A 72,089-nucleotide genomic window follows, 5' to 3' on the forward strand; every position below is an offset into this window, starting at 1 on the left:
AGAGCAGGGAACCAAAGCCCACGTCATGAGAAACATTGAGGGAGAAAGATCTGCTGTTTAATCTGATTAAATTGTTGCTGTCTCTGAATAAATGGCTCTTAAGTGTTGAATCAACTCTTTCTTAAGACAGATGCGCTGATGTCAGCGGGGAAGTTCCTGCGCCCACCGCCATTTGTTCCACAGAAGTAAATGTTGAAATCATTCTTCCTGTGTGAAGGAGGATGAAGGAAGTTTGCTCAGAGTACATCAATCTGTCTTTTATTTAATGCTTTTGTGATAATAAGTTCAAAAGATTCGCACTTTTTGCGACCTGCAAAAATACAAGCATATTTTTCTGTTTCATCTGGAAATCAGGTGTAGCTTCTCAGGGGGGAAATGGATGTTGACTATTTAGCATGTGCTGTGAATTAATTACCCTGAGTAGTTTGGACACTGTTCCTTAAATGATGTTCCTGCACAAACACATATCCATGCACTTTTTATATGTATGAAAAAAACCTGAAGAGTGATAAGCAAGAGGCTGTTGGCGCTTTACAATCTTATACCAAATCTATTCCTTTCTGTAGATTACAAACATGAATGTCTTTATTGTGGGAAATGTAGTTGTCGTGCATGAATAATTGTTCCAGGATTAGCATTGCCGCTGTGGTGCAGAGTGGGTGCATTGGTGCAGCTCTGACTTCAGGTCAGCCAAATGTGTCATCTTCCACATTTCTTTGCCTCCGTTCGAGCAGCCCTTCCTCGCTGTAGTGGATGTCCCTAAAAGCATTTCCTCAGAGAGTGCAGCGAGGTGGATGGCAAAGCCGAACAAAAGCTCATTTTGTTGGAAGAGGCAGAGTGGTACAAATTATGAACAACTCATTACACTGAGGTGGCACTTTGTCGAGCAGCAAAACACAATCAAACATAGACGATGGATCTCTGGTGGCGTGTTGGACGGCGCTAATAGCTGGCTCTCTGTCGATGACAAAACGAATTACATTGAATTCACTCGAAGTCTGCAATCTCATTAATACTTGAGACTATTTCAGACTTACATTTAATGATGTTATTCTTCATTCAGATACAGCTCTTCAAATAGAAGAAACGGGCAGGTTTCATATTTGCTTAGAACACTTGAATGCTGCCAGGTTTGCTCATTTGCCCCCAATATTTTTTAACTATGCTATACAAGCTGGGCAGCACGGTGGCGCAGTGGTAAGCGCTGTAGCCTCACAGCAAAAGGTTTGTAGGTTCAAGTCCAACTTGGGGCATTTCTGTGAGGAGTCTGCTCTCTCCGGGTTCTCCAGTTTCCTCCCACCACAGAGAACATGTATATTAGGTAAATTGATTACAATGAATTGTGTGTGTGTGAATGATTGTATGTCTGTGGGTGGCCCTGCAATAAATTGGTAGCTTGTCCTGGGTGTACCCCGCCTCTCACCCATTGACTGCTGGGTGACCAGCGTGACCTGTGACCTGGTTACGGATAAAGCGGTTAAGAAAATGAATGAATCAATAATATTCATGCTACCTTTACATTTAAGCCAAGAACTCTTAATATTTACGTTTGCCAAGGTGGAGGCAGCAACAGACTCGGCTCTCTGAAGACAGTTGTAATTTAATGTTTGAATTATGGCTACGCTGCCTACGGGGATTTCTAGTGATACTGCGCCTTTAAATAAACATGCACAACTACACACAAAGGAAATGCATAGCATGGATGGACGTATCTTTAATCTTGAGCCTAAATGAGCCTTTAGTGCTAGCTGCTAAAGAGATTAAATGTTGCATAAATTATGTGAATCGTTTCCTATATCCTAGTTTCCTTTACTTCTAATGGGGGTCTGGGGTAGTGTGCCAATTCTCTAAGGTGGTTTTAAATGTTTCCCCCCCATTAACACGAGGGGCTGACTGATAAAGTATGATTAGGTCTATCAGTCCACCCATCTATTAAATAAACAGAACTTACATAGAATTGGAGAAACAGGACAGAAGGAAACCACCCAATAAAACAATAAACGCTAAACTGTCGCAGAGTAGGTGAAGCGAAGGGACTATGCATTACATTCACGGAGCTTTTTGACTTGGTTCTCAGTTTCCTTTCGCAAAGCTGTGGGGTGAAACAGAGTAAACCTCCGCTCATCTCTTGGATAGAGTTATCAGCTGTTTGATACCATGGTGTTAAAGAGAGCCACTGTGTGTGTGTGTGTGTGTGTGCCAGCACATGTTTCCCTGGTGGCATCATCAAATCCCAGCAGCTGGACTCCCCCATTTTGCTTAATATCCCTTGTCAACAACTACTTTAGGTCCGGTTCTCACCCTTGGTATTCTAATCAGTCAATATTATGGGCTAACCCGCTACACTGGCCCTGCGGCCAGCTGCCGGGCATGTTTTAGTGTGCTTGGATATGAGCCTGCATAGCAATGGCCTGTCAGCATGGGGACAGCACAATTTGATAGACCTTTGATGAACACACACACACACACACACATATATATACACTAAGACATTAACATAGACATGGCTGGGGGCAAATGTGCACTTCTTTTTTTTAAAGAGACAGAATGACAAAAATTACAAATGAAACTATGTTTGTTTTAAAAATGCGACGACTTGAGTACCGAGCTGCAATAAATTCCTCCTGGCAAATTCAAATTTATACATGCACCTACAAATCTATACTCCAGATAATTTAGCCCGGTGGTCAAAAATGCAGGGCAACAGTAGCGGCTTGTCGATGTCGGGCACCGCTCCTCCCCTCCAGCTATCGAGAGGAGATCAACTGAATCATGGTGAAGATATTAATTACATAAAATAATTGAGAAGCAGAAAGTATTTACTCGTGACACACCTGCTATTAAAATACCTCAGCAGTCATTTAAAAAAGTTTTGGAATTGTATTATTGTTGATTCTGTGAGTACTCGTCCTTCCCGGTTGAGGATTACAGGCCCAGCCAGACATCTTTTGACTTTTAGCAAGCAGGTGAGAGCATCTGAGGGAAGTGGCTCCGCCCCCATTGAACCTCCCACTTTTACTGGCAGCTACCTCGGCATTGTTTCCATGTTATTGCCTGCCATTCTCACCTTAGGGTTAAAAAGAGACGAGGTGAAACGTCGGTGTGAAGCCTCCCTCTCCCTTTGTGTGCAGGCTTGAATCAGTTATTTTTATTTCCTGATGTTCTCGAGCCAAGTCTGTGGTCTGGTTTAAAATAAATGTCAGCGTTTAAGTAGAATTTCGGTTATGTTATGTAGTTTTTGGAGTTTGGCACCCACCCCAAAAAAATAATAATTATCGCCAGCTGCCACTGCTGCTATTACAATTACGGCAATATAAATGTTTAAATACTGTAAACTTACATCTTATAGTGCCTCAAAAAGAGGAGAACCTTTATACAAACATAGTAGAGAACAAGCAAACGCTGCACAAAAATGCCCCAGGCTGACTCGAACCCAGAACCTACTGCTGCACCGCTGTGCTTCCTGTATATAACTTATTAAAGTCTAATGGTAAATGAGCTTCAAGCACATGAAAGTAGTAACTACACATAGTGGTAAATATGAACTACAAATAATGTGGGAAAACATGATAATAGCTGCATTGCACGTGGTTTATTGAACCCAGCATTGAAGTTACCATGCGAGCTGAAGACCTGCATCCTCCATCTGAGAGCGAGAGCCTGACAGACAAAGTGTAGGGCATTGTGGGCGGCGTGCCAACCCTGTGATAAGTGGAGATATGAGTGTGGAGAAACCTGATAGCAGGATGGCAGCACTCAGCGTGTTAGAGGTGAGGAGTGGAGTGGGGAGGGCATCGCTCTAACAACAGCATTAGTTTGAAGTGGGCAGCTTGAAGATATTAACATGAGGTGCTGTTCGCCTGTGTGAATGCTGGGACGAGTTAATGACTCATCAAGCAGAAGTGGCGCTGAGAGGCAATCAAACTAGAAATATGAATGAGAGTGAAATTCTATTGCACGGTCTCCACAATTTAAATCCATTGAATTTACACAAAAAAACCACCTTCGCAACTGATGGCTTTCCTCTGACATGACTTCCTGCTTTTTAGGAACACTCTGCAATTCCTTGATAAGTGGGTTTAGCTTCTAGCACTGACTCTCACAAAAAGACACCCCCTTTCCAGCGCTCTCTGAGAGGGATTCAGTGGTCTGGCCTCTGAAATTGGCTGCGAGATGCACCGGAGCCATTCGGAGAGCGAGGTTAAAGAGGGTTGGCGGTTGGCCCCACACTCTTATCCATCATTCTCATCTATCAAGTTATATGAGCACAAATATTTGGTTAAGTAAACAAACTTGTTTTTTCTGCAGACTCTATTAGGTGTGTAAAAATGCTGCATATGATCGGGGACCAACTCTGCCACGTCAGGTGTTATAGTCCCATCAGGAAACATGGATAACAGACAGGAGTGTTACGAATTGCTGCTGAGCTCGAGTTCATAACTTAAAAAAAGCACTCAACCTCCTACATTGAGAGGATAGAGGCATTTAAAATACAGCGGAGAAGCTGGATTAAAAGTTGAAGTGAGCCTTCTGAGAACCGCATAGCCGCATCATAGCAATCAAATAACAGCCGGCACAGCTTTGGACCAGGCCACATGGCAGGAGCAAGACGGAGAACAAAGCAAATGGGTTTCTCCTTTAATCTAACCCTGATTATGGGGATGAGGGGGGGAGGGGGGGGGGGGCTGCGTTTTGCTAACGCTATTACATGTCATATTTTACATGCACTGCAAGAGCATTCTCCACCACACGTGTAGCAGAACCGCAGGCGGAGTGGACACAAGTGATTGTTTACAACAAAATCAAATATTTTCCCTGACAGGAAACGGCTCGTATGAAAGTGATGTCTGTCTGAATGTGGGCGTTACAGATAAAAAGCATTTAGTCCTCATTTAGTTGAAATATGGAGCAGAAACAAATCTTTACTTCATTAAAAAAGCTGCAACTTTCATGTGACTACATCAGCATTACTGTATTTTTCCCATTTTGGCTCCTTGAAGACAGTATGAGGTTCTGATTTTATTGCAGTGGGTGGATTGAGGTAATTAGAGCTATCGATCTGGCTAAATGATAGCCTTTGCCTAGTGCTGAAGGGCATGTCCTCAGCCAGCCCCGGTATTATCTGATGACCCGTGAAATCGATGGCCTGGCTGCAATCTCTCAGCTGATTTACCGCATTCTATTTATCTCACAAGGCTGAGTGAGCCCACATGCAGAAAAAAAGCAGAAGACAAGGCCAAGCACATTATCACACACTCTCCATAAACATGCATAAATGCTACACAATTGCCTTTGAAGTATACATAAGTGCAAATACCTCTGTCCTAAGGCACTGCATGACGGGGCTCGTTTCCGTGGAAACCTTATTTTGCGCTGGTCCATAATGAACTGAAATTTTCTGATAGCCTGCTGACGGGGGGGGGGGGGCATTTTAAATGTCAGCATGACAGACTGCTCACACGTTCCTTTAAATATTTTCTTCCCATTCTTTCTAATTAAAATTTTACACTTGTGCAAGAATGTAGTTGACCTCTGCAAGGAAAAGAGCGGTTTTAGTTTTTGCAGGGTGCCAATTTCAGCAACTAGCTAATAATTTGATTTTACGAGACAATGGAAAGATGGAACGAGACATGTTCTGATGTCACTGGAGTCACACAAAAATTAAGCCAGAAATAATGATGCTTTCTGTCAACAAAATGGATCAAGCAAGTCACAGATATGCTGACACTGGGGCTGTTAGGAACATGAAATTTCATCAGATGATTGTCGGAAAGATTTATTTAAGGGTTTATTATTATGTTATGGATTACTACAGTGGATGTTTTCATTTGCAGATCTGGCACATCCTTTTCGACAGCCTTCCAGAAGCGACTGGGTTCAAATCACAGATACTTTGACATTTAGGCTTCAGGAGCGCATGGATGAGCCACCGACCTCCCGATGAATAGCCATTTCTTGGTATTGTCACATTTCTATTTAAGACCTCTGTTTGAAAGCTTCAGCAGCCACTTTCCTCAGTGAACCTGCGGCTGTGGCCATCTCTCCCAGCGCAGAACGATGCATTCATAGATGGTTTTAAGATTTGCAGCACTATGTGTTTTGACCACTACATTTTTAGTGCAAGTTCAGCAAAATGCTCACCTGACACTTCTTTTTTCATTTGACTTAAAAACAAACACGCCACTTATGCTGTGTTTGGTTATACAACTAAATTTTCCGTGACATTCACTTCAGTGGATGCTCATCACAAAGTCAAAATGCCTCCAGAGAAAAGCAGCGGATCGTGCTAAAGGCTAGTTTGATTCACCACTCATAGTGAATGCCAACGTCAAACGTTGAGAAATAACAAAACCCTTCGGATTCAGTCGCTGGTTTTTATACAGACGAATGGAATTCATTAACAATTCTGCAAAATGTATAATGTTGGTTGAATTAATTGCAATCAGGTCAGTGATGTCATAATTGTGACAAAGATAAGGCAAGGTAAGATATTAATTCATAGTGATTGTCACATCATTAAATTTAAATATATGTGTTCGTACGGTATTAAACTTATGTTAAGTTTGATAATTTTAGAATAATATCTGTTTTCATGTAGAAAATGTTGGCACTTACTTCAATCCCAATGTGATTTTTTGTAACATTTCTTGAAACCAATAATTTCTTTACCCTTAATTGAGCTGCGGGTGTTGCCTGACCATAATCCCAGACTTCGCCCTTTACACCCACCACCCAACAAATTCACTGCAGAACAAAATGTTTTGTTCTGATTGTTTTTTTTGTTTTTTTTACTGGTGTTTAGTAATGCTAGTGGGAAATGTCACTTTGAAATAGCCATCATTTGCATGGAAAGCTAAAGGCAAGTGGTCCTCTGAGGTTCCCCTTCACTCTCCAGCTGAAGGACCGGTGAGGTCACTGTTGACCTGCTGCTTAAAGCAGCCACTTGGAGGTTAATCACAAAAAATAACACCAACCCACGAAAGAGGCTTACACTGGGTCGGCCTTTAGACCTGCTCACTATGAGTGCTGAATAAATGAGCGTGTAAATCGCAGACAGTACCAGAGGCAGAGCCGTTCTGAATTCAATAATGCTAAGCAGAGCAACTTGGAAAAACAGGCCACATAAACATCTGGGAACTCATTTCAAACCCGACACCGCCCTGCCCAACAAACACTCAGGATGGTCGCACGAGAGCTTAATATAATAATAATTCCAGGACAAAGGGTCCATCCAAATACAATGATGCTGCAAGTAGCCTGCATTGCCAGTCGGCTACTTTTAATTATGGCAAGAAAACAAAAAAACAACACTCAAATTCAATTGATAGAATTTAAATAAAGTGCAATAGTTATGACTATGGACACAGACATCACCGCTACTGAAGAAAAACTACATTTGTGCAGATGTGTGCAGAACATAACCTCTACAGTGGGGGAATGTGAGCAAACTGTGGCTAACAATATAGTTAAAAAATAATAATCATAATTAAGAAACCAATTTTGTGGACTGGATGGACATTTACACTTTGGTGGGGGCCTAAAAACATTTAAGCCATTCTGATTTCCACCACTTTGGGAGAATCGTCTTTCTTCAGAGTTGCTGCTGATTATTGTAGGACTGCAGACTATTTTGAAGACGCGTGAACATCTTTCGTCTATTCGTCACCAGCTGCAATGGGGCAGTCATTCATTCCTGCACGTTTGATTCTGAAGGTGTTATGGCTGAAACAAAAGCAAAAATGTGTCGGAGCTCTTCGAGAAGCCTCCTGTCTTTTCTCACTTGGTTCTTATTTACCTTTAGTGCTTAAACAAACGGTCCTGATGAACAGCCGTGTTTTTAAAGAGCTTAGCCCTCTCGTCGCAGGTTCCTCTGCAGCGTAAGAGGGGCCTTTTAAGGAGGGGTTACTGCAAATATGTCATCAAGAAATGCCTTATTAATATCCTCACTGTGATTAGAGTCAAATGTTTTGTTTCTTTGCATCCATTTACAATATTACAAATGCTTTTCCTTGTGGTTTCTGTCGGTGTGTCATTCCTGTAAAGTAGAGTGTCGACTGTAACAATTCTGCTTCCTGTAAGTATGATGGAATACACGCCAAGATCCGAGACTTTGTATGTTTAGGCTCCATTTTTTGGGCCCGGACACACACATGCACACACACTCACACACACACACACACACTCATACAGTATCTGCAGCCATTAAGACAAACAAACATGTGGATGTCAGCCAAATAAAGGCCTTCATCCTTTCTGGTTCAGACGCTGCTCTTGTCTATGTTTGTCTCTTTTGATAAATCCCTTTCATCTTGTTTGCATTGATTACAGGCTGACGAGTCTCAGTGATACACTTTAGAGGCCTACAGCCCCCGCGACTCACACTGGGTCCATTGTGGCGAGGAATGTCTCCTTTCATGGCCTGAACTCGCCTGTGAAAGCACGTCGGTAATCCCTCGTCAGTGGGTGCTTCACAGCGCTGCTGCAGCCACCTCACCGACCAGACCACAAGGCCTCGTTTTGTTCTTCGCCAAGGAAAAGTTACTGGAATGGTTGAAAGAGTAGAAAGTTGAATGTACAAAGTAATTAATCCAATGGATGCTGATAAAGCGCGTGCACAAAGGTGAGGCGGCTTACCCAAAGAGAAACGTCCAATCACTGTTTGAAGCTCGATATGATCCCTCTTCATTTGCAAGCATCTCACATTCTGCTCACCAAATCCCCAGCATCTCTCCTCAGCAGCTTTATTGCTCTGACCCCCCCCCCCCCCCCCACACACACACACACTTTCAGACCACACGCCTCTCAAAGTTTACTGAACATGATTTCGCTCCACAAGAAGAAGTGAAATCCTTATAAACAGGAACCACAATGTGTTGTGAAAGCTTTGGTTTTGCTATAATACATTTTACAATGCATACATTTAGCCATGTTTACATATAGCATGCACAGGCCTTTGTTGGATCACCTAAATTAACATCTAGTCTAGTGAGTCTGCTGACCCAGTTTCAGTTTAGAAACCTGCTGAGTTGACTTTTCTTCTGGACAGGCAGAAACAGAGGCTTTTGGAAATAGAAACATAGTTGGTTGGGTTTTATCAGATGCTCTGTGTCCTTGTCTGATATGTGACTATGCCGTATTTATGCTGCACTGAGGAGGAGATGCTTCTTTGTTACCTTGTTTTTCTGCACAAGAACTAAATTAAGAAGAAACGAAACATGTTGACCAATTCTGGACCCAAAATCCAGTCAATTAGATTTACATTCATTCATTCATGTTCTTCCACTATTTCCGCTTAGCGGGTCACGGGAGTTGCTGGAGATGATTGTTGTATGTAATGACAAACACAAAATATATTTGAAGTGGTATATAATTCCAAGATATAATACTGTATGTTTCATACAACTGCTGGAATATATCACAAGACATTTTGTGATTCAATCCGTTTATCCATAGTTCATATGGACACACCTTATTTATTTAAAAAATGCCAATTACTTTTTGCAGTATGGAGATCGTTTTCATCTTAAAACAAATATGTATTATTGGGGATGCAAACCTACATCCCAATCATTCTGCTCATGGTATTATATTAACTTTTTTTTTCTCAGCACCAAGTCCAAGGGCCGGTAACTCTGCTGAAAATATACATCAGCAGTATTTACTCTGGGGGTGGAATGAGTTGGGGGGGGGGGGGGGGGGGGGGGCAGTAAGGGAGGCAGAGGGAATCCATTGGCCATGCACTTGCAGTGATCAGAGTGAGAAGAGCCAATCGTTGCTCTGTAAAGAATTAAAGCCACCTCTGCAAATAACCCTAATATTTGTGTAGTGCCTCAGAGTGGGAGTTTCACAGCATCTGGGTTTCTAGTGCAAATAAACAGTGCAGAGGTCTACAAGAAGGGACTGGCCCCTCTTATCCCAGAGGTGAAGCCAATTCCTTTGTTGCTGCCTAATCTAGGCCACTCTCTATTGAGTGGGATGAAAAGTGGATCTGTGTGTGAGCATTTGTGTCTGTGTGAGTGTGTGACATACCAACTGTACTCAATGTGTGAGATGAAGCTGCGTGATAATACTGGTTTATTTGCAGTTCTTGAATCAGAGCCTCGGGTCTGTGGAGACTGCAGAGTTGTTTGCCAGTTCCCACAAACCTACATCCTTAAACTGGACCTAAACAACCTCCGAATCCTCAGTTCATAGCAGAAAACAAGATCCCTGAGCTAGTGAGCTCCATTTTGGACTGAAACTAAGACCAAGATTTGCTTCAAGGATGTGAAACCTGCAGAAACAGCAAGCATGTAAAAGTCAGCGCTGCTCAGAGAAGTTTCTTTCTACCAATAAAATGCTAAACTGAAGCTATCCTGGAGCATTGCACTCTTCATGCAATGCTCGAGCCACTCAGGGCACCTGGATGCATAGACATTTAATTATTTATACCAGAATATATATAATGTGTGGAGAGCAGTTATCCATTTCAAGATAGAGGAAAAGACAGGAGGCGGAGCTCAAAGTGGCAGAGATGAAGATGCTGAGGTTCACCTTGGGAGTGACCAGATTGGATAGGATTAGAGATGAGATGATAAGAGGGACAATGAAGGTTAGACGTTTTGGAGATAAGGTCAGAGAGACCAGGCTTCGATGGTTTGGACATGTCCAGAGGAGAGACAGGGACTATATCTGTAGAAGGATGCTGAGGATGGAACTGCCAGGGAACAGGACTAGAGGTCGACCCAGGAGAAGATACATGGACGTAGTGAGGGAGGACATGAGAGTGGCTGGTGTCGGGGAGGACGATGCAAAGGACAGGGTGGAGTGGAGAACGTTGATTTGCTGTGGTGACCCCTCGCGGGACAAGCCGAAAGAGAAAAAAGAAGAAGATTTAAGATTGTAATATTTATCAGCTCGGAGTGTACTTAATTAGGTGCTAGGCAACCTTTCTACAAATAATTCCAGTTAGTTGTTTTACTGCAAAGCATTATTTTAAAAGTATGTATATATATGTGTCTCTTTATACTTAACCTGTACGCCACTACTCTAGCTCAGACATTCAGATGCATCACTGGGATGGAATGATCATTCTGTACATTGTTTATTTTGCACAGCTAGAATGTTGTTATTTAATTTCATGGTGGAGCCGATATCTGGCTCATCTTCAGGAGGAAATGTTATCTTTCGACCGATGATGAAATCTTTCCCCCCTGCGTATTTACATTAAGTTTAAATCTGATGCCATAATATATGCTGTCACTTATAAGTGGGCTTTTCACATTATATAGATGGTAAGTCTGACTATAAGAATATGCAAGGATGCAGTACTTATATGCTATATGTACTGAGAATCTTGGGTTTAGTATCTAGAATAAGGTGCTAGGTCAATGTACTCGCAGCATGAGAGAATACGTGTGCTCACTTTAAACATGCTGCTCATGATGTTTCCAGTCTGCTCCCACTCACCATGCGTATACCTGCAAAGATAATTTCTTAGAGAATTTAAAGTATCCTAGCTTCCTGACATGCCCTCAGCACATGAGTTATTATCCCAACTTATGTCAGAGCATCTGCAGAAGAGATGCATTTGTCGCTAAGCAACAGCTAAATCTCACAGCATGCTAGCAAGTTCAAAACTCAGTTTTGTTCTTGACCTTTTTTTGCATCTTGTTATACTACGAATAATGATAATAATTTGGGACTAAGGTGTACAAAAAAAGTGTTTTGCATCTATTACAATTTGCATAAATGATCAAGAGTTAATGTGACAGATAATGTCATCAAATAAGTTTAAACTGAGCTTCCTCTTCGGAAGGAAACTGTGCACTTTCATCATTGTGGAGTTTGGGGGCTGCAATGTAATGTAAAACTCTATTATTATAATTCACATCTTGTGATGTCTGATTTGATTGGTCTAGATAGAATTTATCCAACATTTCATATTCTTCTGCATGAACAAGTTCAGCGAGTAACAAACAAGGAACCTCCTGTTGCTTCATGACTTACTCCTTATCCAGAGGTATATCTGATTAGCCAATGATGAATCAATTATTTGTTCATTAAGACATTTGTCATGTACAAAGCAAAAGCTGCTTGACGATTGACGGATGATTAATTAATATAGGCTCTCCAAGTCTGTTCAAATATTATCTAATATAGTAGTAATGCATCAATTATTCCTGATTTGTTTTTCACTCGCTCCTTAATTAAGTTTTCACTAAGAAATCATTAACCAATCTTAATTTACTCTGCAGAATTTGATTAGGAGTCGTTTATTACATGACTAGTTCCCTATTTCTTCCTTATTTGTGCCCTCGTAACTACAAAACAGTTTGTATGTAAGTGTTTGCTCATTTTAATGTAAAATAAAATATCATATAAGATGAATAACGCTGACCAGCTTTTCATAGGGTCCCGAAATGCTTTCCTTGAGTTTGAGAAGAGACGAAACGGACATCCGGATTAAAAAAAAAAAAAAAAACATCCAGCAAATTTTAGCAGAAAATGAGGTGCAGGAATAGATCAGTGTAATGAGCCAATGTTTGAGAAAGGTAAAAGCTTTGTTTTGCTCAAAATGTTTTCATGGAGGAGGGGATGAAGAAGGGGAAATCAAACTGATATTTAGCCCCTACTGGCTCCCCCCCCTTGCTTTTGTTTTATGCAGGGCTCTTTTTACCACATGGTAGTGACAGATTGTTTGAGCTGAAAGGAAAAGCCATTCGAAGCTAATTAAGCAACCATTCCAGGCACTATTCGCAGGCAGGAGGGAGAGCAGCGCAGGCATTTGTCAGCGCCGGTACCCAACGTGGGTTTAATTGACAACGATGGCTCTTGACTGACAGCTTTGCCAGAGCTAAGCCAATCGCAAGCCGCGCAGGCAGACAGCTTCGGTACCATTGGATGAAAATCAGCGACGAGGGTTGGGGGAGAGCCCACGTGGGGGCGAGCATAGCGAACAACACTTGATAGGCTGATAGCCTCACGCGCAGACGTGTTGTAGCCTACCTAGCGCTGCTGATAGGAAAGCTTGTAGATGCTTGAGGTCTCGTTAGAAATAGGTCGATCAATTCAATTCACTCAGAGGACACTCGGCTGTAGATTAAGCGGCATTCACATCTACGCACGTCGGTCCTTGAACGGATTTCTATGAGCTCCTATTTTTTCTTGGCATAGTAACCGGAGTTATTCTTTTCTTGGCATCTCTACTGTGAATAAAGAACAGAAACTGAAAGCTTCTTGTTCCAGACTACTATTGTTCACGATCAATACGTTTGATCGGGCCACATTTACAGCGCAATTCTTTTATAAAAGTGATAAATTACGATTTGGGCTCGTGAGGTTATTTTCCTATTTGCACAATTATCTGTTATTACAATCGGCACAGTTTTAAGTCGTTATAATCGCGGGTGTATCGACGTTGTTTGAAACGCCGGACCACCAGCTGTATTGCACGGATATTCAAATTAATACCTTTGTTTTGAACAAGCTGTTGAACGCACAGAATGTCAATTCAAATCCAAAATGGCGAATATGTGAGGTCATATTCCATAATCCAATCAGAAAGCAGGGCTACTGAAAACCCCACGTGGGGGATACTGCTCTGTGATTGGTCAACGTGGCTAAACTCCTTCGGAGAACCCAATCGGTCAGCGCGCGCGGCCCTTTCTCTCAGTCGGGTCCTCGTGTCAGCGAGCAGTCTGTGTGTGGTACAGCGCGCGCGCGGCGGAAGGACAGCAAGCTAGTGCTTCACGTCGGCCGACATTTTTAACAAATAACCGCGTTGTTCGCAGCAGAATAATCTTTGGACTTATTGGAAGACTCGCTGCGCCGCTATTGGATCTAACGCAGGCTTTCTCCGAAGTTCTATCCGGGCGGAGCTCGTACAAACCGAAGGGTTTCGTGACGTTCGTCCGGACGGAGCGACGCTCTCCGCCGCGGGATCACCGAGGTTTTACAGGACTCTCAAGGGGCGAAGAAGAAGAAGGAGAAGGAGAAGGAGAAGGAGGAGTGTGTGAAAAATAGAAGCTGCGACGGACATTTTAAGCTCTTTATCGCTCTGTGGTGACGGCTACAAGTCAGGATATCAATCTTTGTGCCCGGATGCTAATTCTTCACCTGTGCCGGATCGGGAAGGAATCGGTCCAGACAAAGGTAAGAAGGGCGACGCGGAGAGCGCCGTTAACGAGCCGGCGGCGGCTTCACGGCAGCCGGCTTCGGAAGAAACTTGTTTTCTCTGATCGCCACCGACCCGTTGTGTGTGCTACTTTTCCCATGTTAGGAAGAAAGCTCGGTAGATTTACGAGCAACAACAAAGCGTCACGTCGTCGTGGGTGTCGATCACAAGGATCAACTTTTGGCTTTATTCGATTCGGCCGATCAAACATGGTTTTATCGTTTCCCCCTCTCTTTGTAATGGAAATCGGGTTCAGATTTCGGTAGAATGAGAATTTGAAAGCTATATCAATTTATTTTTCATTCATTTGTTTCCAGTTCTGTTAAGTTTGCAGCGCGTCTATATCGGTCTCTTCACCTCCGAGGAGCCGTGCTGGTTGGCTGGTTGGTCGGTCGCCACCAAAGCCGCGTCCGTTTTCTGTTTGCTCAGGTACAAAGGACGGGGTGATACGTCCAGTGTTCGGGGTCTGAGCGTGCGCCTCGCCGCCGAAAACAGGGCTTTGTCAGCCGCCATCCTGCAGAGACGGGGGAGGGGGTGGCGGCGATTTACCGCACCTTCGCTGGGATTACGGAAATAGAGAAAACACGCCGAATCCCCTCGAGATGTACCCGCAAGGCCGGCATCCGGTAAGTAGCTGTCTTTGTCACTGTTTGTAAATCCATGCAAACGAGCCCCCCCCCCCCCCCTTAAAGTAGCCTGATTAGCTCCTCAGAGTGGAGTTCCACACCTTCCTATTTATGGGCTGCAGCTTTTGCTGCTCTTCTCATCGTGGCTGGAGAGAAACTGGAGAGATCAGAGCTTTTCGGTTGACCTCGGAGAAGCAGATCACCCCCCCCCCCCCCAGGGCAGGTTGTTAAAGGTGGAAATGTTCTGCCTAAGAGAGTTTGTTTTGCTTCTGCATAACAGTATGGACGAAGTTATGCACATCTTACATGAGTGAAAATGATTCTTTTTTTTTTTTTTTTTTACTCATTTAGGGTTCTAAGGATGAGCCATCAAGAAAACAAAATAGTTTGTCAGCAGGAAATGAGATTATAATCTGGACTGCGGCGGCTTTATTTACACCTGCGCTATCTCCGACTCTGTACTTTTCAGGCACCGCACCAGCCGGGGCAGCCTGGCTTCAAGTTCACCGTGGCAGAGTCCTGTGACAGGATCAAAGATGAATTTCAGTTCCTGCAGGCCCAATACCACAGGTGACGCCCGCAAGCGATGCTGTTTACCTGCCATAAAGAACAAACACCGGCCTGCTTGGAAAGAATAGGAAGAGGAAACTGCTTCTATTTGTTCTGCTTCTCTGCGTCAGAGAATGTGACCTCGTGTATTTTAAACTGTGCATAATTATGCGTCTATTTCTATCTTCTCTTCCTAAAGCCTGAAAGTGGAGTACGATAAGTTGGCGAATGAAAAGACCGAGATCCAGCGCCACTATGTCATGGTAAGAGCGTCACATTTAGCACCCCCCCCTCCCCTTTTAGCCTCAGGTGAGCAGGCGTGGGTGTCGCAGCACCAAAGGCATCATTAACTTTTGTCCTGTTTCACACCTGTGTTTCATTGGACAACAAGGTTCAGGGTTGGGGCGTGTTTAGGGCTCTGTGAAATGTCCAGCCATTGATTGTGAGGTGTGATTGACCCTCCCTCTGTTGCTCTGTGGTCCTCTTTGTGACCCCCCCCCCCCCATCCCTCCCTAACACACCCAACATGCATGACCCACTAGGGGTTAATGACTGCTCTGCTGGCGGAGTTCCTCCATTTTATTTTTACTTCCCAACTTATGTGATCCATGAGCTCATTCAGACACACCTATAGTTTCCATATAATGAGGGATTTAAGGATTTTCTGCAACTATGAAGATAATGTATCGCTTGTTATTACCAAATGTTGTCATTTATATTAATATTACAATTTTAATGACAATATTTTCCATCTCCAAAATCACAATATTCAGAAAAAAATTTAAACTCTCACGTAAAGTAATGAAATTGTGTCGACACCTGTTTTACAAGACAAAGGACTGTGATAGCTTCATTCGTTTTTCTTAAAAGCTTCGTCCGAAATCCGGCTCGCGGGAATCTACTGGAGCCCATCACAGCAGTCTATGGGCGAGAGGCGAGGTACACCCTGGACAAGCCGCCAGTTCATCGCAGGACCACACATAGACAGACAATCATTGACACTCGCACCACACGGACAATTGAGCGTGACCAATTCAGGCTGCATGTTTTTGGTGGTGGGGGGGACCCGGAGAACCCGGAGAGAACCCACGCAGATACGGCGAGAACATGCAAAACAAGTTGGATTTGAACCTGTGACCTTCTTACTGTGAGGCAACAGCGCAACCCATTATATTCCTCTACCGTGATATAATCTTGTTGAAATCAATCAAGGAAATATTAAATAAAATTCAGGAACTATTTAAGTCTAACATTTGAAAACGATATTTTGGATTACATTTGGCTCCGACCTCTCCTCTCTTTGGCCTCTGTGACAGAAAACCGCCTGCATCATCAGGATGTTGAACTAATGTTGGGCTCTGAGAGGTTTCGATGGCCGTCCCTTTTCCAGGATTGTTGACATAGTATTTGCAATCATTGGTTAGTTACATGAGGAAGTGATCAGCAGATGAACGGCAAATAAAGCCATAGCGGCAGCTCCGATTTCATTACGATACACATCCACGAGATGTCTGAACCATAATGGCAACTAGTAGCTCTATTGTAATGCAAGTGGAATAACTGGAGGCGTATTCCAGAGCTAAAAGCTCGATCAGGGTTAATTATACCACAACTCCAGCACTGCAGTTAAAAGACGTTTAACGTATGGTTCAGTTTTCTCTGATGATCAAAAAGGAAAACGATTCGCTTCCTGTATCAGGGGTCATTCTTTTGAAGGGAAGCTACACGGTTGTGTACGCCAGAGAATATGTCTTTAATCTGAGTAGTTATGCAACTTAAACCGCCTTCTTAGTTTGAGTATGCGAATGTTTGTCTTGTTTGTACATGAAAGGAATGACTCTAACCAAACACAGCAGTCTGTTTGTTAAATATTATTTTCTCTGTCGGGACCCAGAATGTAATGGGAGTAGCTATAATGCTAACATGCTACGAGGGGGGGAGGGGGGGGGGGGCATGACATTTGGAGTGCTTAGCAGTTAATGAAGAACTTCCAGTCGTAGAAAATGATTACGCCGTTGAGGATTAGCTGCTCGGCTCTGTTTGGAAGAGGTCATCTTTAGTACTTGTGTGCAGCTCCCTGGCTGATGGAGGAGATTCAGGGACTGCCTTTTGTGCTATCGATTCACAGATCATGCATTTATGGACTAACTTATTAATATCTGCCGTCTAGTAGCTCGTCTGTTGCCACCTCGGCATCGTTTGATTAGGAGTCACTCATTAAAATCAGTTTGCCCGTCATTTGTTTGCTGCTTCCGTGTAAAACCTATAAACTGTGAAAACGTCTTGTAGCGTGTTTTATAAATAAGACGGATGCCCTTCCAGGATTTAGTTTGCGTCCGTTGGTGGCCTCCCTTCTCTCAGCATCAACACTGGATGATGTTGTCAGGAACAGTGTTGTTATCTATTGGGATTTTGAAGTCACCGTGTATTTTAAAATCAACGCAGCAGAAGTAAGAACTTTATCAAGTTGTCTGTTCTTTGTTCACAGAACAAAGAGACTCAAACTATTTGGTCGGTGTCACTTTTTTTTATTTATACTCCACCCCTTAAACAAGTGTTCAACTTGTCTTATTTACTGTTTGGATGCTGCTGAAGGTTGATTCTGAAATTAATTCTCTTTTTGAAATCTTAAGTTTGCGTTCTTATTTTGCTTCATACTACAAATAAAGCATAGACTTTATCTTGAAGGTTTCGTATCCTCTAATTACATCTTTGATTCACAAATAAAAGGCGTAGCTGAGAAGAAATTTATTTGTGACACCATTTTGTTATGTAATGTTCTGTATTCTCTATTTCGCAGTACTATGAGATGTCCTATGGGCTCAACATCGAGATGCACAAACAGGTACGTAGCCATATCAGGGGTGATCTACGTACAGACTAAACACCGTTGTTGTTTTTCTCCCGGCTTGTAAATGAGGAATATAAACACACCTGCACACACATAACTGACCTTAGTGTCTACCCTCATCCTTAGCTTCAGGAGGCACACACACTGGCTTCCTGTGGGGGGGGGGGGGGGGTGCTGACAGGCTAAACAACACAAAGGGCATGCTGCCTGATGTGGATGGTTTGATAAGATTAAAGTGAAGTATTTGGCAGACAGTCTGAGAGGATGTGTTTTTGTGTGTGTGTGTGCGTGTGTGTGTGTGTGTGTGTGTGTGTACATCTTGACATATGCCTGCTCTACTCCGTGTCTGCCTCCTCCGTGCCAGCCGGGCTAAAAGCTCATTAGCCCAGCTGCCACCCGGCACTGGGCATCAAGCTGCGTCAGAAGAGAAGGGCAAATATCGGTGCAGTTCCCCCAAGAAGACATTTCGGTTTGGAGGGGGGGGGGGGTCCCTTCTAGTGGCTTGCATTCTGTTTCTTTACTAGGCTGGTTGTTATGTTAGTTAGCCTAAAGCTCCACCAGGAATGTCCCATTCTGAAGTGTCCCTGGGGAAGTGCAGTGATTTTAGATGAAGAGACAGTGGTGAATAGAATAGATGAAGCCCAAAGGCACATAAAAGAAAACTCCATTTATGTACAAATACACACGTTGGATAAAATGATGCATCATTCAGCGCTCGTATCCCCCCATCCATCCTTCATTGATGCTTTCACAAGAATGCTGTGAAGAGTCACATGTTTTGACAACAGCAGTAATATTGATGGTAAGACGTATACAATAGACATGCCTGCTTGGTGTAACTATTAACTATTGGTGGACTTGGGATAAGGCATTTGCTGCTATTGCTCTAGAGAAGTCATATTTCTCCTTTAAATAACATTGTAGAACTAAAGATTTGACCTCTGCCCTTTTTTGTCAGACAGCCAAAATAATCTTTTAATCAGGTCTCATAAAAAGAGAAAAAAAGATCAACATGAATTCAAGATGATGTCTGTCTTTTATCTTTCTGCACTTACATTTCCATTTTCTCTGACCCTATCTTGCCTTCCGTCACAGTTGGCTCCTCCCCCCGCCCCCCCGGTGTGCTCCTCCGCTCCAACAATGAGACGTGAAAGATGGCCTCTGTGTCATTAGCTGTGTGATATGATGTATGAGAGTAGGAGTCTGTCGGAGAGGGAGGGCGAGCCAGAGAGGTCAGGTGGAGGCTTCATGGCCTCGGATCCAGAATGTTAATGGTATCAGTGGGAGGGTGGCCCAGATGGAACGGCTAACACACTGCACAATTCATCAGCAGGCATATGGCGCGTGTGTGCGTGTATGTGCGCGTGTGCTAACTAGGTGTTTTCTGTTTATCGAGCAGGATGCTTCCTCTCTCTCCTTCTCCCTCTTCCAATTCTTGAGCGTTTTCTGTTTCTGCGCTTATCACCAAGAGGAAGATGGAAGGTGGGGGGGAGGAGCTGGTTGTCATGGGTGGATGCTGGTGGCAGTGGACAAAACAGGGGGGGGGGGGGGGTGGAGACAGGAATGGAGTGCGGGGCTTCGGGGTAAATGGGTTAATCAACTGGTCCTCTCCTGCGCGTCTCCTTTGTGTGTCAATAAGCCCGGTTGAGCCGACGCGGCCTCCTGAATAATGCATGAGTCCTGGCTCCGCCCCTCCTGTCACTCCCCTCCCCCATCCCTGCTGAACAAGTGTTTATGATGACATCAGCGAGAGGTAAACAGACAGCCATTAGTTGTCCCCGTTATTGTCGTGGTCGTGGGGGGGTTGTGTTATGGATGCAGGCATATTACTGAAAAAAGATAATGGTTATTATTATTGCTCAAGATTGAAACGTGTGGGAATGAGCAGACACGCACACACGCGCACGCACGCACACACACACACACACACACACACACACACACACACGTATGCATCTAAATACACACGTATGCATCTAAATATTTCTGTCTTTTACATGTTGACAGGAACGCACAACTTCATCGCTGCAGCCATGCTCCAGCTGAGCTAACGGATGCTAGCTGAGGGATGTGCGTGGCTGCTGGGGGGTCATTTGTTTTGACATTGTTTCTTATGATGGCTTAGAATGGAGGGTGGAGCTAATCACCCTCACTCGCTGTCAATACGTGATTTTAATTAGCGCAGCTCATTAGGCTGCTGACTCTGTGGTTCGCGTGTGTGTGTGTGGGGGGGGGGGGGGGGGGGGGGGTGCTTTGTTACTCACCGCCTCTGTTGTGGTCTCTGTTTGAATGCTTGCGTACGCAACTTGATTTTTGATCCGTCTTTGTGAAATTGAAAACAAAAGGAACACGTGTAATAAAAGCTGAATCCCAACCAGCTAACAGGCTCTGTGCTGCGTTCACAATGCAGCCATTTTCCATCAGTCTCCTCTTGACAGGTGCACGGATAGATTAAATCCATTTAGTCAAAAGTGCTTCTGTGGGGAATGTGAACATTGCGACTGCGTATTTCAGCCATTTCCTGTCATCATAATCTTTGACTGCGGGAAACACAGAGCTGCCTTGCGTTTGTTGTGGAAGTGTCCCGAGGCACGCATGCAGCTATATAAGCCCGCCCTCCACTTCGCATCAGTGTCCTCTAATCTCAGACTTTGGCATTACACAAATTTCACCGCCAAGTTGAAACGTTCCAACTGGAGCGGTTGAAGCGGCTCCGCATCATTTTCATCATCCAGAGCACGCTTGCCTCGGCTCGTGGCTTTGTCTTTGGATCCAATTGCTCTGCACTAAAAAAAAGAAGAAGTCTGCATTCAGTGAACCCGCATCGTGGTCGGCTGTTTCAGCGTCTCAGGTAGCCGTTTCTGGTATCTTTGGTAAGGATCCGTTTCCTCACTTGTTGAGTGGATAGGGGAAATGGCAAAAGTGTTTCATCAAGGAAAGTCCTGTCGGTATCCTGCGGGAGAGGAGCAGAGGGAGACAGAAAGGGAGCTTGTGCAGATGAATAATTTATACAGGATTCCTGGAATTGTTTGCCTAGGTGATGATGGTCGACCTGTCTCTAAGCCAAAACAAACTGACACACACACACACGCACACACACACACACACGCACACTATCGCAATGGATGTTGACGAGGTTACGGGAGGAGCTGTGAGACCTGCTTTATTCTGAAGGCCCGGTGGCACAGTGTCCACAATTAGCTGCTACGCGCTTGTGTGTGCAACCAGCTACGGGTGGCTTTCTGTGTCCGTTCTTCATGTGGTCGAATGGAAGAGGTTCATTGTGTGTGTGTGTGTGTGTGTGTGTGTGTGTACACTTTAAGAGAATGACGGCAATGAACTCATCCGGTGCCGGCCGTTTTCAGCTCAGCCGTACGCTCAGTGCCAGCAGTTTGTGCTCATTTTGTTCCTGTTTTTCAAGACCCACAGAATATTATGTGCTGTGACTAATGCAAACAGCGAACCTACCAAATGAAAGATTCAAATCTCTTCTGCCGTTTTTCGTTCCGGGGTTATTGGCTGTCGAAGCGAGGCGGAATGCAAGTTCAAACCAAATTGAAGTCTTTAGACGTCAATTGGCAGTGAATGTTTGGATTTAAATTGACGTCTTTGGATGGCATTTAATGCGTTAAATCTATAAATGAAGGCTGCATGAGCTCGCCTGCACACTACCCTGCAGAAATCGATGTCAACGCAGTTTTCATAATAGAAGGCACATCCAAAATATTCTTCATGCATTTGTGATGAACGACATATCTCTAAGTGATGCTTTCTTCCACTGCTAGAAGATAATTTCCAAACAACTGTCTCTGCCCCCCCTCCCATCATATGCCACTTGTTTTCCTCGCCGATTGAATCCTCGTCAGAGACGCTGCTCTCTGCTACGGGGCTAATGCCCGAAGTGACAAACAGCCAAATGGCTTTCAACGCACCGTTGACGGAGGAATGCGATGGAAGGGGCCTCTCAAATCTGCGGCGCTGCTACACAACCCCGAGTACCTGTAATTGTGGAGCCGTGTTGAAAAGCATCTGCTGCCTCTAAGGCTTCTGTTTTCAGTGGCTTCAAGTGGTGATAAACTCTGTTCCAGTGCCTGTCGCTGCCACTAAAAGCACTGAGGAAAATAGTGTCTCTGAAGTGAAGTGGAAATCATTCTCGAGTTCTGTGAGTCATTAAATGAAATGTGTTACCGGTAGTTTTATATCGGGTTTTTTTTGGAAAAGGGAGTAAAAAAAAAAGGTGTGTAAATAAGCCATGTGCGTGTCCACTAATGTGGACTCGAGTCTGAGTGGAGTGATTATAGAAAGGACAAGATGTAGCTGATGGAGAAAGGCCTGGTCATCCAGTCGAGCGGGTTTTCATTACGTTCCCCGAGTTGATATGAGTTACGTTTGACTTTAACTTGTTGTCTACAATGGGTAAAGATAATTTCATTAGCGCTGCCAAATTCTATTGCAACAACAAAACGTAAGAAGCAGTTAATGAAATTGACGCCGAATAAATTGGCGTCATTGTTTTTTATTTTATTTTCTGGGTTCATTCCTGAAGAAGTCGAGCCTTAAGGAGCGTTTCGTCTGAAAGTCTGCTTGGTTTCGGCTCCGTCGCTGGTGCCTCTGATGCAAAGAGCATCTGGATTCTATGAGTGCTTTTAGTTTCACATGGCGTTTCTTTCTAGTCGTGATTTGCAATGAATAAATGGCTGCTTTTCTTTGTGAATCCGTTTGTCGTGTTGTTGTAATGGCTGAGTGTATCCGCCGCGTCCTACAAGTCCCACGTTGCTCCTCCTGCAGCCATTTCCAGAGAAGTGGTGTGATGCTGAAACACTCTAATCCTGCTGTGTGTCATTGTATCCAGCCCCCGCTAATGATGATGGTTTATGGGCCTCTGTAGAGCTCTCCCCTTCTTCCTCTCTATGTGCAACCCCCCCTCCGCTCCCAACTCCCAGTTATCCCTCATTAATTTCCCCTGCCGATCAGATCGACAGGCTGAAAATTCAATTTAATGACCTGCCTCTTTGCTGCGCCTAATATGATTTTACAGGCTGTTCTGGTCAGGGCCCCAGCCCAATTTACATAACGATCAGCCATGCCAGATAGCGTTACCCCAGCAACAGAAGAGGGGGGGGGGGAAGATGAGAGAGGAGGACGAGGAAGGAGGGAGGGCACAGCGAGAAAGGAGGGGGGTGTGAGGACGCGTTTGGAGGAGGAGGAGGCAGGATGGAGAGAGACAGCTTAGTGCGTTTAAGGTCAGACTGGGGGTTGTGAGATAATTCCTGACAGGCCAGCAAAGGTCTACCCCCCCCCCCCCTCCCCTTTTCTTCTGCCCTTCTACAAAATGAGAGATGGACAGAGAGGGCTGTGCTACAAGCTACAGACACCTCCTGTCATCCGTTTCCACTTTTCTCTCCTCCCCCTTTCACAGTCAAACACGGTTAAGGGACAGAATGAGTGGAATGCAGCATATAAAACAACAGGAAGGACCCCCCCCCACCCCCACCCCAACACACACACACACACCTGCTGGGCCTCCACCCATAACCTCTCAGAATCAATTAGTTCACCTCCCTCGGTTCAGTCAAACGACATTACCTTAGTGTCAAATCCCTTCATCGCTCTGCCCCCCCCACCCCACCCCTTCCGCTTTATCCGGCTTTCTACCTCGCTCTTCATCTCCTTCTCCTCTTCGTTCTCCACCCATGACTGTAAAGACTTTTTTTCAGAAAGGAAATGGGTTTCGGGCGAAATGTCTTGGGACATTCGAATGCGGTCGGCGTCCAGCACGGCGCGGTAGAGTGCTCTCTGCTCGTCACGCCCTGCAGTATCCTCTTACTGTCCCGGCTAATATTCCACGGTCGATAGCAAAGATGAGCCCAATGAGTTAACCTGCCTGCCTCGGCGTGCCCCACCCTCCTTTCTGTGGGCTGTAATTATGAAGTATGGGCCTCATTATGGTCACCCCATCCAGATGGTGTTGGCATATTTCAGCCTCCTAATGAAATAAGGGCTGCTACTAATGGAGGCGGGAGAGAGGGGGAGGGACGTTTGTTCTAAGGCAGTCCCGATTTAGTTAATATGTGATCTATCCAAATGGACGCTGAATTAGTCTCATAGCGGTCCCTCTGTCTTTATATGTATTTGAATCGTTGCCTGTGACGTTCAGTCTGCTGAACGACCATCATCCTCATGTTCCCCCCCTCTCTCTCTCTCTCTCTCTCTCTCCCTCCTGCAGACTGAGATTGCCAAACGTCTCAATGCAATTCTGGCTCAGATCATGCCATTCTTGTCACAAGAGGTGAGTGTCTCCTCCGTTTTCAGCGTTCGTCATGAGCGAGAGCGATTCTTTTCCTCCGGTGGCGCTGGGAGTCGTGAGGATGGCTCTGCAGAGATGTACGGGAATGAATCCCATCTTGGTACCAGACATGCATTTATTAAAAGATGGCTGTGCAGACTCTAAGATAATAATCTCAATCATGAACATGTTGTTGTGGGGGGGTGGGGGGGGGTGTGGGAATGGGTTTGGTCAGCACCATGTGTGCCGTCCACTCGTCCCTGACCGTAACTCAGTGCTGGTTTTATATCATCCTGCTCTCCTGACGACGTAGTTCAGGTTGTGGGTTCCATGCCCTCTTTACCGTGGCCTTACAATCTGGAATCTGAAGTTGTGTGTTTTCTGTCCTTCAGCATCAACAGCAGGTTGCTCAGGCTGTTGAGCGAGCCAAGCAGGTGACAATGACTGAGCTGAATGCTATCATCGGGGTACGTGGACTTCCCAATCTGCCTCTCACTGTGTGTATACCCCCCTTTTCTTCCGTTATTTGACTGGGCCAGGGGCAAAGCTGCGTGTGCGGTGGAGAATCGGCACACAGACGCCAGTCGTAAAGACTGTTTGGACGCACTGCATTGTGCTCGCAGGTTTATTTCTCCTTCTGCGGAAGCGTTGAGTATAATTTGAGAGAGATTCAGGATGAAGATGAGGTGAAATTAAGAATAATTGTATTTAAAAATATAATTTTATAAATGAACAATACTGTGCCCTCCACCCCTGCAGACTTGTTCCTGGCTCATGTGGTTCATCATGTTTTAATTTGAGATCAAATATCTTTGCAACGTGTCGTCACTGCTTTTCTCGCTCTGATTGACCTGTCGGCACACAGAGTGAGTTCCCAACAGCGGTTCTGCTCTGATTTTCAACTTGCAGACCGACTCAGAACATCTGATATACGGTAACGGTTGCAGGCTGAGGGCAGATCATGGCGTTTCTCACGTTTCACTCTGGTGGCCCTTTGATTAGATAAAACGTTCCAGTGAGCAAGCTCACTCAGACCTCTGAACCAATGACAGGAGGCCTTAGAACCGCCCGTTTGGGACGAGCACTGTGGTTGGAACACCGATTATTGTGACTAAAGAGCATTCACATTTCTAGATGCTATATATAGCTGGCATATCTGTGCTACATTTGATGGTATGGTTTCAAATAAAATTATTTTCAGGGATTAATCTGTCAAACAATTTTATTGTTAAAAAATGTTCTGAAAAGCTTTAATTTCTTGCTTGTCTGAAGTGGAGGCTGCATTTCGGCTTCTCCGGCGTCCCTGCATTTCTCCCTGTCTTTAAGATCTAGATTCACTTTTAGCTTAACAACTTCAGGATTGTGCTGCAAAAGTCTACAAATAACCTCTCAACCTGAAGCTCCCGCTAAATAAATAAACTAGATTTACTCCTCAGTGATTTGGTCTTCCGTCTGGTTTTGTTTAACTACCCGAAGCGTAGCTCCTATTAACTAGCCGGCTTGGGCCCAAATGGATAACTGACCCCTTTGATTAGGCCAGCGGCGCAGTGGTTAGTCAGTGGTTGGCGCGTCTCCGTGGTCGGGGGTCAAGCCAAATGAGAGGCAGACATGGAAATTCTATTAAAGTAAATGAGCCAGGAGCACAGACCCCCCCCCCCCCCCCCACCGTTTCCAATGTAATTACTTCCTATTTCCTTTCTTCCCCTCCCAACCATCTCATTGACACTGTCCACAACAGGAGTGACCCTGCCTGCATTACGGAAGGGCAGGTCCAGACAGAAGACATAGTTAACACACACACACACACACACAGAGGAAAAAACGCTTTAATTACTGGGGTGAGGAAATGGCAGGTGATAAATCTCCGTGTGCCGATGGCGTGAACGAGGCGGCGGCGCTGCTGTGGTGTTCCGTCATTCAGAAAGAATCGTGATCTGGAATATGATGGTGGATACGTCACGTTCATGTACAGTAGTAAGATCAGTAGAGCAGGTTAGCGAGTAGACAAATACACCACACATAGTGCAATATACTGTGCATGTATATTATATTCAATTCTCCCAAATATCCCACCTCGGCCTCTTCCCTGAGGATGAATAAATCAAGCTGCTAGACGACTGGATGACTTGATACGGATTCTACGTGTAAATGATTTCACAAGAAATAGTTCGATCGAGCTACTGTGTGGTGATTTCTTTCAAATAAAGTGGCAAAAGTAAATGTAAGTGGCGTTAGGACATAAAACCTGTAGATTAGTATCCAAACAAGTCGGCATCATGATTTTTTTTTAACTCGCCCATATTATTAAAGCTTAAACATCTATTACTCGGTTGAGCTCCCCCCGAGCCTCTTCCGCCCCGCGTGATGCTTTGCATGAGCTTTGGCTGGACGTGACACACGATTGATCCTGATTGGAGGTGTCATAGGGAGCCGCTCATTTCCATGATGCTCCACCATTATTTCCATCATTTCTACACGGCGCCGGTTAACAGGGCGGTTGCAGGCGGAGCGCTGCTCATCCTCAACGCTCATGTAAAATGCTAACCTGACGCACGCCACTGACGCGGCACCTTCGTGTTTGACGCCACTCGCCTGCAACAGTTACCTCCCCGGCGCAGAGCGCTTTAAAGCTGCTGCCTGGAGGCCGTGCGTCCGCGCTGGCGAGCAGTGTGACGCCATCCACACATTTTATTGTAAACATTTCATGTCTGGGCTTTTGTCAGTGTAAAGATGATGATCCAGATGCAATTCATGTTTTGTTATATCCTGCTAATTTGTTTCATTTTCATTTAGATGTTTTATAACCTCAGACCAGCTTCATTATTCAGGAGTAATTGATCATCTGTAACCATTGATAACATTTATGTGAATGTGCGATGCTTCCTTTGTGTGTGTTATATCTTAAGGGTTTTTGAATCACTCGAGAATCCGTAATAATTTTCCAGTTAAGAAATAACAAATAGTCTGCAGGTAAAGTGACTCTTTGTAATCCTTCTCTTGTTAGCTGCACCGTTTCTGGTTCATCTCCTTTATCTCTCTTTTGACCTAGCAGCAGCCGTCACCTCACAGTGTCTACCCAGCTTTCATGGTCAGTGTCCTGGGACGTTACCTAACATGGTGTTTTAACTGCTTGCTGGATGGAACATGTCTGTGCAGGGAGACGAGGCCTTTGCTACAATGCATGATTTGACTCTTTGGGTATTTTTTTTTGTCCTTGTCTATTTCACTTCCTGCCAGAATTTGACAGCATTACGTCTGACCACACCTTTCTTGTGTCTTTTCTAACCGTAAAACTAATCTGTCTGTTTTTCTAGCATTGTGTGCTCTTTTACTGTAGTCTAATCTTTATGGAAACAATGGAATCTAATGTGACGAGCTGCAGACGCTGCTCTAAAGTGCAGAATGAGTCGGCAAAGCGGCGCTCACCGCCAGCCGGTTTGTGCCGGTGCTGTTGACGCGTGTTCCACCTGACGGTACCGTTCTGCAGGGAGTCGGCTTCGCCTAGTTAACTTTAATTGCCTGCTTCCTATGGAAGTTGCCGGAGCTGCGGCGGCATTTACACATAATGAAAAAAGATAAGTGTGAAAGGAAGCCAACTCTTTATCCGTGAATATTGAATTGGAAGCAATTTATTTTCCGAATCTCGTCCCTCTTTTCCTCTCCCGTCTCTCCTCGCTCCTCTCCTCAGCCTCGGCTCGCTAATGAGGCTTCTTGATAATGATCCCAGCACGCTTTTCCTCATTAGGCACACACAATAGGGACGTCTCTGCCTCAATCCCTCTCTCTTTCATTTCTCTTGTTATTTTTGCCGCTCCCTCACTTTCTTGTTCTGGCTGCCCCCCCTTCCCCCGTTTTTACTCTCTCAGCCCTCAGTTGCCTATATCCATTGTAGGATTATTTCAGGTCCGTTTCGAAATAATGATCTGATTGGACGGTGCTAAATGAACCTCTAAATGTGGAAAACCAATGGGCACACCCATGTCTCGTTCACTGAAGTTCTTTCAAGCAAGCTGAGTAGCTATCGCGTATTTTTTTATTTCTCTTTTATTTGGCGAGGCGGCTGATGGATCTGCTAAGTGTTATTTAACCTTGTTTTAAAGCACTAGCCTGTGTGGCTATTTAATTCCTGTCTGTCTACTCACTCCTGGCTGCCTCTCACACAAACACCCTTGGCCTCGTGGGAGGCGTGTGTGTTCTCCACTGCAGGTGTGCTTAACACGCTTTTGCTGGAGGAGTGGGGGGCACGCTTGCTTGGTTTTCCAGAGCGTCGAAAGCTTTTTGAGGTCTTCGAGTTTGGACCTATTGATTTGGGACCATCTTATCCGTGATTGAGGCTCAGTAGAGGAAGCGTACTGAACTTTGGTGCCTTCTAATGACATAAAAAGCAATTTGATCAATGATAAGCTCAGAGCGTGATCTGGAGAGAGCCATAGGACACCCCCCCCCCCCCCCCCCCCCCTTCTTTTTTTTATAGCACTAATTCTGTCAACCTTGTGCCGAAACCTTTCAGCTGTCATCTCTCTCTTAGACTCCTGCTCCTCAAATTTCCTGTTTGGCTGCTGGATGGCCATTTTGCTGACTAAACAATTACTTTACTAATTAATCAGAAAACACTTGACACATAATAAACCGCTAAATTAATCATCCCCACACAATCGCATTGAAAACATTTTTACGCACGAGTCAGCCGGAATATATGAAGCTGACAGAACGGCACATTGCTGTGTCATCGCGTTACAATAAGTCTCTTAAGGTTCTATTGCACATATAAGTAATAATAACACGCTAATTATTATGACACAGAAATATGTTGGAGCCGATCCATAACCGTCATCGCCGCTATGAACAGAGTCTTTCTTTCCAGAGTGGCTGAGCTGGATCGGCGCGTTGGCAGTCCCTGTCAGGCTGCTATTATGCATAAACGCTTTGGCCTTGAGCGAAACGCTTCCAGAGCCAGCTCTCAATCACATCATGAGCAATGTGGTCATCCGTGGACTCACTTCCCAGCCGACCCACTTGTCCTCTGTCTCGTCTGCATTTGTTTACAGCAGCAGCAGCTGCAGGCTCAGCACCTCTCTCACGCTGCCCATGGACCCCCGGTCCAGTTGCCCCCACACCCTTCAGGCCTCCAGCCGCCCGGCATCCCCCCGGTGACGGCCGCCGGGTCCGGCCTGCTGGCGCTGGGTGCTCTTGGCAGCCAAGCTCACCTGCCTGTGAAGGATGAGAAGAACCACCACGACCTGGAGCACAGAGGTGAGGAGCACAGCCGCTCAGCCGCTGTCTGATTGGTGGCATCCATATTAATTTGTGTTTTGCCTTTGTCTCTCTTGGCCCCTCATCTTTTCACTCGCCTCTGGCCATCCCCCTGAAAGAGCGCGAGTCGAGCACGGTACGTTGACTCTCTCTCTCTCTGGTGTGTCTCTCGCTCTCTGTTTGGCGATTAGGTGTACTTCACAAAGATTTAGGCCCACTGTTTGATAGAAATTCATGCTCTGTGTAAGAACACACACACTTTTGTACTCTGGGGATTGACTGAAATCAAATAATGAAGTCTGGCCAAATAAGCCGGTGCCGCCTAATCCAGGTGGAAAATGACTCCAATCACTGGGCAGGGATTAGCAGCCACATACCTCCTTTAATTTCAGCACAATTAAAAGCGACTTTGACTGTCTTTCTCCACTTTAAAGAACTTACTGTTCCGTGTGTTGAACACCTGACTACATTTCATTTCTTTTCCAGGTGTCTTTATTTTCTGCTGTCTCTTCCTCCCCCTCGCTCACTTCCTCCCGTCTCTCACCGTCTCCTTGTTTGTTGCCCTGCCTTAAAGCTCAGTTAGCTGGAGCGCAACCCTCTGCTGGATCTGCTCGCCTGTGTTGGGTTCCCATTGACTGACCATCCTCAATGAGCCCCCTCATGTCTGAAGGGAATACAAACTCTTCACCAATCTTCTATGATGACGAGCAGCAGCCAATACTGGCTACCTGATCCCTCCCGCCCTTCCTCTCCTCTTCATCGCTCCATATACAGTTACACACACACCTTCCTGTCTTGTTGTCTCGGGTCATCTGATACCAGAGTTGGAGGCAAGTGCAGGTTTATTGAGTCTCAGCAATCCTTTAAAAGTCGCAGCTTCGTGTACGCAGGCGGGCGCTAACGCTTTAAGAGACCGTTGTCTGTCAGGCAGCAGCTGAACTCATTTCTGAAGTCTGGCCTGAGAAGCAGGGTTGTGGAAACGGCAGACAGCTCCGGGGTTGGCTGGCGGTCTCTGAGGCGCGTTTAACCGCCGATCCACAGCGATTTTTCTTTCTTTCATTGACACTCTGGCGGCACAGGTCGTTTTGAAATCGCTTTTCAGCCTTTTACCGCTCTGCTGCTCTGTTTTTCCCGCTACATGTCCAGGACGTTGGACATCTTCCTTCTCCCGCCTCCCCTTTTCGCCACATCTTTGCGTTTGTGATGAAGGCAGGGATTTGTTAAGCCGCCCGACGGTGTGGGCTGGCCTCAGGGTTTGTTCGTCTTCACCCCTCCTCCTGCCGTTTTGGCGGCGCTACCCGACCACACCGGTGCCCCCGACTACAAAAAGCCCTGTTTGCAGATTCTGAGAGGGTGCCAGCCGGCCCGGCCATTCCCACTGGTGGGGAGGACTCGTTGCCACACTGCTATGCTCTCATCGCTTGCCGAGTTCCTTTCCTGTTTTGCTCTCTTGTCTTTCTTCTTCTCTTTCCTCCCACTTTACCTCTTTTATTTGCTGGAAACATTCTCTTGGTGTCTTTGTTGACCAGGTTCCCTCAATGGTCGATTTAGTCCCTTCCTCGTTTTTATCATTACCAGTGATTATCATGAACTCGGCTCTCATTTTCTGTCTCTGACCTGCCACAGAGTTTGGAACAGCTTCATCATCATCATCATCACTACAGGATGAGGAAAATCTGTTTTACTACTTGGAGGCTCATCGTGTTGCGTGTCTGACAGCTGGATACGTCTGTTGCTCTGTTTCAACAGGGAATGATTTCTGATCTGACCCCCCCCCCCGTCATATAAACATTCCTTGTTGAGCATGTTTCTTTGTTAGGGATAGAGGTCATGAATGGAACACGACGTTATCGGCACAGCGGGATCTGTCCTCGCTGGGTTTTAAATTTGTCCCCGTGCTATTGATTCGACTCTGATCTTGGGGGAATAGAGATCAGTTTTATTGGCTGCATTTTTCTCTCTGGCAGGTGTGCCATTGATTCCCATTACACTGTCTGACAGGCAATTGAGGCGTAGTTGAGATTGCCAGTAAACGACCCCCCCCCCCCCCTCTCTCTCACACTCGTAACACCCACACAAGTTTTAATTGCTGATTCAAGTGCGTCTCCGACCAGGTAACTGTAAATGTCTAAAAGATGATTCCAGATTAGCGGCTGTCTCTTCACATTTAAACTCCATTCCTGCTTTGTCTGCCCGATGGATCACCTACCATGGAAGCTAATCCCCCCCAATGGCGTTTTGTGTGTTTGCTCAGCTGCCTCGTCTGTTTCGTTGCTCCTTCGCCTTGGCAGAAGCAGCGAGGCTAAGCTGTCCTCTTCTGCACCTTATATCCCAAATCGGTCCCGGAGCATCGTGCGCTTAGCTTCACAGTCAATATTGTCACTGCTCTGACAAATGAGAAGGCTCCAGAGCCATGCCTGGGCTAAAAACCACCATTTGGTCACTGCTGGCTTCTCAAACAGAGAAGCGTATTGATTTGTAGGAGTCGCATATCTGATGCCATGAAGCAAGATGCAGTTTACAGTATTAACTGGGCTCACTGGATACATGAAACCGAAGATCCACACGGTGCAACTCTCAATAAAGTTCTGTCTATCAAAGGGCTTCTTAAAATGCTAATAATCAAAGGTGCAGCTGAGGTAACGGGAGGCTGATTCGTTCTGGCTGTATGTCTGTGATGTTGGCAGAATAACTCGGTGTCGCCATCAGACAGCCTGCGGGCAGCAAGCGAGAAGCACCGCAGCTCTTCAGATTATGGTCTCGACTCCAAGAAGCGCAAAGTGGACGACAAAGACAGTATGAGCAGATACGTGAGTGTTTGTTTGAAATGTCGAGCTCTCCCGCTCAAACCATCGGAGGGTAATGGAGCTTGTTCCTGTTTCTATTTGTACAAACACGGTTTCAAAAGATGTTCGTTTACGGGTCCGTGAGTTCCAAGAAATAAATAATGTGTAATGTGGCGCTAATTATGGGTAAAAGCTGTGCTCGTGTGGTGCAACATCCAAGTAATTAAACCCCAAACAGAATAGTCTTAAGTTTAATGCAATATAAACATGCAGAAATAGACTCCCTAGAATAAATTGATGCGAGTATATGAGATCAAATGTGCCTGTTCTTCAGGGAAATTCAGTTTCACAACTATAAACTGTTATAAGCCCGTCCCTCCTTCATTCCAGGACAGCGACGGGGACAAAAGCGACGACTTGGTGGTGGACGTTTCCAACGAGGTGAGACCGAGTCTGAGCCGGGCTGCTCGGCTGCATTCCACCCTGGGAACGGAACGCTGCGCTGTCATTAGTCTGTCAAAGCTTCAACAGCGTTCACAGCAAAGCCAAAAAGTCTGGCACAATATTGGATGTGTGCGTGTGTGTGTGTGTGCGCGTGCGTGTGTGCGCGTGCTTTACCTGCTGTATTTCTTTTGCCATTCATGCGGAAAGTAAAACAAAGAACACAGAGAAAAAGGAGCGACAGGCGAATGACAGTGTGTGTGTGTGTGTGTGCGTGCGTGAGGGAGGAGTAGGAGCATGCACAGGTATATGTATCTGTGTTTGCGCATGAGGCCCGGGTTTGTTTGACCCGCAGGTAACATGCCAGCGGCTTTCCTCCGGTCTGTTTGCTGAGTCTCTCTCCCCGTCTCTCGTCTAACCCTGCAGGATCCGGCCACCCCACGAGCCAGCCCGGCGCACTCGCCTCCAGAAAACGGCCTGGATAAATCTCGAGTCCTGAAGAAGGACGCCGCCCCCAACAGCCCCGCCTCCGTCGCCTCCTCAGGCAGCACGCCGTCCTCCAAAGCGAAGGACCACGCCCACGTGAGTGTTGAGGGGCACACTGAAACAGCAGAGGGATGATGAAATGAGCAGGTTGCAGTGGGGGGGGGGGGCTGTAGGGCATCTTTCCAGTGAAGAGGGGTGTCTGTGTGAATGACTTACACAGGCGGCTTAGCGGTTGGCTGCTATTAGGGGCTTGGAGGGGCAGAGGGTGGCTGCACTCTCAGGAAATCAAACCCCGTGGCTCGCTCCTCTCCATCTCCTTTATGGCTTAACCAATAAGTGGTCGTTTCTTCCTTGACCTGCAGCTGTAAATAACAGACGCCGCGGCCAGGGAGCCGTTTTCACACTCTTCGCTTCCTTTGTCTCCTCTTCTGCCTCCCCAACTCTGTTTTCCTCAATACACAAAGCTGCTTAACTAAATCAGTGGCTGTATATCTGTTCATTAAGGATTAAAATAGACCTGTAACCCACTTCAACTGCCCTCCGGTTCCCAGGATGCCAAACCTTTTCCGGCCCTCATTAGCGGATGTGTAATAAGGTTAAATCCCCACATCTCGATTTGCAGACAAAGAAAGATGGATTCTTTTACAAGAGAAATGTTTGAGCCACTTCCTTCTAAGCAAGGCCTCTTCCCCCTCCACGTGCACACTCCATAGCTGTAACGAGGTGTCGGTGTTCGACTGGATTACCTTGAGACAACAATTTAGATTGTCGCTCTGGATATGTCTGACAGCTGCTTGGAGTGTTTGACTCATTACGTGATTTAAAAAAAAAAAAAAAAAAAACTTCTGCATGGGTTTAAAACTGTAAGCGGAAAAATAAGAGAAACCAAGGCTAAAGAGTGTCTCTGTTCTAGAACGACAAGTCGTCCACACCGAGTCTCAAATCTAACACGCCGACACCAAGAAACGAGGCCCCGACGCCGGGAACCAGCACCACGCCGGGACTGCGGACTCTCACAATGGGAAAACCGCTGGGGATGGAGGCATTAGGTATTCACACGTAAACGTTACGCTCATCACTGACTGACCAATAGGAAGACGCTACTTTAGCTGTCATTTGAGGGCAAACATGCAACACCTTGCTTTAGCCTGACAAAGAAATGGAATCAATTTGGGCAGATAATGATTATAGATTATACAGTTAAACAACTGAACAACCTCAAGGGGAGTTTTTCCATTTTGTTCAGGCGGCATGGAGAGCCGCATTGCCGTAATCTTGTTCTGCTGGGTGTGTCTGTGCAGCTGCTCCCGCCCTGCGGACGCCTCTGTCCATCGCGGGTTCCTACGCGAGCCCGTTTGCCATGATGGGTCATCATGAAATGAACGGCTCCCTTACCAGCCCGGGCGTCTATCCAGGCCTCATCTCGCCACAGATGAGTGCAGCCGCCGCCGCCGCCTATGGACGCTCACCCATCGTAAGTATTCCAACCTCTGTGTTCCAGCTACACCTTCTATAATCTGCAGCTTGTGTGTGTGTGTACCGAATGAGAGAGCTCCTTTACCTTGCTGTGAGCTAGTTAGCATTCTGCAGGCTCGAGTACATTGAGTGGGACGTTGTAGTGCTGCGTAAAGCTAAACATGTAGCAAAGCTGAATTTGCTTTCTAAGGACTTTGTACAAGAGGTCCTCGGGGTGCCGGCAGATAAAGTGAAGCGGGTTTTTTTTTTTTTCCCCCCATTTTGAATATTAGCTTAGGCTAATTTCTCTTCGCAGGGCTGTTTCTTTACTCTGCTCTTCTTCCTCACGCAGGCAGGATTCGACCCTCATCCTCACATGAGGCCTCCAGGCCTGCCAGCCAGCCTCACATCCATGTCGGGAGGGAAACCGTGAGTTTTTGGTTTAGGTATCTCTTACTCAGACGGAATAATCTTCTTTTTTTTTAATATACACACTGCTCTACTTTCCCTCCCTCTCCTGCAGAGCGTATTCTTTTCACGTGAGTGCGGACGGCCAGATGCAGCCCGTGCCCTTCCCACCAGATGCTCTAATAGGCCCGGGCATCCCCCGCCACGCCCGCCAGATCAACACACTTAGCCACGGGGAAGTAGTGTGTGCCGTCACCATCAGCAACCCTACACGCCACGTCTACACCGGCGGCAAGGGCTGCGTCAAGATCTGGGACATCAGTCAACCTGGCAGCAAGAGCCCCGTGTCCCAACTCGACTGCCTTGTAAGCCGTCTCTAACGTTCTCCTCGCGGTCTTGTTGGGGGTTCACCGCTGTGTTATTACTGTGTTATTACGATGTAAACGGGTAGCGAGGTGTTTCACCACAACAGCGCTCACGTTAGCCCCTCTGCAAGCATCAAATGGAGCCTGACTCGACATCACAGGGCAGCTTTCCTCCTGATCCCAACACTCAGACACGTGAATAATTCACCAGAGTGTTTTACTGCTGCGCTGAAGTAGTCCTGGGTGGGGGGGGTCCTGCTGAGTAATGATGTTCTGATTGGCCAACCCTGTCCGCCTTTACCCAGCTCATTACTTCCTCCCATTTCTCATTTTGATGCTCTGGCTTCGAGCCGTTTGTTTCATCCGGTCTCCAGCACCCTTAAGGTGCGTCTTATGAAGCCACCCAGGTGCTGTTTTCATTTGGCCATGAGCTTCCACAGTCCTATTGATCTCTGTCTTCCTGCGCTGTTGGAGCCTGGCCAGCAGCTGCACCCCCACCCTTTTTAACGCTGACATGTTCACTATGACAGGAAACAGAGTCTGCGGTAATCTAAACACTCAGCTCTTGGTTTTCAGAAGATACTATCTTAGTTGAGTGTGTGCTTCTAATCTCCTTCAGTTATACAACTGGAAAAACATTTTCAGGTATGCCGTCTTTATTAGCAGCTGTTTATCAGTAATGGGCTTTGTTTTAATTTATATACATTTCAAGACGGCAAGTTTTAAATTCTCTTTGACACACGACGCTGTTGTTGATGTCAACGGCAGATCAAAATGATTGAACCATCTGAAGCGCTCGCATCATAAGAGCCCTCATCGTTAGAGCGCTGACTTCCCTGCTCCACAAAGCACTAGAGCGGCTTTTCACTCGAGACTTGAACAATCGAGAGTGTAAAAGTAGTGATTTATAAACAGCGGATAAATATTGTGTTTTGCTAATAAACATGGAACACGATAATTAAATACTTTTGGCTTCTAACTAACTGCAGTTGAGATGAAATCATGATGACGTAACTGCTTAGTTTATCTAATCTGAGCAATGTACATAGAACTGACCTCGAGCCATCGAGCTTGTGACGGTAGTCAACGTGTTGTTTCCTTTCAGAACAGGGACAACTACATTCGTTCCTGCAAGCTGCTGCCTGATGGCCGCACCCTGATCGTGGGCGGCGAGGCCAGCACGCTGACCATCTGGGACCTGGCCTCGCAGACGCCCCGCATAAAGGCCGAGCTCACGTCCTCTGCTCCGGCCTGCTACGCCCTGGCGATAAGCCCCGATGCCAAGGTCTGCTTCTCTTGCTGCTCAGACGGGAACATCGCCGTGTGGGACCTCCATAACCAGACCCTCGTTAGGTCAGTTCTATGGCTGGAGGGGGTTTCTGAGTGGACGTTCATCTTAATTCCCTCAGATTGGATTTGTCTCAATAGCTCTTGGCTTGATGTCTGGTGTCTCATCTTGTTACAGGCAGTTCCAGGGTCACACGGATGGAGCCAGCTGCATCGACATTTCCCACGATGGGACCAAACTGTGGACCGGGGGGCTCGACAACACCGTCCGCTCCTGGGATCTAAGAGAGGGACGACAGCTCCAGCAGCATGACTTTACCTCACAGGTGGGGGAGGGGAACCTTTCAGATCCTCTCTTAGTTAGACTTTAATTATCTGATGTTACTAATTAGCACTTTTTTTTGTCAATGATGTCCGAGCTGACGCCGTGACCTTATCGTTGCCGCAGATCTTCTCGCTGGGCTACTGTCCCACTGGAGAATGGCTGGCTGTTGGCATGGAGAGCAGCAACGTGGAGGTTCTTCACCACACCAAGCCTGACAAGTACCAGCTGCACCTGCACGAAAGCTGCGTCCTCTCGCTCAAGTTCGCCTACTGTGGTAAGGACCAGGCCAAGAGGCTCCTCAGTGTAGGGAACGCTGGCGTAAGTTTGAGGCTCGGATAAATGAGGCTTTACTACGTCCCTCATTTTGTATTTATTTCCTCCACGAGACTCCCCTCAACAGTTTCAGATCACTGCCTCCACAGAACCGGTTAACTGAACCGGCGCTCGCGGCTTCGGAGCGTTTACTGTCACCGGGTCAATCATTAGCCAACTAGCCGGTTGGGTAATTCATCAGAGGGCGGTTTAATTAATTATCAGAGGGGAAATGGCTTGAGCCTCCATGTCTGCTGTGTTTGCAGGTAAATGGTTTGTGAGCACAGGGAAGGACAATCTGCTGAACGCATGGAGGACTCCGTATGGTGCCAGCATATTCCAGGTAGGGAGGTACACAGAAGCAGTTTTACTAGAAAAGACCATCACAGCTAGAATTACAGTTCTGGTGATTTCAAAAAGCATTGATCGGTCGATCAAACATAGGTTTTTTTGTGTTAAAGTGGAAGCGCTTTCTTCACGCCTCGATAATGTGCCGTCTCCAGAGCGTTGCATGGGCTGAAACAGAAACCAAATGAATGATGCTACTGCACGCCGTTAGCGCTGAAGCTAACGTGAGAAGCAATAGAAACACACGAGATTTAATGGAGACTGTTGTTCTTACCCCAGTCGAAGGAGTCGTCCTCCGTCCTGAGCTGCGACATCTCGGCGGATGACAAATACATCGTGACGGGATCCGGAGACAAGAAAGCGACCGTCTACGAGGTCATCTACTAGAGGGACGGCGCTTCCGGCTCCGCTTCGGCACGTCTGCCATTCTCAAACACACCCGTCTGTGGACTGCAACAGGCTGAGATCAACTGCAGATACGGGGGAGAATAACCATTGGAAATCAATCGGAGAAGCTTCTCCAAGGATTTTTTGTACTGGAAAGACGTGAATTTTTGTTTTTTTCGGCGCCTTTTAACTTTCTTTTAGAGTATTTGATTGGATCCCAATGAAGCAGTGCTTCATCTCGGAGAAAGTTCTTTCCCAGACATCTTGTGAAAAGTGTACATATCGGATTAAATAAGACATACTATACTAAATATATATATATTTTCCTGTCCTGGGTGTTCTTGTCACAAATAGTTTTTGGCCCACTCTGTCCTTTGCCTTGGTATTTGAGTGGGAGAGAGAGAAGAGCACACGGTAGATGAGAACTTTTTAACAATTTTCCCTTTTGATTTTCTTGAAGCACATTCTCCAGGCTGATTTTTGTTTTTGAGAAATCAAAACCGGGGAGCATGAAACTTGTACATAGGATGTTTTGTGGAGATTTCTAAATGGCCTTTTGTCACAGTGCTCTTATCCGACTATGAAAACGTTTTGCCCTCTGACTCAGAGCGCCTCGGCCGGTTTGGACCACTTTGGGGACAGATCAGGACGCTATTATTCAGGAAGGTTGTAAATTTCATTCATATGAATACAGAAAGGCGTTTTTACGAGTGTTACATTCTTGTCTGTGCGATCTTCCTCGGTTCGTTTTACCTTGCTGGAATATGGGAGATTGGAAATGTTTGTTTAGCCTAACCCAGGGAGCTGAGTTGGCAGCGGAAGCACTGCAGCGTGCGCAGACAGAGACACTGTGCTTTCTGCTAACTGGATATGGATGCTGAATCTCACCACTGATTTCCTGGCTACAGACTAAACAGTCCATGCTGAGCTGTTGGACTCTTTCGTCCCCTTTATCAATATTCCTGCAACATGTCTGTCTGTGATGGGAGTGGCAGCGAGACGTCTCAGTGGAGGGAAGGAGGGAGCGGCGACAGAAAACCCTGAATCTGTCGGCATCCGTCACCCACGAGAAAATGAAAGGGGCGCGATGCGGCAGCCCTTCTGATTCACGCCAAAGTATGTAGCAAATGCTGTCAGCACTGAAAAGAAATGTACAGTTGTTAATACGTCAATAAAACAGTTTTTGTAAAATGGCCCGTTTCTTTGTTATCGTCTGGCGGCGTTTCGTAAAGCCGCTTCATAAGCAGCACCTGAAGTGAATACCCTTGTTTGTTTTGGAAGGAATTAGATGAGAAGATTTGAGTTGACTGGAAGCACAAGATGCAGAGAGCTTGGCAACGCAACGTGACGGAATGTCGCCGCTCCCAGCCGAAGAACACATCGGTGCCTGAAAGCGCCGGAGGATTAAAGGCGAGTTTAGAGCCCGCTCAGATTCCTCGGGTTACAGCGAAGGGCCTCGTTGCAGCAGCGGTGCCGGAACCTTGGCCGATGCCCCCGAGCGACACTTATCTCACACTCGCGTATGCCTCAAACAAACAAGAGGTTTAAAACCACAGCAAACTTCATCGTGATAGTCGAAGCGTTCCAACATCACGCCACTCCCCGTTCGTCACCAAATGCTTGGAGTGGGAACGAAAACCAACGCGGTTTGGCACCCAAAGTTTCTACGAGTCTCAGTGTGACCAAGAGCTCAAATCATTTCTGCTGGCTCGCCTCCCAACTACCTTTTAAGAAGGTGGATTTAGGAATCAAGTATTTTTAGGTCTGCTCCTGATCTGCACATCAACATTTTAACCAAAGAGCAAATTCTGAGAATTTGATGGGGATGCAATTTTCTTTTTTGTTCTGACCCGTATAAAGCAAAGTAAAATGCTTTATAGGCTCCGGTAAGGATTTCACAGCTGGTGGAAGTTAAAGCAGCTCTATTGAGCTAATCTCTTGTTCACTGAACAAGCACTTTTGTTGCAACACGCTAAATGACGTGACATTCAGCGAGAGTTAACGAAATATTACAATGGAGGCATCACGGAAAGTCATGTTGTTTTAACTATCGGCCCTTCATTTTCTCTCTCAACAATCTGAGTAGTTACTCCATTTGATTAAAGGCTCACTCAAATTATGTCGCACACGCTTGTATCACACAAATGCTGATATGAAACAAGTGAAATGTGATGGAGGTGAGATCCGAGTAAGATGGTGCGACGTCGTGAGCTCATGGCTTCGCTTCCAGACGGGGTGGTTTCGTGTTTTCAGGCCTGCTGACAGGAGTAATGGTGGGAGGGATGAGACACTGCAGGATCTGTGCGGATTGGCAAACCACACACACACACACACACACACTGTGTTGCCTCACTTGAAACAAACAGTCACATTCAGTCACACTCGCATTTCACACACTCCCACACACACACACCTGAGAAGAAAGACAAACTCGTTTGAGGATTTGTGGCATTGTGCTGGTATCAGTGATGATTGTGAAACAGGCGTTAGTCACCAAATGTTCCATAAATGATCATGCCAGTAACAACAAGGAAGGGATTATGAGATTGCTGCTTTCATGTTTGTCCTTTTCTGTCGTGTAATTACTCAACAATTGATAGCACTCTGTGAATCCAATTTTATCGACTCACCACCCCGATCAGACGCCATGTCTTTTCCTCCTCCACCCACGCCCTTTCCCACTCTTCTTGTTCTGCTCTCACCACAGGTGGTGGGTTGCATTCATTTTCACTTTTGTGGGGGTGCTAGCTGTAAGGCTGAGATGTCCGACTGCGTGTGTGAGAGGAGGGAGATGGGGGGGGGGGGGGTCAGGCATGCAATATGGGGCAATTACTTTGCCATGCCTTTCACCTCACGGTGTGGGCTGCAGGCTCGGTGCATATGGCCACGCTACACACGCATAAGTCTGCATATTTTTCAAATGCTTTCTGAAAGCCGAGTCTTAAAATATGAGACACATGGCTGGGACGTATTTGGACCTTTACATCAAGGTCAGACCAAATAGTCTCTCAACAGATGTAAACACATTTGGGAAAGAAAATACATTATGTGATACACAGTTCCATAAATCGATATAGAGCAGAACAACAAGGACATTAAATAGCCTCGAGCGAAACAATCCACGCAGCAATCGCTTTAACTGCCAAGGTGGAGGCGGGGGTTAACAAGCTCAGCAAAGCAAATAATTGCTACAAATAAATAATTAGCACAGCGGAATGGCTCAATTAAATGGTGAAGGAGCCCTAATTGAACATGATTATAAACTTCCATCCTTCCTCCTCCATCATTTGGAGCGGTAACAAGGATGTCCTCGGAGATAATTAGGATAACAGGGCCGAAGTGCCGCTTAACAGGGAGATCATCCAGCAGTAGAACCGAGCACGAAGCGTACTGGAACGTATGGAGTAATAGACTGTTTCAGTCCGCTTCATAGAAATACTCTTCATATTAACACTTGGTCCATTGCACTGACAGCCAACCTTTAGAATTTAGCTTTCCCGACTCCGGCTGTGGAAGAGACGAATTGAATCGTCTCGTCTAAAGACTCTTTTTCCGCCTTGCGGGCGGATGTTACTGAAGCCTACGGGCGAGATGCACCCCGGATGAGACGCCAGCTCAATAAGGTCCACACAGACAACCACTCACGCACCCACACCTTCTGACAATTTGTTCTGATCAAGTCGCCTAAGCTGCACGGTTTTTTTGGAGGTGGGAAGAACCCGGAGAAAACAGAACCAATCAAAACCGTAATTATTTCAATGTAATTTTGTGGAATGGTGGCTCCCCGGGAAATGAGCAGATGATTTTCATACAAAACCAAAAGGTTTATATGTCTACTGTCCGCAGCCCAATCAACCCCAAACGTCCCGTTCCGAGGATCTGAGATGTCAACGTATTACTTCAAACTAATGCACTCCCACATAAACGTTGACCACAGTGAACTCACATTGGGTCCGTAGGCATAACACTTTGTTTGAGTTTTAATATGTTGTTTCAGCAACAGTTGATTTTCACCACGAGACAGACAGCTGGTGTTTACAGGCCAATAATGGTCAGACATTTACTCATTCTTTACTCATCGGAAGTGGAAAACAATCTGATTTAATATGGGTTCTGTTTCAGGCTGGCAAAATGACTCCATGTTGCCCTCGGTGAAATTTCTCCATGAGGCTTTCTGTGCATTTCGTGCATGATTTAAATAAAAAACAAATAACAGGCCTGACCTAAAGCCAACGGAAAGTCAGTCATTCTATGCAAATTGCTTGTATTTTTCTGTGAGTGACGGCTCACTAGAGAGCAGACCACAAAATGCAGAGACGCAGACCAGAGGAAAACTTTACTTGTATAAATAAGACAAAATAAAAAACTAAGGAAAATCGGACGGGCTGGTGTCACAAAATACTGAACAAAAAAACACTGCCGAGAAAAATCTGAGCAGCACTATAATTAACTCATTGAGTGCCAGCCATTTTCAACTCAGCTATATGCCGTGTGCCCCAGTTTTCGCACATTTATCCTGATTTTCAAAGCCCCACAGAATATTCTTTACTATGACGCTGCAAACACCAACCCTACCAAATGAAAGATTAAAATCCTTTCAAAAATCCTTTCATCAGGAAACAAAGTTGTGTTCCTACCATTTTTCGTTCCAGAGTTGTTGGCCGTTGAAGAGAGGCAGATTTCAATGTCGGGGTTGGCAGTTTCAAAAAAAGTCTTCCAGACGGGACCGACTGAAATCCAAGGTACAAAAAAACAACATAAATACACAGCCAAAAATGAACAACAATCGAAAAGCTAAGAGCTACTGCAACGCGCTCTGAAGACGAACCAGCAGAGCGTACGACGATACCGGAGGTCACAGATGGGAACGGAACCGATCCGCATGCGTGCTGGAGAATTCATCTGGCAGGGAACCGAGGCTTTAAAGAGAGGCTGCTGATGATCGGTAAAGGGCTTTCAGGTGTGGCTCGGTGGAAACTTGCTGGTTCGTCTTCAGCTGCTCCTGAGAGGCATGAAAGGAGGAAAGGAGATCAACGGCACAGAAACACACGTCAGCAAAATGCAGCTTCATAACATCTTCCACCGATTTAACTCCTCCTGCGGATCGCGCCTGATCAACTAGGAATTTTGTCAGTATATTTTCAACACCTTAATGATAAAAACACGTCAGAGGTTGTTGTATAACTAGAGGAGGTGAGAACAGGGAGGCATGGAAAATTCACCATGAAACAGGAAGTTGTTGTACCACCATTGTCCGTGGCCAAGCCTGCAGAAATCCACACGTCAACATGCTGCGATAACAGTCGGCCACCTGCTTGTGTGAAAGCATCACTGATGCACTTTAAATGCGCGAGATTCATTCAATCATTCTCTTTGCCTTGTGGGGTCACATTTTTTGTTTTTACATTTCAAAGCCAATTCAAGTCCATTCAAATAAATACATTGACTGCCAGCCATTCAAATTTTCTGAATAATAATACTTAATTATTTCAACCTGTTTGGTATACATTCATATCATTATGACTCACACAAGACATTAAAATGTGAAATACAGAAGAAATAATTTTCAAGGAACACAACCTTAACTAAGACTAGAATGCAATGAAGAGGAAATGCCATGTAAGGTTAAACAGGCTTCAAATCATTATTCATAATCATTGTTCATTATGTTACTGTTTAGAAACAGGCCTGGTTCTCGTGTATCATCTGGTACATATGCCTGTCCTTACATCCATCCATCCATCTTCTTCCACTTTTCCGGGGCCGGGTCATGGAGGCAACAGATTTCCAGACTTCCATATCCCCAGACACCTTCTTCCGGCTCTTCCAAGGGGACCTGGGTCAGCCGATAGACAGTCTCTCCAGCCTGTCCCAGGTCTTCGCCGAGGCCTCCTCCCGGTGGGACGGAACACGGAACACCTCCCCAGGGAGGCGTCCAGGAGGCATCCGAAATAGATGCTCGAGCTGACTTCTCTCGATGAGGAGGAGAGCTGTCATATCGACCGGTGCATTTTTATTCCTGCTTTTTGGATAGTGACAGCGAGCATGCAGAGATGAGACTGTCGATGACAGTAAACCAACCCTGGACTGGAATAACCATCTGCCTATGAAGACACTGACAATTTGTAGTTCTCTGAAGAATGTTGTCACATGCAGGAGCAAAGAAAGAAGCAAGCGTTTGATTTCATCCACCCCCCCTCCCTTTTTAAATTGTTTACAAAGGTTTTATTATTGTTCTGGACACAGATTCCTTTTATTTTTTTTACAGCTATACAACCTCACAAGGTTGGATGTGGTTGTAGAGGATTCATCATTATAGCATGTAATCCAAGTAAGTGCCTTTAAATAAAATGTCAAAATCTTATCATTCAATATAATAGGTTGGTTTGAAATAAAATACCAGCGCAGATAAAGTAACTTTGAAAAGGAAAGAAAGAGGAGGAAGTAAATGTTAGCGGAGGTCACAGTAGAGAGAGAGCGAGAGAGAGAGAGAGCGGTGAAATGATGCCAGAGGGCCAACAGAGAGCAGAGTCCTTTGTGCTGTATGAACAAGTCGTTTGTTTGGGTGGGTCACAGTGGTTGAAGGGCCGGAGGGGAAGTGAGGTGCCAACTTAATGTGACGGGCAAATGTGTGTGAGGCTGTTCCTGGGATTTCTATGGGCTTCATGCAAAGCAGGAGGTGAAAGGGGAAACGGCTCATTCAGGGTGGCAGAGCAGATGGAGACTCCAGCAAACAGGAATTCAAAGCGTTGCAACACTGAACAAGTATTCAGCCGGCTCCTCCCACTGATGAGTCATGCTGCATGGCTGGTTAGGAAGGGACTGCTTGGATTTGGCATCTATATCCATGCTTTTCTTGCAACAGAAATATTCTTTTTCCTATCAATAAAATATAGCTCCAGAAAGAAGCAACAAGACGACAGCCTAATCTGACGACTGAACAATCCCAGGCGGCCCCCTGATGTCTGAGCTCCTCCCCTCACCTGTACAGGTGACCCCAGGCAGCATGTGGAGGGGGGTACAGAGCCCCCCCCGGACATCTGAGCCACTGACAGCAGGTCAGCAGGTAGAGTCAACCTCACCCCGCTTAAGCGCTCAGCAAAAAACACTCGGCTCAGGAAGTAATAATCAGAATCAGAGAGGCCAGCACACCCCCAGAATGAACTGGAGTAAAGCAACATTTCATACCAGTGTAATAACTAACCTCATACTGGGGGGGGGGGGGGGGGTCACATAAACATCAAAGCTGTAATAATGACTGTAAGGCTCAGATTCTTCATTGATAATTATCGATATAAAACAAAAACAAATGCTTCCAGTCTGTGTCGAAGGTAATGGAACCCACATGTTGGCCTACATTGTCCATGCATGCTTAACCCCTACAACACCAACGCTCTTATCATGTAAAATGATATATTCATCAGAGTAAGGCAGTCAACACATAACGTATTTTTAAGTTTTGAAGCATTAAAAGTGTATCAATATAAATAAATTATATTTGTTCAGAAAGTGGACAACAAACAATCACAACCATGAAAAATGTAGAAATAGTTTAATTTTTATGACTTATATTTGTAACTGTATTCGAGCAAACACGAGTGGTGGGGGGGACACGTCAGTTTGACCTGTTTGTAAAAAATAAGAAATTATTCTTAATACTTAAAAAAAAAATATTAATATATAAATATATGGTAGAAACGGACTTACGATTTAAAAAGTTATTATTTTTTTAATTTAAATTGGGATGTTTTTTAAACAAAATATAAATAGTAATGTCATGGGGACTCAAATGGCACCGAATTGTAAGATTGACCCCACCCCTACTTTTGGAAAAATTGCGATAGTATCCGCGATCTGGATCAGATTTGGATGAAATGTGGTAGTAAGATAGAGGCCCCCACCCTACATGACTGCGTCCAATTCCATAAACATTCATCAATAATCAACCGAGATATTGAGGAACACATTTTGAAGCTCCATTTACTGCAATGATAACGAATTTCAAAAGGCAGACCGACAAACAAACCAAAGCCAGTGATTTCATCACCTAAATTACGGTGCTGCAGAAAATGCAGCAACTGTGCTCACCTCCATTATTAAAGACTGAAAGGTTCTTTGCAATGAAACCAGTAAGCTAGCTGGAAGTGCTTATTTTAATTCAATCATTTCACAACTTCAAGGCGGTTTTGTAGAGATCCGAGGTAAAAATGAGCCTGAAGGGCCATCGATGTAGTGCTTATATTATTGATTTAATAAAATTCAGTCAAAGTTCAGAATCACAGCAGAACACACAGCAGTTAGCGTCTAGAATCCGACCTTAACCACACAGTTATATTTGCACAGAGGCCTCATGGATCCTACAGGTGGATGCTGGGCGGGGGGGCGGATGTGCTTTCAGAGCAGCAGCAGCACTGACAGGCAGGAGGGATGGGGAATTGCTGCAGCTTAAATAGTTCATGACTGGGATGGTGTTGCAGGGAGTTAATGCAGCAGCACCAGCAGTCGACTTCCTGATCGAGCTCACGATTTCACTTTACTGATGGCATTAGAAAAAAAGACTCTGTAGATCATATACAGCTTATTAAAAGCTGTATGTTCATATATTTTTAGTGTGCAAAAAAACATTGAGTATTTGGCACCAACTGGCATTCACATATCAATGCCATTAAACGCCATCATCGCAGTTTTGAGTGTGGCGACATGAAAATGTCCATAACCACAGCCGTGCAGAAAAATCTGCGTACCGAAGCAGTTGTAAAACACAACAGAAAGCAGCAAAGTGCCCGACAGACTTTGCTGCTTGTGACAAACAGACGCTCTTCCCCGAAATGCAGAAGTGAAAAGCCATTCCTCTTCCGTTTGCCCTCTCTCTCAGTTTTCACTCCGTCACATACAGATACGGCAGATTCTGTCTCCATCTCTCCAGCTGCCTCACACACCATTACTCCTGTGAGACGAGGAGACAACCCAGCCAGTGGAAAGGGGGTGTGTGCGGGGGGGGGGGGGGGGGGGGGGAGTAATGTCGGTAGACACATGTCAGAAGTACAGCCTGTGACCTTAAAAAAGCTGTGTGTGGTGTGACAGCGGTCCGCCTGAATTGTCCCCCCCCCCCGCCCCCACGACTCTGTCCAACCGACCAAACGCCTCCTCTGTTAGACCCGAGGGAGAAACAGAGCCAGAGAGAGTCAGCAGGGAGGGCCATTAGCCCTGCTCCGCTGGGATAAATGCCTCCTCTCCTCCTGCAGTCTCACCTCGCTGCACACTTATTGTCCTAAAGAGGGCTTCAGCTGGTTTTATGTGTGTCGGTCAGAGGACAGCGACAAAACACTGGCAGCGGTCACGTCTGCGTATGCGTGGGTTGAACGCTAAAATACTCAGGATTGCATGGGGAACCCTCTAACGCTACGATCTTTCGCCGTCAAAGGTAGCAATTAGCAACAAGAGCACGAGTGAGCTCAGGCGCTGCTGCTGGTTCATCCTGGAGGAGGGACGGCGCTGGCGTCGGCCTCGGTGGAGGCAAAATGATTTTATTCCATGTCTGAGTGTGCATAAAATGCATACGCTATTTATAGTTTCTACACACAGCACACGGCCTCCGGCTACTGTCGACGAAGTCATCATCCAGCGACCGCCAGCATCAAGGATGAATCAGAATGTGGAGGTCATGGTCAGGAACGGCAGCTTTTATCCCCACATAAAAGCATGTAAAATGACATTTGGTCAGCTCAGGTTAGTTTTACTACACTGTGAGTCAAACACAAACTTAAACTACCAAAGTAGAGTATGAAGACATAGCGTATTACATCAGAGTAATGTCACGGCTCCTGATTAGATCCTAGTTTGTTCCTTCTTCTATAGGTTTCAGTGTTTCCACATTCAGACTCATCCCTGTTACCTGCGCTGTGGCGGCCACCTGTTGTCCATCCCCCAGTAAACCCTCACATTATTTATTCTCTGTTCGGTCGCCTGTTTGTATTTACTTGTTAGATTACTGGATTCTGCCCATTATCTGCTCGCTCTGATTGATTACCTGGTTCAATGAACTTTTGGAATAAACTACGGATTTGGATTTACCTCTAGTGTTGTGCTTTTGGGTTCTCAGAACCAGCCCTGTGACAAGTGCTGCTTCATTCCGTTGCCTGTTGCTATAATTCCCAGGAGATAATCACAACAGCTTTGCCTTTAAAGTCCTAATATATTCCAAAATGGAAAAGATTGCCTTCTTGAATGCCCTCATGATGAATGAAATACTAAAACGTGTCTTGTAAAAAAAAGTGATTACATTTTAAATGACAAAAAAGCACTCAAAGCGCAGACCAAGCAGCTCATTCCCCTCCTAATAGGATTTACACCACCCACATGGTGATCTGGATCATCATCAAAAGGTTCTAAATTGTTCTTGGTATCTTTATACACCAACTATGAAAAGCAAATCAGAGTTGATTTTTGAATCTGTAAATGGAATTTTTTATTTTTTGTTATTTTCTGACCTAATTCTGAATCCGATCTGGATGAAATTCAGCAGGGCGATAGAGGCCCCCACCGTACACTATTGCGTCAAATTCCATAAACATTGTTCAATAATCAATCAACCGAGATATTGAGGAACACATTTTGAAGCTCCATTGACTGCAATGTTACTGAAAATTTCAACGTGATCCAGAATCCAGGATCTTTTCTGGAACACCACCAAAATGTAATCATCTGTTCCTGGTGACCATTCATCAAGAACCATCCACAACTTTATGAGTCATCTTGCTAACAGACAAACAAACCAACCCCAACAAAAACGTAACCTCCTCGGCGGAGGTAAACATTCCGTTCTCCTCTGGCTGGGGGCTGCTCAGATGTACAACTGTGCCTTTGAGCCTAGTTTGAGAGCCCGCATGCTTGAAACCTCCAGCACTCTGCGGCGCATTTGCTTTTTTCCACCCATTTTCCTGCACTCGACCTGTATCTGTGTGAAACTCTGGATCCCTCGTACGGACTGACTCAAAATGCATTTGTGGTTGATCACGATGTTTGATGGATTTCAGTAAAATATTCAAACATTACACTTTCAAACATTAATACAACAAGCAGATCTATAAATTAGATTGTCTTTTGCATCATTATTCAGTCACTAGAAGCGTTCTGGAAGTCGTATTAAGTACAGAACACACATTGACGTTTGACTTCCTCACTGTAACACGGTGTAATAGCAACACGGTGCATTTATGTGTGCATGAAATATGCAAGTAAAATCGGTATGTGACTAGAATTACATTTGACAGTTCATTGCGTGGTATTTACGAGCGTCTGCAGAATGTCATCTCGTGTCATCATATGTTTACCTCTGAGGCCCATTTCCTTCACTCAAAATGCAAATTAATTCAAATCTGCCACTCAGCTCTAATTAAGAGGCAGAATCAGAAATAGCAACAAACTGAGATCATTTAATGGGTTTGTGCTTCTGGCATTACAATAATGATCCACAATCTGACAGCATGATGATCACACCATTAAAAGCACACACACACGCGCATTAAGTGATGCTGATGCAGGAACAAAAGAGCGACAAATCTGATTTCCTATGCAGGGTAAAAAATGTTCTTAATTACCAAGGATAATTATAATACTTATAATCCTAGCTTTCTCAGGAATAAATCATACTTTTACAGGGCCTTTTAAAAGAAAATATATATATATATATATACTTAGACGATTGTGATCATTTGGTCTACAAGAAAGTAAATGCTTGTAATTATATTGTATGTATTTTTGTCATCATTTAAAATGTGATTTTAAGATGTGGGCCACTGAGAATATTGGTGATGTCAAAAATGGGTTGAAAGCCAATCCTGGTCCAGTATTTAACATACACAAACTTACAGTGCACAAATGGAATGGAGTGGAATTTAAAGTGTTTCCACGACATCGCTTCAATGGCTATAAATATTGCTAATACTATGACAGGAGAAATCTTTTTATCATTTGAAAATTTGAGTAAGCATTACTGTAATTGACATCATGTGGTTCAACTCCTGATGATGCACTTGCCTTTCTTAGGAACACGTGGAATAATGTCTCAAACAGTCTGGGTCATACTGACGCCAGAAATTGGTGTTTAAATCAGCATAAGTGATGAGAATCACCTTCACCTACCATAACCAAGTAAAAAACAAACAAACATGATATATTCCTGTAATTTCCACTTCATTAATATTCTAAAAGAAATAGTTAGTATACATTCCTATATTCCTACAGAGGAATAAGTACTCCAAGTGTCAAGTGAGTCAGGACGGCCAGTGGAATCATAACAGCTTGTCGTGTAAATGTTGAATTTATACAGGCTTGATTCCCCACAGAGAAGCACCAGTTTCACAACAGGGAATCTGGAGAGAACGCTAGATGTGCGGCTCAAGAGGGAAATAATAAAAAAATATGTCAAACATAATAAGAACAGCAGCAGCATCAAGTGTCAGCACATCGCTCAGACTAGCAGCAAAACAGCCAGATGACCTATGCAAGGTCAAAAGTGCGCGGTCATAGAAGGTGGATTTTTCTTTCTTAACCATGCCTGATTTTTAGTTGTTGGATTCTGAATAAAGTGCACTATTAATCATTTTTAATTTTCAGTAAGCAAGATCCATTACTGAATGCAGCCAGAAAGAACAACCGTGACAGAGGGGAGACGCAACATTGGTGCTGCCTCCTAAACATTTATCATTTATACACACTGTACATTTAAAGCTGCCCCACACATCTCATGGACTTTGATAAGGCTATGATCATTTCCCCCGCTCCTTGCCTTTAGTAGAAATATTGTTGGTGATGTGCTGCAGGGTGTGTGTGAGATGGCTTTGTCATTACAGAGCAGTCATACGTATCTAAGCAAAAGTCTAAAATACAAAAATGCAAGCGTTGCAGATTCTGCAGTTTAAACACAAACAATTTCCAGCATCAGCACAGACGTGTCCCTCATGTCTCCAGGCCGACTCCAGCAGGTTGCTGGGTACAGGTCCAGCAATACGAGAGCGAGAGCAACACAAAACAGCTGTGATAGTTCGGTCTCTGACCCCGGACCCCACCGTTAACCCTCTCTCTGCTACGCCAAGCTAATAAAAACCTTGCTGTCACAAGGTGAGGAATTTCACTACCATAATGGACGTGCACCTTCACATTCTGCCATGTAGAAAAATGTGATGTCACAAAATGTTCATTTATATTTAAATAGTAGATTTAATTTTATCAGACACATATAGCAGACAAAGAAGTTACTGTCCACCTTTACCAGCCGATGGCATGCATAGAGGAATAACCCAAGATTGAGTTTCGGACCTTATCAAGTTGAAAGACATTTTGCCTAAAAACATAAACAATCTGAAAATAGAGGCTTGTCTGGATCATTTTCATGTGGAAACAGCATCTCAAATAAAGATAATGCAGCCAGTATGTTTTATAGGGAGTATCTCAGCTCGTGTGTCTGCTGGTTTAATTAACATTAACATTGGACAAAGTCACCACAGACTGTGTGCTCGTGCTTTTGGGAACACATTTCGGGAATTCGGAAGGCATTGGTTGTTGATTTAGGTCCAAAAGGATCGGTTGCCATGCCTCACACACATGAAGCATGCCGATCTTTCGCTGAAATGTTCTGAGCAGTACTCTCCAGAACTTTCTCCTCGCCATGCTCAGCACTAGTTCATGGGACACCATCTGAATTCCTTACTTCTAACTTACTAGATATTGTCACAGCAGCATATAAAGCACATAAAAAAGGGAGACGAGAATCGTAAATATCGCTCCATTACTCATCCTCTGACCCTAGATGTGATATCCATTATAGAAGGCCAGCCAATGGGGTAGAACCAATCCTTGCCTGCTACTATTTGCATATGAAAGGCTCTAGCTTCAGAATACAACATCCAGAGAGGTTGCTCTGGCTCTGATCTCAAGGGATATTTAGCTCCTTATTCAGCTATCGACAAAGGGGGCGCATTCAGACAGCCAAGGAGGGAGGGAGCGCTTGCTGAGCTGTCACAGAGCTCATTTGTTCTTTTCTGTTTACTTTAGCCTCCCCCTCTTTTTCCTCCTCTCCAGAGGCTTCAAGCATGGACGGCTGGGTGATTGGAACCCCTCCCCTTCACTCCATCCCAGTGGGAGAGATAAATGGTAGCCCCAAAAAGGTTTTGTTTTGCATACGTTTGTTGGTCAATCAGCACCACCGACAATCATCAGAAATTGGTGACGAGTGCAATTAAACATATAGTTTTCCATAATCCTACATCAGATACTTGGATGTGTGTGTGTGTGAATGAGAAAGGACTTGCTTGAGTGTTTTTACTGTCTGATAAGGAAACACTCGATAAAGGTAAGAGGCCTGCTAATCTGTTTCATCCTCCACCCACATCCAGCCTTCTGTGCTTTCACTGGGAGATCGTCTAATGGGAGACGCATGTAATTATAGCAGTGGTTTAGGGTAGCCTGGAGGCCAAACAGATTTGTTATGTCTGAGAAGTAGTTTAGGTCAAGTCGTACCTGTACGTCCCCCCAGGTATTAATTAAGATGCCTTTAGAGGGGGGGATGGAAATAAAGTATTGGCTCCAAACTAGCTGGATGTAGTAGAAGATGAAGAAATGAAGGGAAGCAGCAGGCATGTGATATGACGGAGACGGCAGTCCATTTCAAAATGAGCACATTACATGATAGTGTTGTGAAACGTAAATCCAGAAAGTAATGATGGAGACATGAGATTCAAGATTGTCTCACTTTGTCAATATATGCATCAATTAGTAATTATGTAATCACCGGCTTTTGTCCGTCTGTCCATCCATCCGTCTGTTAGACACATAACTAGAAGAACGACACACAGATCTTGGTGACATTTTCAAGAACTGTTGGAAACGTTACCAGGAACAGATGATACAATTTTGGTGATGATCCAGAAGAGATCTTGGATTCTGGATTAGTTTGAAATTTTTGGTTACATTGGAGTCAATGGAGCTTCAAAATGTCTTATTCAATATTTCGGTTGGTTATTGACCGATGTGTATGGAATTTAACAGTCATGTAGGGAGGGGACCTCGATCTCACCACTGAATTTCATCCGGATCGGATCCAGAATGAGGTCAAGAAGAAAAAAATAATGTTTTTTTAGAGGACTCTTGGCATCTGAAGTTAATGAGTCATTTAATTTGTTAAATAGACAAACCAGCCTTTTACACATTTTACCATACACAAATCATCCATCCATCCATCCATCCTTTACCCACCTTGTGGGTCAAGCGTGTAGCCGGAGCCTATCCCAGCTGACTACGGGCGAGAGGCGATGTGGGGATACAGAAATCAGGTAATTTTCAACAGATGTCAAAAGCTGAAATATTTTCATCCATATGAAGTATTTTGGGATATGCATGCGCAAGTCCAAATCTGTCTACTTGTCCATTTTAATTGTGCTTCCAAAAAAACAGGCCCCGACATCGTGCACATGAAATGCAACATAGCGCACACAGATCTATTTACACAGTAATCACAGTGAGAGCTAACAAGTCCAACCCTTGAGACAAAGGTTAGAGGATTTGTAGTCAAGCCTCTTGTCTCTGTGCCTCAATCTCTTTATCCCTGGACAGAGCTGACGCTGGCCATGGGCTCGTTCCCAGGCTGTGTGCGCGTAGCTTTATCCTCCCAGCAGGGAGTCATCTGGGACTAAAGGGCTCACCCCTGTTTCTACATAAACAAAGACTTTGGGATGAAACAGAGCGAGGGTCACGGCCAAATCCCTGTGCCTGGCTTCTGGCCACTGCTCCTTGCTGGTTTCACCTCACGCTCCTTGTGAGCGCCACGCTGGTCCTGGTAATTAAGCAGCGCAGACTCGCCCCATGATGAAACGCAAAGTGACACCAGTGAGCGAGGCAGGACTGAAACCTAATGTCCAGTTATTTACACTAACGGTCCATCAATGGACACACTCATTGAGGAAGGTTGTGTTGACAGATAAACGCAACACATTCCTATCAAGCTGTTAACCACGTTAACCGAGAAAACAGGTGCCAGTGAGGTATGTCAACAAATGCACTGTAAGACTAGCTACACTTAACGGTACGCCAGTGTCTTTTAGCGGCTGCCCAGGAGGTGAGGAGGACCATCCGCTGACCTATATGGCATCTGCGCTTTCTCTTTAGACGTAGAAGTTAACTGTATGAACTCACTCACTCACCTTTTCGATTTCAGAGGACAAGCAGAAAGTGTAACAGCGAGTGAGTTTGCAGCGTTCAGGGGACGCAGCGATACGTGAACCAAAGGCGGCCACCGGAGCTTTTTTTTTTAACCAACGATAGATTGGGCAGGGAGGCGCACATTTGAAAGCAAGAAAACCTCATCTGTACTTGTACTTTGTGTGGCATTGAAAAGTGATGAACGTTTTGCTCTAATTCTGGCACACAAGTGTAATAACTGGTGACAGAGATGGTTGTATATGTACACAACAAGGCCCCCCTCCTGCGTAGATGCATTATAATGCGTTCTATGGCATGTGCATTGTACACACAAGTAGTTTGTGTGTGTGAAATGAAACAAAGGATGTATGTACTGTATTGGGAATCGGTTGTGCCTCACTGTTAAAATTTATTGCGCATGATTGATAGGCTTCTGTGGGTGCCATGGAAACCAAAGATGGAGAAAATGAACCAGCAGCAGGAATGGCTGAAATAAATGACTATTAGTGGGAGTACTTTGTAGGTCTGTGTACACAGAGAGAAACACTGCACTTGAAAGTGTAATTTCAAAGCCTGGGGTTACAACACTTTCCTGGTGTGCGTGTCTGTAAGCGGGCTGTGTAGCCGTGGAATGTTTGTTTACAACCGTACCCGTCTGCTTCTGTAATATTGTCAGCTATACCCTGCTGTATTTAGTGTGTGTATGTCTAAAGCTGCTTTCAACCATCTGTTATCTCAGAGCAATGCAAAGAATAAAGTCCCCGAGGGCGCTTCTCATTTTGGATTCAAAGCACTGCGAGTAATAATATAATGATCATATAGCGATAAGGCTGCAGGGAACATTTATAAGCATCAATCATAACCTTCTTTGTGATCCAGAAAATAATACCCATGTCATAAATAGATAGTAAAACATGTTTTATCAGATGAAATATTCCGTTTCCAAACATATTTGTTGGTTTCAAGGATCAGCAGTAGCTCAGTCCATAAGGACCTTGGGGGGCACACTCGAGACCAGCTTGAGACAAGTGGTCGGTTCAAGACCAGCGTGGAGTGTGGACTGATGTTTGGAGTAGTGCCGAGGTGCCCTCGAGCAAAGCGCAAAACCTCAGAAGTCTCTCTCTCTCTCTGTCTCTCTCTCTCTCTCCCGAGGAGGTTATGTTCTCGCCGGCGTTGGTTTTTCTGTTAGCAAGATAACTCAAAACGTTACAGATGGCTCTTGATTAAATATTCAGGAAATGTTGGGAATGTTACCAGGAACCGATGATTAACGTTTGGTTATGATCTAGAAGAGATCCTGGATTCTGGATCAGTTTGAAATTTTCGTTTACATTGGAGTCAAAGGAGCTTCAAAATGTCTTCTGAGGTTATGTGTCGGGTACACACGTAATGTCACATATCTACTAGCACACCATCCTGTGTACTTTGCCACCACAAACAAACCCCACAAGTCATCTTGGAACTGGAGCGAGACTTTACCAGTAGAGTTTGACTGAGTTCACACTGAACAAACCGAGCCAAATGGAAGAAAGGTAGCAGAGCTGATTAAAGCCAAATCAAACAGGTTGGATGACAAAACACCCTAAAGGGTAAATAACGCTGAAGTTTTAAACTGTCAAGAAAGAACTCTTCCTCCTAGTGATTGCTTGTGTTGATCTGGGGCGAGGTTGAGGTTATTCTGGCATGTGTCTCGTTTTGATCTCAATGTGACAGTGACGTTCTCAAACACACCCTCTCGTTCCAACTCATGGTTTGGATGTACAAAAAGATCCTGTTCTAAATGTCTCTCATCCAATAAGCCGTACTACCCCCAGTCTTGGGTCCCAAATCACTATTTTCTTCCACTCCGCTTCGTCATCTTCAGAAATCCTCTTTGCACTTTATTATGTGCTGATCTTGTTAAATTAAGGGTGATGGCACAATGCTTTTTGCAGAAAGGAAAATAATTCAACTGTTCAAGTGTGTGTGTGTGTGTGAGATCCCTGAGCCTGCAGGTAAAAAGACTTGTTATTTAGGGATCGGCACAAATTACCAACAGTTTTTTCTCATTAGTCCTGAAAACCTGAAATACCTGTCAGCTGAACTCATTGTTGTTGCTGTTCACCACTAATGTAGAAGCTATTTCTTGGTGTACGGGATAAGATGCCAACATGATCCAGCAGATTAGTTTACTTACAGCAGGGGTGCCACCCCTCCCCCCCCCCCCACCCCAAACTGTTCCATGAAGGGCCGAGACGCTGCAGGCTTTCCTTCCAGCCGGTTGCTAAAGCAGAGGATTTTAATAATCAACACCTGCTTCAATTTGAGAGAAGGCGCTCATTGGAGAGATCAGCTGCTGGAGAGATGGTTGGAAAGGAAACCTGAAATGTCTGGGCCCTCCGTGGAAGAGTTAGGGCACCCCTGACTTGCAGTATAGCAGGGGTGTCAAACTAATTTTCGGATGAAAGATAACGATTACAAAATCAAAGCAAAACCACCACCTTGAACATTCCCCGAGTGTTAGAGATACAGGTAGAGATAGAGATAGAGATAAAGACGTCACTTTCAGGATCAGCACTGGACAGCTCCATATATTGCCGACTCCCTATGGAGCTGTCCAGTGCTGATCCTGAGCGCCATATGTAGCCGGAATCAACATTTCAGCACATGCTGGAAAAACAAAAAGTTCAAATAATTTTCAATAGTCACCGCCAGCAGATTATTGATTTCCTGACTGCAGCGTGTTGCTATTTTATTTTTTATTTTTTTAGCGTGTTGCTATTGTTATTGCCATATTGCTGAATTTTTCTGTTTGATCAGTTCACTACTTAAGTTACAAACATTATCACATTCAATTGTATAGTTCTAGAAATATATGGATAGATTATTGCTGTTATAACATAAATCCTTTCAATTGATCAGGTTAAGAAAACCACAGTACTACATAGATCAATAATCAAACTTATTCAAGTAAATAATATTAGATAATAAATAAAAAAAATATCATCCAACACAAGTTATGGCATTAACTTTGTTCAAAACTCTTTGTCACAGTTGAGAGGGGCAGAACTGCAGTACAACTAACAAATGTGGGCTGTTAAGAACATGTGTCAGATGCAGCATTTTACAAAAACTAATGTCTGCACACAGCTGTCGCGGGTCAAAAAATGACTTGGAGGGCCTTGAGTTTGACACGTGCAATATAGGAAGGCCATTTTACTCAGGATGGAAGAGCAGAAATACTTTTCTAGCCATTATACTGCGAGAATGATGCGTTTTTGCTTTGGTGAAATGCTTTAGATCAGGGGTCTCAAACTCCCGGCCCACGGGACGATATGAAAGTTTAATGTTAATCCAACTCGCGAGTTTTATGTTTTTTTTTTTTATTGTAAAATTTTAAATACGCTTTCTAGAAGTTACATGTCAAGACGTTTCCTAGAACCCTTGTGAAAAGTTTGGTAACTTTCTGGCATATTCTTAGTCCCAGGAGAAACGACGTCTTTTTTACGGACAAATATAAATGTGGAAGACGAGGCACACAGGCAAATGAAGATTACAACCCTCACGGTCTTATAATCGAGCGACAATGTCTCTGCTTGCACCTTCATCTTGTGCTGACTCTTCAGGTCTACAACATGAAACAAAATCAAACATCCATCCAGAGCAACTCTCCACACGGTGTCAAAAAGACCTGCATGTCCACTCAGTCATTTTCTGTCACCCTCTATGTTCTACATCATGCAACCCATGAAGCTCTAGCTGTCAAGTTCCAGAGTTTCCTAAAGGAGAAAATAGCAACTTCATATTTGGCCTTGCACAACCGCTTCTATGATGGATCGCTGCAATTAAATATGAATAGAGTTATAAAGCTGTGGTGTCAGCCTAGATGCCTGAACTCTATACTGTAAGTACGTCCAGAGGAGACGTGTCTTGAATTCCATCTCGACCTTTGCTCCAATTCTCAGATGTAATTCATTTGACGTACTACAGCACCTATCGCTCTCATCACGCAGCTGCAATTTATGATTAGGCCACAAACACAATCCATCACAACGACACATCACATCAGAAGGACTTCGGGTTAACACGCGGTGGTATTTTTGAGAGGTCTTGTGTCTATCATACATTCAAAAACATGGAAAGCAGAGATCAGGGATGATTACAGAGGTCACTCTAAATGCAGTGACCTCAACAACAACATTTAGAAACGCTTGCCGATTTTCTGAATATGCATCTTCTACTGCTCATCAGGCAAGACATGAGAAGATTTGGCATAAATCCTTAATCTGGCGGTAAAATAATCTGTCTCAGAATGTAATAATTCACATGGTGTGTCTTTTGATTTGGATTAGTAGCCTGCAATCCTCTTAGCGCCACAGCTCAGCAGAACGTCTCACTGACAAGTCCACAAGTCCACATAGCTTGCATAGATGCCGTCTCTTGGACTTTAACTCTCACAGCTTATACGTAATCTTCTTATATCTGGCTCTAACAGTTTCAACATCCATCTCATGGTGATATTGTAAACAAGTCGACTATGACGCTGAACCAGGGTGTGTGTGTTTTTTTTTTTATTACCCGTTAAAAGTTGTCACAGGAGTAAGTGACACTCAGGATTACAAAAGAGTGGGAGACACTTTTCACTTTAATAGCCGAGAAAAGGAAGTCAGCCAAGGCTGGCAGGGTTTGCATGTAATACTAGTTTGTACTAAGGGGTGGGGGGCTCCATTAGTAAAAACAAAGTCTGTCACAGCTCTTGCCTGCTGCCATGATCCAGTCCTATCAAATAACTTGCAATAAGACAGGAGAGAGAGAAAATAACCCTGAATCGTTTAAATCCTCGACTCAATATTCTTTATCTTTATCCTTTAAGGTTCTTTATAATTTAATAAACAGGATTAAAGTCATTGGATAGAACAGGGCTAAGCGAGGCTCGTTCCACATTTTCTGTTTTAGCCTGCACTCCGCATACTGAGTCTCATTAAGCCCTCGCAAGATTACAGAGTCTTAATCTCTGGGAACACATGTTGTGAAGAATAAAAGCAATTTTATTTGGGAAACCAGAGTCCAAGTTACGCAGGAAACAAGCTTTTTGCATAATCTCATCTTTCCGCTTTTTGCCCAGGATGAATTAAAATTCCCCTGTTACGCAGCTGATGTCTCCACGAGTGTGTGTTTTGAAGAATTAACTGCATTGTGTGCAGTATGAAGGCACATTTCCTCCGCCTGACTCTCTCTGCACCACAATATTCTCATTCCATAAATACTTGAGCTGCAGATGAGGCTTGCCCACTGAGCTGGCATTGGTTTCTGACAAAAGTAAATCCACCTGTTTCTGAACCGACGGGTTTTCAGACAAATCTATTTATCTTGCACATTCTCCCCCATCTCCACAACCCCCCCCCCACACTTTACTGCCTGTAAATTCTATGCAGATTGCCGGGCTGTGCTTACTGAACTTTCCAGAGAAAGCTTCGTCGATAAGCTAAAGCTCTAAATCCCAGACTCAGCTTTCTTATCGAAAGCCGCAGGAGCGAATGGAGCACTTTAATAACTCCGTGTGTGTGTGTGTGTCTGAGAGAGAGTCTGCAAATGCATTAACACTTCTGTTTTCTCCACAGTTAAGTCCTGTTTAACTGGAATAGTTTTGAAATCAAATCAGATTGGCTTTAATCATTTTGACTGATGCTACCATTATCGGTGGTGATATTTCCGACTACGGGAGTTCACTACAGAGTGATGATAAAGTAGGGCTGGGCGATTTTGCCCTAAAGGAGGAGGCACATCAGGAGCGGGAAGAAGACAACAGAAAAAGGGAGGGAAACATGAAACATCAAATCTGTGATACAGCTACTATGTGATTAATATTAATTTAGGATGATAGAATGTCAGTGGCTGCAGTTTTTTTTCGTTTTCTGCTGTTACAATAATTTGTGCAAATTGAACTAAAAGAGTGAAAGATGAAGAGCGCCACCACAGGATTGTAGCTTAATCTAAACATTAAATGTGTTGTATTAAACATTTGATCTCTGACATCTAGCCATTTGTAACGCCAACAGGCCTGCACTAGAATTTGCTTTCCATTTCAAAAGAACAGAATACATTCACAGCATTCATATTTTGTCATATTTCAAAATGGTACATGTGAGGCAATATAACTCCAACCTTGATCAAATGATTCAAATGATTCTTTACAACACACACAGCATGCGAGCAACAACATGAAAGAAACCTGAGGGTGTGCTTCTTCTGTGTATGAACACTGCTCTTCCTAGTTTATAACTTGGAATGTGTTGCTCAGTTACGGAAGTTCAGGTGCTCAGTGTAGTCGCTGGGCAAAAGAAAAATGATCAATTGGAGCATTTTTGAGCTAAACTTTCCTTGGTGGGGTCTCATCTCGACGCCTCCCGGACTGAAAAGCCTGTCCACTGGTGCTGAAGTGAGAGCTACTACATCTTCAGCACCAACATGTGGACTTGGGGGGGGGGGGGGGATTCTCAACAAGTCATGAGGATTCTCAACATCAGAGTCCTGGACGGCTTCATTGATCGCTTGCTGTGTGAATGTTCACTGTCGACCTGCACAGTCTGGAAAGGGATGCGTTTGTTGGCTGTCAGACATAACCTGTGAGAAATCTTTAAGATTTTTTGTAATGCCACATCAAAATATGAAAATGTCTAATAAAAGCAAGGTGTATGAATGTAATAAAATCTACTGTATTTAAACATTTAATTTGAACAGCATGGGTCGAACAGAATAACAGTACATAACCTAGACTAGAGTCTCCCACTTTTTACATTGGTGCAGCCAGGTTTTTCAGACGGCTACACAAACGTATAGTCTGGTACAATTCAAAGATTGAGTGAACCAACCAACCAAGTTTGTGGTATAAATACTAATTATATATTTACCTTACATGTATAAAATTAGGGGGGCTAATTTCTTTCACCATGAAAATACATAATTTAACTCTGATGCTTTTTTTAGACCCTTCAGTACGCAGATGTATACAAAATTGCCTGGAAGAGGTTAAAATCAATGTCCAAAATGATTTAGTGTCAATCCATCACCTCAAAGATGAGAATAATAAGTACAAATAGTGACATTTACAAATGTCTAGATGGTAGGAGGATGTTTTTGTCCACTTGAAGGGTCATGGATGTGCCTTTTTTTGATAGCTCCAGGTTAGCATTTGGCACAGAAATATCTCTTAGTCTGACAGCATCTCAGGGGTCAACCCGTGTTGCTCGGCCAACCAGCCGGTTAGCTAGTCTGCTGCACTGCTATCTGTACTGACAGACACTCTGACCCCCCACCCCCCCCCCTGCCCCCCCAAGCTTGATGCCTGTCCTCTCCAGGTGCACCCACATCAGCATAATGAACTCCAAGGTAGACTTTACTACTTCGCTGGCTTCTCACAATACAAAATGCCAAAACAAATCTTGTCATAATTAGGCATAATCCAGCTCATTACCATCTGCTTAATTACCCTATTAATAACACTTCCTAGGAGAGCATGTTTACGGCGGCAGCAGTGCGCTCTGGCAAATGTTTGTTCCTAAATGAGCAAACAGAGAAGACAACAGCATTGTTCAAACATGGTAGCTCTGACAACAGGAGAAACAGGGTCTGGATTAATAGCGTAGCGTGGGCTGCATCTCTCATCTGAGGCCTTGCTTTATCCTGGCTTCAGATCACAGTAATCTATAGGTGATTACCGATACTGATTGTATGCATTAATATATTTTCACGCCGTTCGTGGAGTGATTTTAAGAAAATTAATTTCATGTGAAGTAGAGATTTTTAATTTTTTTTAATATTACTCCACAGTTTAAAGGATATTACAGCTGATAGTTTTTTTTAACATCTGGATCTCTCTATGCAACATGAAGAATGCAGAACAATTTGCCATGTAGTGTTACCGAAACAATAAAAATGTTACTCTTTATATGGTGAATCAGAGATGTGTATTTTTAACTGCTTTTTTAATCCATAAATGGATCTTTCAATGTTAAAATGTAATATTTTTTTACTGAATACTGATTCTTTTTTTTTTTTTTTATAAATGTTGTTTACATTTGTTTTCGCAGTGCAGACCAGTGGATATTAAGGATATTCATAGTTGACTGCAATGCATATAAGCAGCACATAATATTGTAGCAAGCTCAAGGAGAAGAACCACACTGGAATTGAGCTTGTGTCAACAAGTGCCTTTATTGTGACACAGGACGACTTGACTGCACATGGATGCTGCGCTGAGGACATTCAACGCAACACCCCTCTCACTCATGGTGCCAAAAGCACAACCCAGTCACTCCCATGATGCATTGCGCCTCACACACACACAGTGACCGGCCCTCGTGATCGCTACATATCAACGTAAGGCTACACACCTCTAGCACTACACACTGGCCTGGTTCTGTGGACACAAACACACTTTCCTCCTGAAATTATTTCGTCACTTTTTTCAAACTTTAATCCAGTTGTGACCCAAGTGTAGCGAGATCAAGTACAAAAACTATATAACAAAAGGAAGTTAAACCGTTACAAGCGGAATTTGCTTCCAGTGTTTTCAAACATGCGCTGTTTGCCAACCTGGAAAGCTTTTATAATACAAAAAGAATAGCGAATATCTTTTGGAGATCATCTGTAACATTATATAGCACACTTATGCGTTTGATGTGAGCTGAATGGGAGAGCATGTCAGAAATTTGATATGTCCGTTTTATCTTTTCTTCTGATCTTTGCAGAAAGAGAAGGGGAAGAGAACGGTGAAAAGATAGACAAACAGAAAGGGGAAAAGAGTGAGTGCGTGAGGGGAGCGACATCAGTACCGAATCAAAAGAAAGAAAGGGAATGATTTATCAAGGAAAAATTGATCAATTAATTCACTTCATGCAAAAAATGAAACAGCCAACAGCAGATGCATTGAAATCATATTGTAGAATGAAGAATTAATAATGTATTACTTCTCTTTTTCTGCACTGTTTCAGTTTTTCTTGTTCATTCTTGCATGCTATCTATGGTCTAGGTGTGTATTGATGACTTATATGGGCTTGAGACCTCAGCTTATCTGGCTAAAAACCCCAAATGTCAAGGCCAAGGGGTATACCAAAGTGCTGTATAATTTAGAAAGTTTTAAGAGTTAAAATAAATGCTTACATGCTAATAAGATTTGTTTAAATAGAAAGTAAGAAAATAGTAGGAGAGTACCACTATGCTGTTAGTATTTCCCTTGTTACTCTGATTTTCACTGCGTTATGCTAATACTGAAATATCCTTCGTCTTCCATTGAATTTTAATTGTTCCAATCCTGCAGAGAGATTATTGCCGATATTGATGCTCTGAAGCTTCCCCTCTCATGTCAGATACAAAATGTGTTGGAACACCAGAAAAAAAGTCCAGAACCCATAATGCACTGGGCCTGGCATGCAAGAAGCAGATGGGTTGGCTGGCCTTTCTGGAAAGCAGGAGCCCAATGGTGGCACCATTTTTGTTGTTTTTGATGAGCTATGCACATAAGAAACCAGAACATCTGGTCGGACCATGTGGCACCTCCATTTGTCCAAGGCCCCTCGAATCAAGCCCTCGCGTTGATATACACTCGAGCACACACACACACACACACACACACACACACACACACCTTCCACTGCCAGCTGCACCCACACAAATGTAAGCTAAACCCAATGAATGATGCATGTTATTCACCATGAGGTGGTGAGATGCTGAGTGAGAAGAGGGCGCGGGGGAGGGGGGGTAGTCATCTTTTCCTGCGACTTTGATTAAAAATCATCCTTCTCTTCCCCAAACAACTCATGAATATGCAGCGTGATAATAAGCTCAGCTCAGAGCGACTGATTTGTCAATTGTCTGCATTTCATCAAGATTGAGTAACACCTCAAGGGTACTATAATCAAAAGCTGTAAAAAGAAGCGGGGGGGGGGGGGGGGGGGGGGGGGCTGTTCACCAATAGATTGCTGCGTTATCTTAATCATTAGGCACTTTGGGAGCTTAATTAACAACCTGACAAGAGCTGGGTAGAGAGTTTGAAGTTGATTGGTTGTCGGCGGTGTTGAGCGAGTGTACCAAAGTCAGGGGAGGAATTCCAGTCAGATAGAAGAGCGGCTGATTTGCTGTGGAAAAACCAACTCAGCAGAAGCCATTAGATTATTTTAATTAAGTGTAATTAGAGACGCGATTACAATGATGGGTTCGATAACCAGCATTAAATCATTCATCCATAAATAAATGTTATGTTGAAATAGATGAGGGAGAGGAAGGGAGAGGCGGAGAGCGGATGAGGAGTGTGAGTAAGGCTTGTGGGATGAATATGTGTGTGTGTGTGAGGAGAGTGAGCGAACGAGAACAGAGATAAAAAGGAAACGAGGGAGAGAAAGAGATAAGGGGGGGGGGGGGGGGGGTAGCTGGCAGGTTGCCACCAATTACTTGGATGTGCTCGATTGCAGGAATTCTCTGGTGTCGTGACTCATGTTGACAGGTGTTCAGGGTGAATTATTTTCACTGGGGATACAGAGTGTGTACACTAAACACACACGCGCACAAACCCTGCTCATCCCGTGACCCAGCTCCGAGATAAATCCAGCACGTTTATTGCTCCGGCCGGCAGGAGGAAATGAGATTGGACCCTTTTTCTTCCTGCTCACACTCTCCCCTCCCCTCTGCCGACTGGCTGACTGGGTCATTTTTAAAAGCCTTGTAAATTTGTCAGCCATATTAAGTGGCCATTAAAGGGCACCAAGCTGGAAGAAGACGCAGGAAGGAGAGGTTCACATGGCAGTCCCTGGCTGGCATCCCCCCCATCCATCCAGCATAATGGTGCCCGCCCACTGTGGCACAAAGGAGTCATAGCTGTGATGAATTGTGGCATGGATGGACACAAGCTGGAAGCGCCAGATTAGCTGCTGTAGACAAGCATGCTTTAAGGCAACCTGGCTTAGAATGGCTGCCTGGCAGCTTTCCTAATGCCTTGTTGGCATGGTGATCTGAGATCTGAGGGTTTACCAGGTTATCAATGGAGTCTGAGGTCAAATTTCACTTGGCACAGTTGGAAAAGTCTAGTCGATGGTTGTTCATAGAATATCTATCTCTACACTGCCATTGCAGGACAAAAGACAAAAGACACTTCCAGTCCAGAGCAGTTTGTCAGCCATGGTGGACTAATAGAGCAGAAGTTCATGGGATACTGGTTGGAATGCAAGTCTGACATTTCTTTGCTAACATTATTAAGGGGGGGGCAAGATAAATGTCAATGTTGTTGGACAGATGCTTAGTTTGGTTGAGCATTGGGAAACATAATGTGGCTTCTTCTGTGCTGTATTCTAGCACAGGGTGTTAGAGAGTGGGAGAGGCGGTAGAACACAGCAGCATCTCAAGCATTTCAGATTGAGAGCAAAATGTATTTAAAATTAAAATATATGACTGCATCATATACACTGACCTCAATTCTCAATATAGGTCATCTTAATTCAAATAGTTAATCATTCACATTTGTTGTCAGTACGGCAACAATCAATAAATATTGTATAAAATGCGGCAGCGAGCCAGAGTCCGTTTTCTTTTTTGTCATAAAAAAAAGAGACATTCGGCTCAATCAATGAGAAAGTCAAAAGTAACAACTTGAACCTTAAAATGATGCGGAGTGTGTGTGTGTGTGTGTGTGTGTGGGGGGGGGGGTTGTGAAATTCTAGTTGCACTCCACTATGTAGGAGAAACAGCATAACCTTTAGACTTGTGCAGAACTCAAGAACCCGGAGGCTCCAGACCAACACCTACACAGCAGAAATAAGGCTGCTATTTTCAGCTAAAAGCTGGAACATGTGTGCATAAACATGGAAGCACTGACAATGAGAATCTCTAGGGGGAATCTGGGGGTCTTGTGTGGCGATGGTTTTTAACAACTACCCTCATATCTGGCCACACTAGCATTTAAAGAAATTATTGGCATCTCGTAATTTGTTCATGAGGTTGGCCCAAGATCTCACAAAAGTACATAAACGGATTCAATTATTATTTTTTAAACAATGATAATTTACTCAAATTTGGGGATGTATGTTATTTTATTTGACCATACTTCTAAGAAAATGAATAAAACAAGTGGGAGTATATTCATGTAGTTCCCCTTCACAGCCTGCATGATGGGGCAATATAAAGGGACAGGGGGGTATATTTCACTGTGCAAATAAGTTATTGCATGAATAACACAAGCAAAATTTCGAATGTCAATTAAAAACAAACAAACAGTCGGTCGGTGTCTGTGCTCACATCAAAGTCTGAGTAGGATCTAACTATTCCATGTATGTTTCTAGGAATCGGGGAAAATTTGCTAGAGTGAGATTAGAAATAATAATCCTGCAGACTTGAACCAAAATCAAATCATAACTATCAGTATGATGAACCAGCCCTGCCAATGCATGTTGGCGAATTTTCCAAAGTTTCTGAGCAAGATCCTGATTCTGATCTGATCCATGCTGATCCTGCTTCCTGAATAACTATCAAACTAATAACGGTACCAAAGTTATTCCAAATAACAAGGGTGGGTTTTTTGGAAACTGAGCTGCCTCGGCTGCGGTTGTGCTCTCCAAGTGTCGTCTAGTTAGGCAATCTTCCTGTCTACTTCCAATATACATGCCTATTCCTTGTCATGATATCCCTGGAGTTGCTTTAATGAAGTAGTATGGAGAGTGTTGAGCTCGGCTGAGACTGGATATGAAAGCGAACCCGCAGAGCCCTGGCAGCACAGGGCTTTCTCCCTCCCACTAATGAGCTGAGCTTTCAATGTGCCCACTAATTAGTTCATCTATAACTCTAAGCACTCAATTACTCTTCACCAGCGCTAGCACTGAGAGCCAAGAGAGCCGATAAGACTGACGAATGCCTTGGCTGACACACACACGCACACACACACACCTACACACACGGCTCATGGCTTTGAGAATAAAGAGAAGTTATTCTAAACTTCCCTCGCTCAAACATGCTGTTCAGGCGCAACGCATTGATCTTTAGTTTCACCACCTCCCTCTGCTGTGCTTTGCTGTTGCTCTCACTATACCAGTCTGTGGCTTCCACATGCATGATTCATCCCTTCACGCAGATGAGCACGCTGACAGATGTGTGGATTCTGACAGCAATAGGAAGAAATGAATAATCTAGTTATACACACACACACTGAACTGCATACTGACGGCAAATCAACTAAGGTTCCATTGCATTGACATAGAAATATGTTTGACCACACTGCAAAAAATATATATTTTTTTTACAGCCATGTGGTGCATTCAGGTAAACTTGCTGCACTAATCAGTTGCAAATGATAAAACCTTTGAGCATTTACAAATAAATCAGCAGCAACCAAATTCCACCCAAGCTGCTGAGAGGGAACTAACAAAATGCCGACAGCACACTTTAATATTTACATGTGCTAGTTACTCATTTTGATACCGAGACATCGGGTATAATAATGTTAGGATTGACAAACTAGTAAAATCAATTTATATAAAGGCCCAAAATGAGCTCAGAAAAAAATAAACACCACATTTCCAGCCGCTATACTGATTTATATACAGAAAGTTTACGGTCGCTACGCATAAGTCTAAATGTTCAGTGAAAAACACTGCGCATTTTAAGTTGCCTGCATCGATCCAAGACAGTCAGATGCAGAGTAGAAAAGGTCACAGACAATAGAGTAGAGCTCTTAAATTGTCTTGGCAGAGAAATCCCATCTATTTTCTTGTATAGATTGGACAATCGTCTCATTCGTCTGCCTTGCGGTGTTGCAGGAGCCTATCCCAGCTTGCTATGGGGCGAGCGGCGGGGTGCACCCCGAATGTGTCGCCAGCGCATTGTGGCCCCACACGGAGACACCCATTCATGCACACACTCATACACTGGATAATGTGAAGTAATCAATCAACCTAAATGACATGTTTTTGGGGGAGGGAGAACCAGAAGAAAACCCACTCGGACACGGGGAGAACATACAAACCCCGCACAGCTAGGGTTCACTAGCTACAATTGGAAAAATCCAAAGCAAATTGGCATGCAGGAAGATATGCAAGTTAAGGCAAGATATGGAACGTGGGTCAGCATAGATTTGTTCCTGTGGATAAATACTGGCATTTTTGTTGTTCTTTTACTTTAACAGAAAGAAAGTGCATGCATGGGTTTATATACACACTCTCAGTGTGCCACTGATACAACGCACACACACACACACGCACACACCTACACACTACATAGTGTTAGAGACTATGGGGGTGGTGTTCATAGTCTTGAGCAGAATGGATGCAAAATCCACATTACACAACACATTCCCATTCCAGAATAGCGATCCATCAAGCCCTTCCACTAAGCATCTGTACATAAACCTCAATTATGCTAATGCTAATCCCTGGGACATTGACGTGAGCAGGCAAGGAGGCTAACAGCTAAAGACTTTGATGTGTGCTGCCATTTGGCAGGGCTTCCTGGAAGACTAGCATCGGACCCCAAAATCCACCAGGGCTTAAGGAGGAAAACCCAGCCCAGCCTCGTCTGTTCCTCTCCTGATTACAAGGGCTTAGGGGGCTTCTTTTATTTGCCTATTTGGTATGGACCCAATCATGGGTGTCAGTTCTCTCCACTGCTGCTTGGCAGCCCCTCTGCATTCATTTGTGTTTTGACTTACTCCTCCACTGTGCCCGACTTCTGCTTTCTGTAGCTCAGTTCTTCATCTTCATCTCCTGTTTGTTGTCAGTGTTTACATTTCTATGTGGAACCTTCTATTTTCCTATTTTTGTATGTGTAAAAACAAACACATGAATGAATATATTTCAGTTGTAGGACATACAGTTAGAGACACAAAGTATGTTATTCCTTATAAATCCTTTTGCCCTTGAGCAAGGCACCAACCCTAATTCCTGCCATTGACTTCACTCCACCATTTTCTCAACATTGCATGCGTACAGGCCCTTTGTTTGTATGTGCGTGTTGTCAGGCTTATATGTGTGTAAATAAAATGTGCATGCGTATACAATACAATAAAATATATATACCTGTATATATTGTTATAGTGCATAATTCAAGAGTCTGGAAGCGCTGAAGTAAGTTCGAAAGCTAAACGTGTATTTCTGGTGTTAATGAGACGCGGTAATGAGGAGCGATCTCCACATACCTGGAAGCTTCATCCCACACAGCAGGGAGCTCTGCTAAACCCTGCTTGTCCAGGAGGTGCTGGTATACTAATCAGACAGAGCAAATATATGTTCATAGGGAACACTTCCCTAGTGTAAATAAATAGGATAGAATATGAAGTGGGGGATGAATTGCTTAACCCTGCCTGCGTTGGGGACCACTGCGCTAACAGGTACCGTAACCCCACCCACCACCACCACATTGAACAGAACCGTTGGAGTTTAAATTCTCAAAATGACCATGTTCGACCTTCACAAAAGATATTTTGTAATTTTGACGCAAGTTTGTTAAAAATAAGATAAGAGGTAAACATGCTCCTGTACCAGCTCTTTAGAAACATGTTGCAGAATGAGAGCATATTTACAATCACAATAAAGTTAATTCAATATAATTTAGCCTTTATGCTGAAAGGACTTGCATGTGACACAACAGAATATGTGAACATGTTTCTGCTGAATGTACTAAAATGATCATTTGTGACGGTTGCACTGTAATAACAGCTTATCTTTCCAGCAGTGGCGCCTCTGCCTGATTGTCTGTGTGTCTAATTGGCTGATTTACAGCTCGTCCGTCCGTCTAATTGGTTGACAGATTTTTTGTTTTGTTTTGCTCAGCCCTCTGGTGCAATGAAAAACAATTATCCTCGATGGCAGTATCACATTTTTCTCATTAACGACGCACGTTTGCTACAACAGCAGGTCGTTAGGTGCTGACGAGAGTTTGGGGCTGCGCGTGACGGTGAGATAAATACCTCTGTCATCATTTCTTGCAGAAAGAAAGAAGAGGTGAAACGTTCACACGGCGATGCCATTGTTCTCAAGCTTTTTAGCTGTTTGTTTGAAGGCAGCGACAGAAAACTACAGCAAACAGCATTCGAGTTTTCCCTTCGCCGTCGTCGTCTCTGTGAGACAGCAACTCAGTCAGTCGTCTGTTGTTGGTTCAGTGAAGCAGTGAATCAATGCAGGCAGACAAGGCGAGCAGCAGGTACCTCTGATGTCAGCGGCGCTCTCTTGACACTTATCTGCCCAGACAGCCACTTTCAAACTTCTCTCTCTCTCTCTCTCTCTTATGTTCTTCCCAACTGCCTCCCTGTCTCTGCGATGCGTTTCTCAGTCTCCCACCTGTCCCTCCTCCCTTCAGCTTCACACATCTGTCTCATCTCCTCCTCATCTGCACCTAATCTCTCATAACGGTCTCTCCTCACTCCGCTTTGCATCTATTCAGCAAGCAGAGAAAACAGAGCGAAAAAGAAGAGAAAGATCATTTGTGTGTGTGTGCGTGTGTGTGTGTTGGGGGGTGTCAAGTGGGCCTTGTATAGGAGACCCAGCAGCAACAAGCTGTCATTAGGCAGGAAGCATCCCTTGTGGCTTGGTTCAATCACATTGTAATCCTCAGCACATCATTGCCATGGCGGGGTGACCTCCCCTCTCCTGCTCCGGGGTAGGAGCAGGCGGAGCACACACACACACACACACACACACACACACACCAGCAGACACTACACAAACACTGAACAGCCTCTCCTTTCATTTGCTGCCACTTGCACTGTTTTTTGCTCGTGTTTTTGTTGACAGTCCTCCTATTACCTGGCCAGCCCACATAATAAATCCATCTGAGGGGGCCAGACTGAGGCTGCTGTCATGCATAATTCAATCCTGATCCCTGCTACTCCCCCCCCCCCCCGATGCTTCTCCATATCTCTCTGTCCTGTCATCACCGCCGCCTCCACCGGGGCTTTCAATCTTATGGATAACTGTGTGTGTGTGTGTGTGTCTATATTTGAATGCATGTGTGTAGTTTGTGTATCCCGTCTCTCTCCTCTGTGGTTTCTAGGGAAACCATCATTAGGGTATTGGTTAGACTGTGTGAGAAGAGCCCATTCACCCCCCCCCCCCCCCCCACTAATCGGCATCAATATAACAGCGCTCTCCTCCAGTGCTACTTAAACACATCATGCTCATCTGAAAGTCCAATTGCAGGAAACACTACTGAAACGGGCGGATATGATTTTGCACAATAGAGAGCAGCATGTCTTTTTGTATGTACAAATTTTAGTTACAGCAATAACTAAACTATATTGTAAGAAGTTGTTTTCTTTTTTCTTGTAGCTATAACATGTCAGCACTAAAACAATCAGTTTACTCCATATGACATTTTCTCAATGTCATATTACTATTAAACATTTTTAAGTCCAGGTTTCTCAAATAGTATGTGCTTCTTTGTTCTTTTTTTTTTTTTTACATTATGGTAAGTTCAATATCTCCGGGGACTGAGAAGGTAGCCTCGGGTCTAATAAAATGTTCTCGGCATTTTGTGTTCTATTATGTAGCTCAAGCACATAAAGAATTAAAAGAACTGAATAAATGATAAAATAATGTAATCCCCATGGCACATATTTATG

At 44.5% G+C, this 72,089-nt stretch overlaps 1 protein-coding gene across 5 annotated transcripts; it reads left to right on the forward strand.

Moving 5' to 3' along the window:
• Positions 1-14,757: 14,757 nt before the first annotated feature.
• Positions 14,758-39,494, forward strand: tle3b (TLE family member 3, transcriptional corepressor b). Of its 5 annotated transcripts, none has more exons than XM_068739490.1 (20): positions 14,758-14,781; positions 15,251-15,351; positions 15,530-15,593; positions 18,131-18,175; positions 24,408-24,470; positions 24,860-24,964; positions 29,516-29,720; positions 30,155-30,162; positions 32,408-32,530; positions 32,897-32,947; positions 33,374-33,529; positions 34,347-34,482; positions 34,735-34,907; positions 35,241-35,317; positions 35,412-35,661; positions 36,767-37,014; positions 37,127-37,274; positions 37,397-37,547; positions 37,852-37,928; positions 38,213-39,494. In XM_068739490.1, the coding sequence occupies exons 1-20, from the start codon at positions 14,758-14,760 to the stop codon at positions 38,318-38,320; spliced, it is 2,313 nt and encodes a 770-aa protein (XP_068595591.1). In that variant the 3' UTR covers positions 38,321-39,494. The 5 variants fall into 5 exon arrangements, with proteins under 5 accessions (XP_068595591.1, XP_068595606.1, XP_068595614.1 ...); XM_068739505.1 differs by having other exon boundaries at positions 29,519-29,720; XM_068739513.1 differs by lacking the exon at positions 30,155-30,162 and adding an exon at positions 29,840-29,856 and having other exon boundaries at positions 24,860-24,934; positions 29,519-29,720.
• Positions 39,495-72,089: the final 32,595 nt, after the last annotated feature.

Source organism: Brachionichthys hirsutus, chromosome 1 (assembly GCF_040956055.1).
Source record: "Brachionichthys hirsutus isolate HB-005 chromosome 1, CSIRO-AGI_Bhir_v1, whole genome shotgun sequence".
In the NCBI taxonomy this organism is placed as follows: Eukaryota; Metazoa; Chordata; class Actinopteri; order Lophiiformes; family Brachionichthyidae; genus Brachionichthys; species Brachionichthys hirsutus.

Coding starts and splice junctions, on each gene's coding strand:
- tle3b (XM_068739490.1), top strand. CDS start 14,758: ATGTACCCGCAAGGCCGGCATCCG. Junction 14,782..15,250: donor ACCCGCAAGGCCGGCATCCG/GTAAGTAGCTGT, acceptor TGTACTTTTCAG/GCACCGCACCAGCCGGGGCA. Junction 24,471..24,859: donor TGCCATTCTTGTCACAAGAG/GTGAGTGTCTCC, acceptor TCTGTCCTTCAG/CATCAACAGCAGGTTGCTCA.